Here is a 60,948-nt window from a genome sequence, read left to right as displayed (position 1 = left end):
GGCATACAGCAAGAGCTGAGGAGCAGCATTCCCTAGACAGAAGCACAGGCAGAAGCTATTGTTCCTTTGACGGGTCCTTCCCCCACAGAACCAGGAGATGGGCACCATATCTGAGCCTCCATCTGCCTGGCTAACCCTGTTAGCTTCAACCAGGTAAAACCCTACCCCATCCAACTTTTGGACCCACCTAAGCTGTTTCTAGTGGCTTTTCCACAGGAATGTCCTGTCTTGGATCATGCTTCAGATTTTCCTAAAATCTCTCAAACAAGCAGAATCTGGCCTCAGCAAGCTCTATACCACTCACTAAGTGACCCAAGTCTGGCACTAGCAGCAGCCAGCCTTAGTTCACAGCTTGGCCTCGCCTTGGCATCTCCAAGCCCAGCACAAGTAATAGCCATCTATAGGTCAATTTGTAGCTTATGCCTGATGGCCCCATGCAGAATCAAGCTGTGACTGACTTAGCTTTCATCTTCTGGGAGGCCCCAGAACCAGAACACCCAGTGGACAGCCTCAGACCACTTCAAAGTATCACCACCCATCCACCTCCTCAAATGACACATTCAGGAGGTGAACTCAGTAGGTACCAGAGTCCTGCTGAAGCAAGTCTCACTCTGTGTGGTGGGCCCCTGACAGCTAGTCTTCTAAGGTGGTCGGAGGTTGGTGGTCAGTGGTCACAACCAGTCTTTGCAACTTGAGTAAATCCCTCTCACTGATGTGCCAACAGCAATCAGGCTCCATTACAATAGAAGGATGTACAGCCTACATGAGAGACACACTTCAAGTGCCCAGCTGGGGTCATCAGGGAGACTGTACCTCTGAACCCTACAGGACACCTACTTCATTAGGCCATGCTACCAAGCCTGTGAGATGCAGAAGCTCTACTTAATATGTAAAAACAAACACAGGGAGGTGGCCAAAATGAGGAGACAAAGAAACATGGCCCAAATGAAAACACAGAGCAAAACTCCAGAAAAATAACTAAACAAAAATGGAGACAGAGTTCAAAACACTGGCTATAAAGATGCTCAAGGAACTTAGTGAGAATCTCAACAGCCTAAGAAAGATTCAGTCAGAAATGAAGGATACACTAACTGAAATAGAGAATAATTTACAGGAAATAAATAGTAGAGTAGGTGAAATTGATTATCAAATCACCAATTTGGAATATAAGGAAGCAAAAAACAAACAAACAAACAAATAAACAAAACACCCAATCAGAACAGCAAAAAGAAAAAGAACAAAAAATTATGAATAGAGTGTAAGGAGCCTCTGGAAAAACTTGAAGCATACTAATATATCATGGGAGTGCCAGAAAGAGAAGAGAGAGAGAAGAAATTGAAAAACTATATGAAAAAATGACAGAAAGCTTCCCTAACTTGATGAAGGAAATAGACATAGAAGTCCAGAAAGCACAGAGTCCCAAACAAGAGGAATCCAAAGAGGCCCACACCAAGACATATCATAATTAAAATGCCAAGGATTAGAGACAAAGAGAGAATCTTAAAAGCAGCAAAACAAACAAACAAACAAAAACAACAACAACAAAAAACAGTTAATTACCTTCAAGGGAGCTCCCATAAGCCTGTCAGCTGATTTCTCATCAGACACTTTGCAGGCCAGAAGGGAGTGGCAAGAAATGTTCAAAGTAATGAAAAGCAAGGACCTACAAACAAGATTACTCTATCTGCAAAACTGTCATTTAGAATTGATGGACATAGAACTTTCCAGAGAAGAAAAAGCAAAAAGAATTCATCACCACCAAACAAGTATCATATGAAATGTTAAAGGGTCTTTTTGAAGAAGATAAGAAATATGAACAATAAAATATGTGGGTTTCCAGACTCAAGGATTGGTTGGCTTATTGCTGGGTTGGCTTTGTGGGTTGTGTCATGCAGACAAGGGATAAGTTGCCTCAGAATAGGACTTTGTGATTTATTTATTCATTGGGTTACTGAGGTACTTTTGTAAAAGCATAGGCTTTATAGTGGGAAAAGAAGACCTGGGTTTGAGAAATGAACTCTTTTAGAGTCCTACATCATGCCAGCATCTTTAAAACCCTTTAATCCTAACCTTAACCAACGGAGACTAGAACTATAGTTCCCATTATACCAACAAGGAAAGGAAAGCAAGGACAAATAGGGTACACTTTTTAAAAACTGAGCCAAGCAGCCTGGCCAGTTCAATTCCCTATCAGAGCACATGCCTGGGTAGCAGGCTCATCCTCAGGAGGGGGCATGCAGGAGCCAGCCTATCAATGTTTCTCTGTCATTGATATTTCTCTCTCTCTACCCCTCCCTCTCTCTTCTCTTTCTCTAAAAATCAATAAAAAACATATTTTTTAAAAACTGAGCTCAGCCTAAAACATAAGTTCCTTTCACAACTTCTTGCTGCTTTTCCAATACAAAACTATTTCAATTCTGTAAGCATATATAATTTATAGCTATGATTATGTTACAGCTAAACTTGGTGATATCCCAGAATGAATATGGGGTTGGCAGTCAGAAAGCATTATCATCTCAGTCTTTGTCTTCAGTGGCTGTATGACCCTAGACAATATGCTTCTTGTTTTCGAGCCTCACTTTCCTCTTCTAGAGAATGGAAATGATAATTATCTTTCTCATAGGAATAAATGAAATAATGTATGTAGGACAGGGCAGGAACCAGGGAACCCATCTTCAATGAAATCATGTACCAATGGACATTTAAGTAGCAATGGCAATAACAGTAAATTTCTGGAAAATTATATATATATATATATATATATATATATATATATATATATATATATATACATATATATTAAGTGGCGCGATAATTATGATGTCTGAACACATAATAATCTGGCCACTCAGTGTAATATATAGTCCCGGTGCATGAATTCATGCATGGGTGAGGTCCGGCCAGCCTGGCCAGGGGAAGGGGGAGACTGCCTGCTGGGCGAACTCCTGGTTGAGGGGACAATTTGCATATTAGCCTTTTATTATATAGGATATACACTGAGTGGCCATATTATTATGTGTTCAGAGATCGTAATAATCTGGCCACTGTGTGTGTGTGTGTGTGTGTGTGTGTGTGTGTGTGTGTATGTGTGTGTGTGTGTGTATTATACCATAATATAGATTGAGGGAAAGGAAAATACAAAATAATTACTTGTTTGGGGCTCAAAATTTTATTACTTTTTGTAACCAGTGAAAGTAAAGGATGCAGAAGGGATTTGTGTATTTCACCTATTGTGCTGTTAAGTTTCACAGTTTCTGGACATTCCTGATGGAATGCTCTTTTAAATATAATAATTATAAAATATTTAAATGGCCCTGGTAGGTATGTCTCAGGTGGTTGAGCTTTGTCTTATGCACCCCCATGCTAGTTAGATTCCCTATCAGGGCTCATGCTGGGGAATTGGGCTTGGTCCCTAGTGGGGAGAGTGCAGGAAGCAGCCAATAGATGTTTCTCTCTCTCTCCCTCTTCCTTCCCTTCTCTCTCAAATCAATAAAAAAAAACATACTTTTAAAAGCAAATAAAATATTTAAATGAATATGGAAAAGAGGGGGAAATTAAAGAAGCAAGCAAAAATCTCTGTTAGCTACTAGTTGGATATTATCATTCTTCATATTCTCACTGTGTGCATCAAATGACATTGATTTATTTTTTAATATACAGAATAACATTTGATGCTTTTGATATAACTGCAAGGTCAACATGGCATTTTCCTCTTTGCAGATGAGGAAACTGAGTTTACATCCCAGGTATGGTGGAGGCCAAAGCACCTGTGTGGCCTTCAATGCCTTTTATATTTCATCGCATCCCAACCTTATGAAGCAGGGTCCTCTCCTCAATCCCTAGATAGGGAGCCTGAGGCCCATGGAGTTTAGTGTCCTATCCTGCCATTCTGTTAATGGCAGAGTCCAGACTGAAACCCAGGTTTTTCTGACTCTGAAGTCCTTATTCTTCCCACTTGGGTATACTGTCATGGGCCTTGTTTCTGACCATAATAGGAATCACAGTCAGTTTAGACAGTGTGGAAAATACACTCAAGGATGCAAATAACCACCTACCCCACAATCCACTGATGGTTAAAATTTTGGGTTCTCTTCCTGATATTTGAAACCTATTAAATATCTAACTTCAACTTACTGTATTTGTGGCAACTCATTTTTAAAGTATTAAACCATATCACATGGATATTTTTTTTAATACAGAAGAAAGCTATGTATCATTTAAATTTTAAAATGAACCATTAAAAATTTCACTGGCAAAACCTGGCAGACACATTGAAGAAACACAGTTCCCACCTTTCTCAAAGACCTTCTTTGGAAGAATATTAAAAAGTCTGCATATCAACAGATTTAGTTATAGGTAATGCAAATTCTAGGCTGCAGAAATAGAGGACAAAATTAAATTGCTTTCATACATACTCATTATCAACTGGAACAAAACATTGAATCTGACTAATTTAGTGATGTACCAAGACATGGTTTAAGCACCACCTATTACATTCTCAAAACAAATGTGTCTGATCTCAAAGTAAACTTACAGGGTGTTAGTTTGAAGTGCAGAGGTGAAGGTCTTCAACAGAAGGGAAATTGACTTTCTACTGAAAAAAAAGTTGGGTACTATACTGATCATGAAAAGAAAATGGTTGAAAATTTGATTCCTGGCAAATGTTTGTATAGAAATCTCAGGTGTGTGCTATAGTGCATTGTATGAGTATAAACAGCCACAACTCACTTATCCCATCCCTGTTCAGCTTTAACTGGCTATAGAAATCTAGGATCTGCCTCTTGTCTCACTTGCTTACACAAAAAAATGACACCTACCTGCAAATAAATTAAATCTTATTCCCTGTACTGTCCCCATCTATAAAAGAAGATAGTTCTAATTCTAAACAGTTAGGAGAATGTGCACAGGAGTGACACAGATCTGGGTTTGAGACCTGGTTCCATTACCTTATATCACAGTGGTGCCCAAGTTTGCTCACCATGCACTCAACTCAGATGAGCAAAGCTCTGTAGGGTTTTCATTTATATAACTGGTATGGCCATCCTCATTGGCTCCATCTAAACCAGATTTTGTCTACTCTAGTATTCTCTGTCTCATTGAAAACATACGCAGTCTTTCAGGTTGGTCTTGCCTTCCATTCAAACATTCTCCATCATGAAGTAGCCTGGTACTCTCAGCTGGGTTATAGTATTCTCTTGCTGAATATAATCCATGTCACAGAATACCAAGACCATAAACCATCACTTGGATACTTTGATAAAATGAGACAAAAAATAAGACCACTGTGCAAACCACACAAAAAATTATCAAACATCCTCTTCCACTAGCTAACAAGAGTGACTACTGCTTCTTTAATAATTACAGCTTTAGCCTTGCTGTATTCTTTCTTCAGAAGAAATTAAGATATCTAATTATGGAATTATTCCTGCTTTCTGAGAGCACACAATCCGTATCAATCTCCTGTTTTCTTGAACCCTCTTTAAGCAAGCCAAATTCTGTATTACTTCATTCCTAATGTCCTCCTACTGAGACACCCCATGGGTCTTCATGGTGTAAATTTTGCCTCACTGTAATGGGGAGGGGGGGAGCACAACTTTGCTTGATAACAGGTTCCTGGTGGACTTTTGGCTAGAGAACTCTGACAGCAATATGATCCTGAATTGGCTGCCACCCTAAGCCCTGTCACTCCTTGTTCCACAGTATCTGCAAAGGACAGAGTTCACAATAAATACCAATACGAGGGTGCAGGTAGATTATGGAATGGTGTAGAGATTGATATAGAAGGTCTGGGGACAGAAAATAACAAAAGGGAGTCCCTGCCAGGAGGGTACAGCATCAGCTACTCTGTTTATTTCCCTGGGCCCTGGCACACTCTGTTTTAGGGACAGAGTGGCAGGGAGACAGGGTTGTGAGATTCATGTGGATTAGCTCCCGGAAAGGTAATCCCTATATGTGGTTTATTTTACCTTCCTTCAAATACCAAGCATAAAGTCCATTGACACCTCCATTGAGTAACACTTCTTACAAAGGCTGCTGATGGGGTGGATGGTGGGCCCCACCCTGTCCACCATCAGGGCTTAGGAGACTCTATAAGGAAGGATCCCCAGAAGCAGCTACAGAAACTCCAAGGGAGTTGCCTTGATGATAGCCTTTTCCATCTCTCATCTGCAACTAATGTGTGTACCTTTCCCCAGAATTACTTTGACTCCTGTGTTTTATTCTTCATTCCCACCAGTTTGTCCCAGAACTTGTCTCTTAACTTATCAGACACCCTTAACCCTAGGATCCCTGTTTGTGGCCCCCATCACCAGCCCTCATTCACAACTGCTACTTATCTTCTAAAATATGGATTTCATTTATCCTACATGGCTTCTCATAGGCCTTTAGTGTCATATGCCCTTAATGATCACAGAATTTCCCTATATTCATGACCCTTTAGATCTCACCATCCTGTAACCCCTGTGCTGCAAAAAGGCAGTGGTTGGATGTGAACTTCATCCTCTTAGAGGTCATATCCAAGGGTAGAAAAGTCAGAGCTAGAGCAGGGAAGTTTAGACACTGTCCCCTACTTCTCCAAAATAAAATAAAGGAGTGAGAAGTAGTGTCTGGCTGCTCTTAACACTCTAACCTGCATTTAGACGGTGGTGAAACAGGACTAAAAATGGCAGTGGAAGTCAGAAAAAGATAAATATCACATGTTCTCACTCATTTGTGGGATATAATTAACAACATAAACTGATGAACAAAAACAGATCCAGAGACAGACAAGCATAGAACGGACCATCAAACCTCAAAAGGAAGGCAGGTGAGGGTGAGTAAGAGATCAACCAAAGGACTTGTATGCATGCATGTAAGCATAACCAATGGACATAGACAGTAGCAGGGTCAGAGCATGTGCTGGGGGTGGGAGTGGCCGGAGAGATATCAGTGGGGGGAAAAGGGAAACATATGTAATATATTAAACAATAAAAAATTAAAAAAATAAAAGACAATATAATGCCCACCTGTGATGTAAATAAAAAATAAAAGGAAAATAATTTGTAATAAAAAAAATTCTTTCACAGGTCTGAGGATTAAGAGAGAGAAAACTATTTGGCAGCAATCCCAGTGCCAGCCAGGCTCAGAGAAGATGCCCAGAGTTCCCTGGAGGGAGGGACATGGATCATGGGATTCACATCTGACCCCTCTTTTTTCTCCCTGTGCATCAGCCCCTTTCAATCTGTGCTCTCCTTGCCCATCCAACCTATAGTGCACAGCCCATCACATCAAATATTTCACTTTAGTCACCTTCTACTCTCTTATCACTTGATCCTTTTGTCTCAACCACAGCTAAGCTTCTGTAATAGACAGCTCTGTGCAAATTGTCCTGTAGGAAAAATTTCTGAAGGAGGTATTGCTGTGTCAAAATACATAAGGTCCTTTTTAGCAGATTGGGTGATCATTAAGAAGAGGAACTCTTCTGCATCGTTGATGGTAGTGAAAATTGGTATTAAACATTTTAAAACTTCACTTGGCAATGCTATATGGTTTGGTTGAAAATGTTCACTCTTAGGAATTCATCTTCCTTAGGAAAATCTTACACAAGTTTCAAAAATATATAAACAATCACCATGATTATACCATTGCTTCAAGCAGGAAATTCTTGAAAGAAGTTTTGTTGTAAGATAAATTCCTCAGGGTATAATGGCTTGATTAAGGGTTCTTGGGATATAAAATATTTAATTAAATGTAAGAAGGTACAAATTATTTAAGGTAATCAGAATTATCGTAATTTTTTTGCCACCTGACAGAAATAACCACTTCTTTATTTTCTAGTGGAGGCCCAGTGCACAAATTCATGCTCGGGTGAGGTCCCTAGGCCTGGCCAGTGATCAGGACCAATCAGAGCTGGGATGATCAGGGTCTGCTGGCTGGGGAGAGGGCCAGGGAGAAGGATTGTGGGCCAATCAGGGCCTGCCGGCCAGGGGGAGAGACAGGGCACAGGAGGTTGCCCATTGGCCTCAAGGAGGAAGCCAGCCCTCTGTCCCACTGGGAAAGGTGCCACATCCCCCACCACCCACTCCTGGTTCCCAGTCCTAGCCCAGGGCCTGAAGGCCCTGGCAGGGTCAAGAGAGGAGGTGATGGTCACAGGGCTAGGCACGGAAGGAACCGATGCTGGATGGGCAGTTGGAGGTTGGCTATGGGAACACACTGACCACCAGAGGGCAGCTCCAGTGTTAAGCATCTGCCCCCTGGTGGTCAGTGCACATTAACCAGTCATTTCTATTGTTTGGTAGTAACTGTCGCTTAGGCTTTTATATACATAGATTTCTAGGATGTATAATATTTATGGAAATAGTTACCTTGATGTAGTGCTTACTACAACACTGTGCTTGACAGCTAACATATATATAGTATTTCAAGATCAATATTATAACTATATTTACAGATGAGAAAACTGAGGGTCAGAAGGGTAAAGAAATTTATAGGAGTAAGTAGTAGAGTTGAAATGGGATCTCAGGTGTAGTATTTGAGAATAAAGCACAGCACATTAATCTATATATTGATTACATCATCAAATTATTTCAATAACCATAAAAAATAATTACCCTCTTCCTTTTCAGAATGGGAAAATGAAGCTCAGATGGATTAAGTATCTTACCTTTGAGTCACTCCCTTGAAATGGGTAGAACCCCAAATGATGATAAAAGGTATGTATTCTATTTAAGTCCATTGCCCATTTTTTAATTGGGTCATTTATCTTCCTTTTATTTAGTTGTATAAGCTGTCTGTAGATGTTGGAGATTAAACCTTTATCAGTGATAACATTTACAAATATGTTCTCCCATACAGTGGGCTTTCTTATTGTTTTGTTGATGGTTTCTTTTGCTGTAAAAAAGCTTTTTATTTTGATGTAGTCCCATTTGTTTATTTTCTCGTTAGCTTCCATTGCCCTAGGGGCAGTATCAGTGAATAAGTTCTTTTGGCATATGTCAGAGATTTTGCTGCCTGTGGATGCCTCTTGTATTTTTATGCTATCCTGTCTTATGTTTAAGTCCTGTATCCATTTTGAGTTTATTTTTGTGTATGGTATAAGTTGGTGATGTAGTTTCATTTTTTTGCAAGTGTCTGTCCAATTTTCCCAACACCATTTGTTGAAGAGACTGTCTTGACTCCATTGTATATTCATACCTCCTTTGTCAAATATTAATTGAGTATAGAGGTTTGGGTCGATATCCGGATTCTCTATTCTATTCCATTGATCTATATATCTGTTCTTGTGTCAGTACCAAGCTGTTTTGAGAACAGTGGCTTTGTAATACAGCTTAAAATCTGGTATTGAGATCCCTCCTACTTTATTCTTCTTTCTCAGGATTGCTGTGGCTATTCGGGGTCTTTTTTTGTTCCAGATGAATTTTTGGTGAGTTCTTTCTAGGTCTGTGAAGTATGTAGTTAGAATTTTAATGGGGAGTGCATTGAACTTATAAATTGCTTTGGGAAGTATGGACATTTTAATTATGTTGATTCTACCAATCCATGAACATGGTATGTTCTTCCATCTGTTTACATTTTCCTCTATCTCTTTTTTCAGTGTCATGTAGTTTTCCTCATATAGGTCTTTTATCTCCTTAGTTAAGTTTATTCCTAGGTATCTTAGTTTTTTTGGTGCGATGGTAAATGGGATTGCTTTTTTAGTCTTTGTTTCTGTAAGTTCACTGTTGGTGTATAGAAATGCCATAGATTTCTTGGCGTTAGAATATTTTCAAAAGAAGACAGAAGGAGGGCCAAGAGGCACATGAAAACATGCTCAAAGTCACTAATTATCAGAGAGATGCAAATCAAAACAACAATGCAGTACCATCTCACACCTGTCAGAATGGCTAACATCAACAAATCAACAAACAACAAGTGTTGGCAAGGTTGCAGAGAAAAAGGAACCCTCGTGCACTGATGGTGGGAATGCAGACTGGTGCAACCACTGCGGAGGACAGTATGGAGTTTCCTCAGAAAACTGAAAATGGAACTCCCATTCGACCCAGTAATCCCACTCCTAGGAATATATCCTAAGAAACCAAAAATACCAATCAGAAAGGAAATATGCACCCCTATGTTCATAGCAGCACAATTTACAATAGCTAGGATTTGGAAACAGCCTAGGTGCCCGTCAGCAGATGATTGGATCAAAAACTATGGTACATCTACACAATGGAATACTATGCTGCCATAAAAAAGAAGGAATTCTCATCATTTGCAGCAACCTGGATGGAATTGGAGAACATCATGCTGAGTGAAATAAGCCAGTCAATGAAAGAGAAACACCACATGACCTCACTCATTTGTGGAGAATAAAGAACATTATAAACTGATGAACAAAAAGATAGATACAGAGACAGTAAAGCAACAAACAGACTCTCAAATTACAGCGGGGAGGGTAGGGAGATATGGGGGAGATAAGAGATCAACTGAAGGACTTGTATGCATGCATATAAGCAAAACCAATGGACGAAAATCTCTGGGTGGAGGGAGTGTATAAATGAGAGTGGAGGGGGAGCAATGGAAAGATATGTACACATATAATACCTTAATAAAAATATCTTTTAAAAAGGTATGTATTCACCCAAAACCTTTTCTCTTTCCAGCCCATCACACTGCCTTGTGCTACTTAACTATTAAAAAAAGCTTTTACAGGCTTTGTTTCTTATTACAAAAATAATCCATATTTATTTTTTATAATATAAAAATACAGACAAGTAGAAAAAGATATAAGCAGCCTCCAATCTCATGCTTGCTAATAAACAACGCTCATGGTTTGTTGCATCCCATTGCAACTAAAAATATCCATATATATACACCTACATGTGTAACTGCACATACATTTTATGGAACCAAAATCACATGGATGGATACAGTGTTGTATACTAATTTTTTAACCTTCACATTATATCATATGCCACAAGGATAATATCTCCCTTTCTTTTTAGTGAACAGTTTACCAATGGTCTAGTACCTTTTTTATTGTTTATGAATTATCAAGCAATTGAAAACGTCACATTTATCAAATATTCAATGCTCTGTTCTGCTTCTTATTTTTATATTCTGTCCCATTAATAGATGTGTCAGTTCTTGTACCAGCATTGAACTGTTTTCATACTACATCTTCATAGAACCCTGGCATCTAAGGTGATACTCTACATTCTTCCTCAGCCACAAGCCCTTTATCCTTCTGATTGGTTTGAGAAGGCTAATAATAAAGGAATAAGAAGACAACATTTATTGAGCACTTAGTGCCAGACATCTTACTAAATGCTTTATTTGCATTCGCTCATTTGATTTTGAAATATTTTTTAAAATGGGACTCAGAAAAGCTAAGTAATTTGCCCAAGGTCATGCAATCATAAAATAGTTGCACTTAAGGCCAAAACCCCTAACCATAGTTATATTGTATTTGTGTGACTCCATGGTAAAGGTGAAGCCAGTACAGGGAAAATGACTTCTTCTATGGTCTTGTGGTCTGTTATTACGATTGGTTCCCATCTATTGTCTCCTCTTTCCAGGGCTTAGTGGAAAACTGTTTCTTTGGATGTTCAAATAAAAAGTGAAGTAAGAGGGGCAGAATCACATGAAATACAGGTAAAAGGAAATAGTGCAATGACTGTCTTTCCTCAACTTTCTCAGTTAACTCTTCCCACAACATAGAAACGGTACTTAACTTCATACCTTATGTAAATATTTAAATATTTCATTTCTTGTTGATACATTTTTAAGTGCTCTGACAGTTCTGTTCTTGTTTTATGTATGTTTCTTTTATGGTATAGAGGAGTCATGGTGAACAGGACAAACGTTTGCTGAGGTCACATAGGATATGCCAAACATTTCTTATGGTTTCTTATTTCCCCCATACAACAACTGTGGGGTAAGGTATAATTTTTTTTAAATTTAGGTTTACAGAGAGTAAATACATTTTCTGGAGTCATTCTTATGGTAAGACGCAGGAATGGGGTTCCATCACCCATTCTCCTAAAGGACACAAAGCAGCCTCCCTTTTAGAACACTTCTAGGCCTAGAGAAGTGATCAGATCACACTCCTTTTATTGTGGCCCCGTGGGGACTTTTTCAATAACCCTTTGGGGTGACAACAACAACAGAGGAGTTAAAAATCCCACCCTGTACCAAAAGAACTGGGTGTCCAGCCACATCTGTTAGCTGAGACCTGAAGTGGGTAGGGGAGCTTGGGAAGAAGGTCAGGTTTTTAAATTCCAAGACGGTGATCTGGGAGATAGAAATGAATACTCACCAAACTTATTCTATAACATGGTAATTTCATATCACATGTACTTTAATTCTGGAAACAAACATTCAAGATAGAGATTATTATCTTCTTCCTAACCTCCAGCTCAAGCCAATAAATTCATGAGAGCAATATTGTATAAGTACAGACCAGGGACTCTAAGCCTGGAATTGTTCTAAAACCCAGACTATTCCCATTGCATCCTGTGATCTCATGGGCATTGAATGTTCTGTCTGTTTAATCTCCCAGTAGACTGGCAATTACTCTAGCCTGGTGTGTTCTTCAAACATTTATAATTAGCCATATTGTTTTTTAATAATAAAAATCAATATGATTTTAAAACTTTGCAAAAAATAAAACACAGTACAAAAGAGGAATAAAATTGTTCACATACACTGAGAGGGCAGATTATTATGGTCTCTGAACGCATATTAATCTGGCCACTCAGTGTATATCCTATATTATAAAAGGCTAATATGCAAATTGTCCCCTTGACCAGGAGTTTGACCAGCAGGCTGGCTGGACCCCACCCATGCACGAATTCATGTTTCATGCACCAGGCCTCTAATATATATACTGAGTGGCCAGATTATTATGCATTCAGAGATCATAATAATCTGGCCACTCAGTGTATATAACATACACTGAGTTAATATTTATGATATATCAGAAGGTGACCATAATGCTGAATATACTCCCAATTTACATCTATTGTTTAACAGTGTACCTTTTACTCTTAAAAGTGCCTTTCACTCTCAGAAAGATAAATTATATGGTCATCATCAATATAAACTAGTAAGAGATAGGTAAAAGATAACTTGCAATTTTCATAAGAAAAAAAAACAAGATAAGTGCCCAACAAACTTATGAAAAGATAACCCAAATGCAATAATGAAATAAATAAAAATAAAATTCCTAATATTTCATAAGTGAAAAAAGGAGAGAGGTAGATATACATGTTGTCCTATTTTGTTTGTTTGTTTGGGCTGAAGAATATATATATACCTAGCTGTATATTTATATTGTGTATATATATGTGTTTTGTGCATATATTTACAAAAAAGTACTTACATATGTTAGTACATTATGTGGGGATAAAAACATTTGTAGATTATATTAACACTTTCAAAAATGTTTATCTTAAGAGTAAAAAACAGCTTAATTTTCATTTATACATTTCTCTGTATTTTGATGTTAATGCACAAATATGTATCAATTTTATAATTCATAAAAGTAATTGAGATACAACTTTCAAAGCACAGGAAAATTTTTGTTAGGATATAATTCACACAACTAATATTAAGGAAATATTAACTTGAAATAGTATTCACTATTAAGCATAAAAAGCAAATTATACACTGTATGTACAATATGATCCCATTTATTGTTGATAATACACCTATGTGAATGAGTAAGCACATTTTACAAAACAAATTCATCTAAAAGATACGATCCCAAATACAAAATATGCACATGCATGCTTAACACACACACACACACACACACACACACACACACACACACACCACAGATACATCACAGATACACGGTCCCTCAGAGACACACTGGCAGCTTTCTCTTCATCTGAGAACTTCCTGTCAGGGTGGAACTTCCTGTCAAGAGCTCAGAGAGATAGAGAGCATCTGATTCTGCAGGAAAGCCTGCCTGTGTCATTCAAGCTCCTAACAAACCCTGTTTGGTGGATCAGACCAGAGGCACAACCCTCTACAAATTTTTACACTTTCGCCTCCCTGAGATTTCAAGAGATGTAGTAGTGAATCTGACCAGAAGGTGGCGATAATCTCAATGTATGTACTACTGAAAATTTTGTATGGATAGAAAAGGATTTAAGGAGTGTATTCTTTATTTATTTCCTGATGATGACTCGTAAATGTGTACCTCTCTTTTTAATTCATTAATTAAGTAAATACTTATTCAAAGTAAACAGTACTTTTGCCTGAACTGTGTTGCATTTCTATATAAGATTTCCTCACATATAGGGTAAGTGGCTTGGTGGATTATCTGGATAAATTGTATGCTCAGCTCCTCCCTCTGCTTTTTGCCCATTTTGCCAAGCTGGTATTTTGATCCATGGATTTATGGAACCTTGGAGTCACCTTTATTAGAAGGGTTATCCCTGATTATAGCTGAGTAAGACCCACAAAACCTTACTCAGTTTGATGCAACTAAATTGGACAAATATTTATTGAGATCTAATTATGATCTGGGCATAAGAGAAGATTTCTATGTAGCCCTTTCTGGCAGGACAAGTAGTAGATTTTTAGTTTTGGGCTTATCTCACTCCTAGAAGGGTGGCAGTCCAATTTAGAATCCCAGTTGTCCTTTTTGCCCCGTGTCTTCTCTGAAAAGAGAACTATTTTTCTAATTCCAGTTAAAGTTCCCTAACCAAGGGTACAGGAAATTCTAAAGAGGTGGAGGTAGTAAAAACAAATAACATTATACATGTGTTTCTTATGTTCCCTGTGCTTTCCTGTCTTTTAAATTTGCTTTCTAGATGTTAACGTAAGAGATTCTGTTTCCATGTATTCCTTGAAGGGCAAAGCACTCATAAGGACAAAGCCAGTATTTTGACTTCAGGTAAGTCTAGTAAAGTCAGAAGACCATTCTGGGTCTCAACAACAGACCTAATCTACTTAGTAACTCCGTGGCAACATTGGGTAAATCCCATCACCTCTTTATGACCTCACCTATCTGAATTTTCCCTGCCCTGTCTCTCAAACATTCAAGATTATAATATGATATGTATGTTATAATCAAGTGTCTGCAATTATATCAATGTATGGTAGCTTGTTGCTAATTATTACCAATGGTACAGGCTTTGGACTCATTATCCTGGATACTCTTCCAGCTTCAGGCAGGATAAGAATGTGACAGCATTTTTACAGCCTCCTGAATAAAAATATTTTATTACCATTTTACTGCCAAATAGAATTCAGTTAAGTATTGTATTCAGAGTTCACTCACATGCCCACCAAACCAAAGTATGTTCTTTGTTTTCGGAGACATCATCTAGCTGTCTTTCCATGTTATCTATAGTGTCTTCCTCTTCTAAACTGGAGGACTCTTTTCTATACTCAAGTGATAATGGAGTAATGATGTGTACCTCTCTTTTTTATCATCAATACCAGAAATTAAAATGCAGACCAGGATTACTCTTCAAAATATACCTCCATTCCCAGGAAGCCACACACCTGTGCAACGAGATTACCATTAATCAGGACTTTGGCAATTGGCTTCACAACCAATTTATGATCATCAAAAGAACAATAGGGTCATTATTTTATAGTCACAGCCAACACATTCGGATTTTGCATGATTTATTTCTTAACTTTTTGTCTAATATAATCACAAGTCAAAGCCAAAGATAGTTTCCATTTCCTGAACACTTTCAAATAAATATACCTATATTACTCTCTCTTTATATGATATTCTTTTATATAAAATATATGATTTGTAGTCTCACTTTTCATATTCTTCTTATTTTTAGAAGCTCTTTTTAGAAATATCTGGCCCCCAAAGTATTTAGTGGAATCTTTGCACATTGTTGCCACTTAATGAGAGAAGAGAGGCAGATAAACATAAAAGTGAATAGTAGTGGACAGAATAAAATAATAAATTATAGGGTATAAAATAGAGGTCTTGAAAAATGACATCCAATTCACTTGGTGACAAAATGGAGCCCTGGGAGGTTAAATGACTGAGATAAGACAGCTAACAAATGAAAGAGAAAGGACTAGAACCTATGTACCAGAAATAAACATATGCACTTCAATTTTGTTACATATAAACACAATAAGAAAATATCCATTGGTTTATAAATGTGGGATTTACAGCTGAGGCGCTGTGATATACTGAAAAATACATGAAGCTGGCAGTCAAAGGCCACTTGTTCCCATCTCTGTTTACCCACTTAGTGAATGTGTGGGCCAAAACGAGGTCCTTTCATTTCTATGTGCCTTAGTCTCCTAATCTGTTGCATGGAGGGAGGAATCACAGTGCCCAGCACATCACAGATTCTCAGAGGTCTCCAGATTCCTTGGTGGACGAAACAAAGCGCCCACCTGAAATCCTGCCATGGACTAGGGTGAGGCTTGCCTAAAAGAGGCCCTCCCTGTTAAGGAGATAGTCTTCTACAGGTACAGGATTGGCATTTGTAAAACCCTGAATGGGTGCCCCCTTAAATTGTGTGCCCTAGGTGCCTCACAATTTGCCTCATCCTAGTCCTGGCCCTGGTTGAGAGGACTACTAATAACAGCAATAGCTAAAATTCACTAAGCACTCACTATGTTCTAGTCACTATGATAAGAAATTTTCATGTCTTAGCTCTTTATTCTTCCCTCCCGGCATGTAAATTAGGTTAGAATTATTATATCATGTTTATAAATAAGGAAACAGAGGATTAGAAGATTAAGTAACTCGTGCAAGATCACACAATAAGTTTTTGGCAAAGTTCTGGTAGTGGATTGTGTGTATTAACAACTTACAGGCAGCATTATTCTGTTACAGAAATGAGCTTGAAAGAAGAAAAGTGACTTGAATGCAACTGCAATTTAATGACTTGAATCTCAATATAAATAACCCTTAAACAGATGCACTGTCATGCTTTGTTATTCTGTAGCAGCTTGGCTTTCCAGCACTCCACGGGAAACTTCTTTAGAATTAATATGGCGAGTGAAGCAAAGGAAAAGGACTTGATTATTTTCTTAGTGTGTCATCTCTATCATGCAAATATAATAACTAATGTAACAATCCTTTATATTAATGATTGTAGAGCTGAAATATGCCCCTTGTGCTAACACACCTAAACAAAGGGTCACATGAATTAGATGTTTTCTGAGATGGTATAAGCTTCAGGACAAAGCATTGGTGTAGCAGTTTGGGAAGGTGAAATAAGGAGAATGCAGATAACATTTGTGTGATTGCCACAATATGGGATAAGTATTATATTTTATCTCCTTTATTCTTAATAATCAGCATTCTAGGTGGCTAGTATTATTGCCAATGAACAGATGACAAATATAAGGCTCATAGGTTAAGTAACTTTCCCCCAAAAGTCTCCAGGCTTATCAGTGACAGGGAAAGGAGTCAAAGCCTGTACTGTCCCTAAGACCCAAGATATTTCCTCAGTGACCTGAAGGTTCCTATGCTTTGAGTCTAACTGTTCAAGGAGCTGGAATTTATCTAGAGATGGTCAGGACAGTGAAGAATGCCCACTAGTGCATTGTCAAACATCTGCTGTGTTGCCTTATAAATCAGAAAATCAAAATCTGTTTAATAGTGACCATTATGGTGAAACGACCAGAACAACCGTCGGCGTGATACACACTGACCACCAGGGGGCAGACACTCAATGCAGGAGCTGCCCTCTGGTGGTCAGTGTGCTCCTACAAAGAGAGTGCAGCTCAGCCAGGCTCATGGTTGGTGAGTGCAGTGGAGCCTCTCACATCTCTGCAGCAGCACTAAGGAGCAACAAGCAGGCGGGTGATAAGGAGTGAGGGGTCTCAGACTGTGAGAAGGCACAGGCCAGGCTGAGGGATGCCTCCCCCCCACCTCTGCCCCGTGCACGAATTTCATGCATTGGGCCTCTAGTGGAGATACATAAATATTTACGGAGAGGCAGAAATCTCACAATTAAATGAATACAAATAGGTATAAATTTAGAATATTATGGACATATAATATCATTTCTACAAAGGAAAATAAAATTATATGTCTAATTATGTTATCTGTTGATAAATCTAAGTTAGTATCTAATTAGCAAGGAAAAACATCTGGAAGGACACAAAGCTTACTACTAATAGTGATTTAATGGAGTAAATAGCTGTTAGGTAAGAGAAATATAGGTTAAATTTGAACTTCTAATAATGTATTGTTATATTATTTCAATAACCACAGATTGATTCATACCGTAATATGAAAAATAATTGTGTTGATATTTTCAACAAACAGAAAACAGACAATTTTAATCAAAATCACAAAACTAATAATGTATTAATATTAAAAGGTGTTCACAATGTACTCTTCAATGGGAAAAGTTCTAAATACAACCTATACAGTAAAATCCTATTATTTCCAAATAAATCAATGTATATGTAAAGTTTGTTAAAATATATGTCCAAATATTTACACAAACATACACACAGAAAGTTCCTCTTAAGATGGGGCTGAGGCTGCCTCTTCCTCCTCTCTCAAGTCTGAGGTAGCTAGTAAGTTCCTTAGCAATATTCTTGCTCTAGATCCCAAAAGTTGGAGTACAAACAGCTCCCACGTTCCCCAACATCCTGATGAATGATATTTAAACTGCAACCTTCATTAATGTCAATAGGTATTTGTCTAAATTTTATTAATAAGAAGAAAATTAGTTTTTAATAATGAAAACCAACAATATTTTAAAATCAAATTAGGGAGCAGATACATCATACAATCCCAATCTATTTCAAAATATAAATATGGATGGAAACACCTTGAAGAGATAAACTAAGTTTCATTTTCTACTGTATCCAAAAATCTGTCATTCATTCATTCATTCATCCTTATATTCATCATAGTGTTTGAGTATCCCATGTGTCAACTACTGCCAGTTTAAATCTCCGCCTCTCTACCTCCTCTTTCCTGAGCTCCAGGAGAACTGTAATAGTCTACACTTGAGTAGACCTGTTTAGTATTAGTGTTCACCTGTACACACATGACCAGGCTCACACATCATAGCACACCAGCATAAATTAAAGATTGCAGGAGTCCTGGAAGACAACCCACTAAAAGGAAAGGAAACAGTAGTAGAATAGAGCTGATACTTTGAGCATTTCAGCTATCTTCTCATTCATTCACTCACTTTTTAAAATAATGATTTGTTTCTTCTAGTTTGAGTTCACTGCCAAGACAGTGTAAAAAGATTTAAAAGATGCAAAAAACCTTAGGAGGTCTCATTCTTGTTTTCTCTCATAGGCATGAACAACAGAGTTCTGGCACTTTCTATAACTGTGCTGTTAAGGTTCACGCAGTTTTCTGGACATGCCCAACTGCCAGGTAGTGGACTTCCACACAGGATTTCCCCTGAGATGAACCAGGTGAATAAAGTATTTCCTGACTGTTATATCTGGCTAGGGTCTCAGATTAGCGCTGCCTTGTCTTTACCTAGCTAATACCTCCTTATCTCTCAGGCCCCAGCTTAAACAGCACTTGCTGTGGGAAGTCTCTCTAACACCCCCAAAAATAGACAGGTACAGTACTTGTTTTATCTGCTCTGTCCCATTACACTCTGAATTTTCCTTACCATGGCAGCTACAACACTTCATCATTATTGCTGTCTTCACTAATTTCCCCCTTAGACTGCAAGCTCAAGGAGGGCAAGGATGTGTGTTTTGTTTTGTTACCATGGTAATGTGTTACAACTCTAAAGCTTCGTGTTTATATTTTACTTAAGTTCAAAACTGGTGTGGATTCTTAGTAATAATTTTTACTATATCTGAGAGTGTCCTCACCTTTTTATAATTTTATTATAATTTAACCTGATTTATATAATAACAAATGAGTTTCTATATGCTATTAAAATCACAAAGACTTATGTGTTTATATTAATAAGAATTTTTGATTGACAAGCCTTTGTTCTTTAATTTTATTTTTTATCTCATAACACCTATCCATGAAAGAAAAAATAATATAAAAGATCAAAAGAATATAAATCTTTCATAATTTTGCCACAGAACTAATACATTTTTCTGAAATAAACAATTGTGAGAAGAATGACCTTTATTTTCAATTGCTAACAAAGGTATTTCATGTTTGCATTTAAAATAGGTCTAGCTCATGTATGAGTTCATCTTCTTCATGTCCCTGAAATACTAAATTTTAGGCTTTAGTGAATAGCCCTTGATAATTAGTTTGATGTGTGTGTACATGAGTGCTTGTCAGAGTGTATTTTTGTGTACCAAGAACAATAATCTGTTTCTATATGCCCCTTCATTGATAGATATGTTTTGTGTTCTTTTACCTTCAACAAACTTATGTTTGTGGTAAAGACCAAAATTAAGTATTTAGATTGATGTTTCCATACTCCCTTGCACATACTTACTATTTCCTTAGGGTTCAGTTCAAGACATGGAATTGCTGCCTCAAATGGTATACACATTCTTAATTTAATTCTCTACCTGCCAACCAGAGAAGTTGTACCAATTTAAAGTCCATAAACTAGAATTAAGTGAAAAAGAGCCTCAGGAAGTGAGGATTATGGCTGTATTGATGTCCTGCTAGAAATTGCATGCCTTAGATTCTACTAAGAAGCAGCTTTAAGGCCACAATAATAGTAAATACACTTCGGAGTGGTCTGTAATGGCAAGAGCACAGAACTTGGAGTCAGTAGCCTTAGATCACAGTTTCAGTTTGATGAAGAATATATAAAAGTATTTTTAAATCCTTGTATTATCATTATTATGCAACAACGTGTACGCCCTGGCCAGCATCACAGTAAGCCAGAATCTATCTAAGATCTCATAGAGCCAATGTGTGGATCAACTACTCTTCTATTCCATCTCTTCAGTAGGAGACTATTCTGTTCAGTTATCACAAGCGTTTTTACCAAAGAAGGATTCTACGCTCATTACCTGAACACTCATGGCCAAAAATTCCTTGAAAGGAGAAAGATGCCTGGACTTTGCAAAATGTTACAGATGCCTGTCCTGAATGCTTAGCACCTCTATTCAAACCTAAGAGTTGGTACTACCATGTTTTGGTGTCCAAGAGATAGGAGGGCTCAAACAAATGATTTGGGCAGAAATTGCTGATTTTGGTGCAAGATTGGCTCAGCTGGGTTCCCAAGAGAAACCTCAGAATAGTAAAATATTTAAATAAGGGTTAGATGTGCTCGCTTCGGCAGCACATATACTATATAAGGGTTAGATGACTGAGGAAGACGCTATACCTTAGACCGTGGAAAGAGAGCCGTTTTTATTCTCCTACTGGCATGTAAATTCTTTCTCTTTTTCAACAGATAGAGTTTGGCACTGCATTGTCCCTCTGAAAACTGCATGACTCAGCCAGATACATAGCAAGAGGCATGAAAAAGCAGGTTTGTTTTATTGGATTGTATGACTATTTACAAAAGATAGACATAGGTATTACTAATAGTGCCCTGATGACAGCAACCAGTGCCCTGCCTTGGTCTTGCGTCCTGCCCACCATGGCTGACACCCACCATGTTTTGTGCATGCACATCATAGTGACTGGTTATTTGGTTGTTCCAGTTGTTGCTCCTTTTATTATATAGGATTGTATTTTAGAAATGAGGCCATCCCAGAGGAAGAAACATGCCCATCATCCATTAATTAGTAATGAGTCTGCTATCTGAACCCCTAGTCTTCTAAATCTAGTCTTCTAACAGCGGAGAAGTCATTATTGTCATTTATTTCTTTGACTCAATGGGAAAATATTTCTATAGTGACCCGCAGAAAGGTAATATAAGAGATAGGAAAGTACATGAAGGTAAAAGAAATGCTATAATGGTTATTTTTTCCTTTTTCCATATTCATCATGTAATCTATACTATAACTCAGAAATGACACTGCAGCTCACAGATTATTAAAAATGCATTTCACTTATTGCTGTTACACTTTCAAATATTCTCTATAATTTACTATTGCTTATTAAAATCATGTAATGGAAGAGAGAAGGCAAGGAAACAGGAGTAATAATTGTTCAAGTCCACCATATCCTATAATACTGAAGGTTTTGCAATTATTACCTCGCATTAGCTCTGTGTATAGTATATCTACTAAAATATCATTTTACAACATAATCAAAAGAAATACACTTTGTTTTATTTACAAAAAGCATTTTATGAAACAGCTTGTGCATAATTATCCCAGTTGTGTTTCAATCACATAATAAAAAGGGAGATATTCATTCAGTTTTATGTGCTAAATTGATGATGACTAAGAATACATTTCTTTTTCTTTTATTCATTCAACAAATGTTTTCTGTGCATCTAGTAAGGGAAAGGCACTGCCAGACTAAATCATATCACACTGAAGGCCTTGTCTTCAGAGTTCCAGACATTTTTATCCAACAATATTACATATATTTACATGTATAAGTAGGCATGGACACTTTACTAAGTGAAATTAAATTATGCAGATTTTGAGCTCTGAATAGAAGATCATATGGTAGTAGCATAAGGTTTAGAAATGAACAAGATGGGTTAAAATTCTTGTTCTGCCACTTGTTTCAGATATGTAAACTTGGAAATTTTATTTAGCACCTCCAATACTTAATTTCCTAATCTGTACAAGGAGATTGTTACTTGGATTTTAAAGGAAAGCCTATGGAATGTAGTGCACTCAACCATTCTGTGTAAAAATTCAACACTGATTTTTTTTCATTCCACCTCTTCCCTTTCTTACCAGAAATGACTCTGCCATGAACTCAATAGCAAAACTATATCATCCTACCTAATAAAAGAGTAATATGCAAATTAACCATCACACCACTCAAGCCACACCCACCAGCCATGCCCACCAGCCAATCAGAGAAAGTATGCAAATTAACCCCAACCAAGATGGCTGCAGCAACAGAGAGCAGTTGAGAGAGGCTTGGATTTCCCTGGCAACGAAAGCCAAGCTTTCCTTGGCTTAGGCCTCCACTCAAGGAACAAAGTTTCAATTATAGAAGATACACAAAACCAAACAGAAATGGCAGCATCCATGGAGTGAGCAGGGCCTTGGCTCTGTTCTAGGCTACAAGTTTCAATTATAGAAGATAAATATATCCCAGATACCAGGACCTCTACTTGGGTCGCCAGGGGGCGTGGCTGGCCTGCAAACCATCACAGGCCCCTCACTCAGGCTGCCGCATGTCCCAAGGGAACCCCACCCTGATCCAGGACACCCTTCAGGACAAACCAGCTGTCCCTCACTCATGCACCAGGCCTCTATCCTATCTAATAAAAGAGTAATATGCAGATTGACCATTACTCCAACACACAAGATGGCTGTCCCCATGTAGTCAAAGATCCTGCCCCCATGTGGACACAAGTTGGCCAGCAGGAGACGTCAGTTGGGAGGCATCAGGCCTGCAAGGGAGGGCAGTTGGAGGTGATCAACCCTGCAGGGGAGGGCAGTTAGGGGTGACCAGGCCAGGAGAGGAGGGAAGTTGGGGGCAAACAGGCTGGCAGGGGAGTAGTTAGGCATCAATCAGGCTGGCATGGGAGTAGTTAGGGGGTGATTAGGCTGGCAGGCAGAAGCAGTTAAGGGCAATCAGGAAAGCAGGCAGGTGAGCAGTTGGGAGCCAGCAGTCCTGGATTGTGAGAGGGATTCCAAATTGGAGAGGGAGCAGGCTGGGCTGAGAGACACCACCACCTCCACTCCCCATGCACAAATTTCGTGCACCAAACCTCTAGTAGAGAATATTCAGAAATGTACAAGAAAAAGAAAATTAAACATATTTTTACCTTATGAATGTAATTCAATGGAATGTTGACCGGTAGAGTTCAAATGTGTTTTCCTTAGCCCACTTGGACCTTCTAGAATTTTAACATACTATGTATGCATGGTTTGGGAGGTTCTGGTATTCTTTGATCTTCAGAATATAAATATATAAGACAAACATCATGCAAAATAATGGACTGATTAGGAGAGCCACAAGAACAAGAGTTAGGAATTCTGTCTGGGTCCCACTTTCTAAGTAATACCTGATGACAAGACAAAGCATTACCACACATTTAGAAATGTTGTGGCTATGTGAAATCTGCTAAACAAAATAAACTAACAAACAAAATAGAAACAGACTCAGGTAGATAACAGACTGACAGTTTTCAGAGAGGAGGAGGGTTGTGGGGCTGGGTGAAAAAAGTGAAGGGATTAAGCAAAAACAAAAAACTCAGACACAGAAAATAGTATGTGACTACCAGAGGGAAAGGATGGGTAAGGAGAGGTAGAATAGTTTATTGGGAGAATAGATGGTGAAGGAAGGAGATTTGACTTGGGGTGGTGAACACACAATACAATATATGGATGATGTATTATAGAATTGTACACCTGAAACCTATATAATTTTATTTACCAATGTCACTCCAAACAATTAAAGCAAAAATAAATAAAAATGTGGTAATCAATGAGTTTCCCATTTCTCTCCATTTCTTCCCTCTGAGTTCTCAGAGGCAAAGGAAGAAGTATTTCTATTAACAATTTACAAGAATTATCTGTAAGAAAACTAGGCCTCTAGTGAGTAGTCACCAATACATGTCTTCTATTAATGTTATCTTTTAAATGCCCACAGTGGTTGGCAAGGTGTATGGTAAAATTCAGAGACCACCCAAAAACACATGAAGCCTGCCCATTAGGGAACAAGCTAAGGGAACTCACTAAGATAACTTCTTTACATAGTTAGCTGATTTAATCATGTCCACAAGGCTTTGCAATATTGTTCTGAGAGGGATTGTTTTGAGACAGCAATGTTCTATAAATATACATAAACAAATATACATGTGTTGTTTGTATCTCTGTTTCTTCTACAACAATTTTTTGCATGCTTTTTCTCAGTTTCATGCTGTTCATATTGGGGATTCTCATTTTACTAACATTTTTATTTTTCAACTAGAGGCCCAGTGCATGAAATTCGTGCACAGGGTAGGGGGTGGGGTATCCCTTAGCCTGGTCTTAGCCTGCAAAGATGTCAGCATCCCTCACCTGGCCTCTAGCCAGAAGTTCCTCCCCTCGTTCCCCACAGCCTCTGGGAAGATGCTTGTCCTGGGGCCTCCTCAGGGCCCCGGCCCATGACGCCCTGCAGCTCGGGTACTTGGGGGCTTGGGCTTTCCGGTCCAGCTTCCTTGTCTGGCTGTGCATCAGCTGCCATGGGAGCCTTGCCTCAGGAGTCGCTCCCTTGGACCATACTACTTGCGAGTGTGTGTGGGGAGGCGGCCTCGGCAGCAGTGATTTGATGTCTGTAGCATGCCTGCCGGACACCTCCTGCCCCCACTGCGGTGCCATGCTGGTCCCGTCTGGACTGCTGGCAGGGGGCTTCCAGTCTGTGATTGGGGCTTCTGGACTGCGAGTAGGGGCTGCAGGTGGAGGACCCTGGCACCTATAGCGGTCTGTCAGCATCAGGAACTGGAAAGATCAATTTTTCTGGTTCCTCCCCTGCCACGGGGATGCTGAGCTTGGGGCTCCACAGGCAATGCAAGCTCAGAGTCTGCGTACCCCGAGTCCACGCCCCAGCCTGCCTTGCAGTGGGAGGGAAGAGGCCTGTGGAGCCTTTATCAAAGGATTCCTCATTTTTAAGTGAATGTATAAAATTATGCCTGAGCTGGTTTCCCTCACAATTCTAGCTATTCAGACTCTGATGCAAGAACTTTGCTAACAGAGAAGTGGATCTACTTAATGTTAATGGGTGTTATTGTGATTGTCTGGAACAGCTGTACATTCTAATCTAGAGATGAAATCACGACAACAAGGTGTTCAAATAGCCAATATTCAAAATCCTTTCACTGTATTAAAATGATATGGTATATTTTTGTTATTCTAAAGTTTATTTTCTCTTCCCTCCCTCTGTGCTGTAACAAATTGAATGGTAACAAGTAGCTCATATGTAGTCTTTTTCATTGGATTTGGTAGTGAAGGTCTGTTGGTGATTATGGAATTCTGCAGCACCTCTTGGATGTTGATCAAATTCTCCCTTCTAAAATGAAAGTAGTCCATGATTCTATTTAATAAAGAGGGGATATGCAAATTGACTGTCACACCATAACAAGATGGCTGCACCCACAATGGAGGCCAAATTCCCATAACAAGCCTTAACAAGCAATCAGCAGGGTCCTGAGGCTGCATGACACTGGGCCAGGGTAGGATACCTGAGGCTGTACCCCTCGCCTGATGGGGCTTGACTGGGGATCTCAAACCGTGACTCCCACCCTGGCACCAGGCCAGGGGACCTGAGGTTGTGCCCCCTGCCTGGCGGGGTTTGATGGGGGACCTCAGACTGTGCCCCCCACCCTGGCTTTGGACTGGGGAACCTCAAGCCATGCCCCCCACCTCAGCATCAGGCCAAAGGACCTGAGGATTTTCCAGGGGACCTGAGGCTACATCCTCTGCCTGGCACCAAGCCAGGGGACCTAAGGCTGCACCCCCATCCAGTGGGACTTTATGGGGGCCCTCAGGCTGCAGCCCTCAACTGGTGGGGCTTGAAGGGGGACCTGAGGCTGCACCCCCTGCCTGGCAGGGCTTAACAGGGGTTGGGACAGCTGGGTCTGGGTCTCATGCAATTTTGAGACATGCCCGGGTGGGTGGGGACTTGACTCTGGGTCTTGAGGTACACCCCAAACTCTCACAGGAGGAAGATTTTCATATTCATTTTACTAACTTTCTTTAATCTCTGGCATTTCTATTATAGAGAAAGGGCAAATAGCAATATTAAATTATTTCCTCTAATCAATTCCCTTTTAATGTACAAGAATTTCATGCACTGAGCCACCAGTATAAAATAATTGGAGAGAAAAGGAAGCATTTTATTCCTTTCTTTCTGTTTCAAAACCATGAGAAGAATATATTTTTTCATAATCATAGAACTCCCACTTGTTTTCCTACCTGGCGAGAAAATCTGCCTTAAATTTCCTCTGTAACCCAGGCCACTATAAATTAAAACAGTGTGCTGGCTTTCACCCAAGAACTCCTGAGTAAGCAACCCAGTTAATTGAAAGTGGGAATCAGACTATATTTCCCATGAGCCCACGCCACTCTTCACCCACACAGTGGTTGATCTCTGTGGATGGTGGCTGGAAAAGGACAATAGATTTCATGTCAGCGAACAAATGCTCTCACCTTAGCTCTGGTACAAGACAGGAAGTAGTACTGAGCTCATACTGAGGCGTGAGGAAGCTACTTAAAGGAACTGGAAACCAATAGAGCAAGAGCCTTGCAGCACTGGGGCTTAGTGGCCTGGCCAGACTTTGAGTATTTCCAGCGTTAGTATTTCACGCCAGTTGAGGTGGCCCAATACCACCACCAGGAAGATCCCTGAGTGTCTTACTTGGAATACATATACGACCTAATGTTGGCACAGAGTACAAAGGAGACCTACTGCTGAAACTCATCGTGGAAGTTGTGGGTCAATACATCAGTCACTGGTTTGATCCAAAAACCAGAAACATCCACAAGCACTTAGATCCGCTGGCCAGTTCCCAAAGATACCTCAAAGGGGCAGCTTTCTGCCCATCCCACTTCAGCTGTCCAGATTCAACTGAGCCTATAATTTTGGGAAGCCCTGGTAGCAAGGGTGCGTTATGAAGTGGGGAGGCTGTCTGCCAAGACTGGAACATCTGTGCCATTAAAACGCTCACATCGCATGAGCACACACTGAAGGTGAGAGCCCTGGAATCAATGTAGGAAATCCTACATCGCTATCTCCCCTGATGCACATGCTGCTAGCTATACATGGAAATATGAAGGGAAGAACCTGAACATGGATATACCCTATAAAAGAATGGGATCTTGGACGAGGAGGAAGAATTTGACTCCACACACCTGCAATACTTCTCTACTTTAATGATGACCTCAGAGAGCTATAAGAAGGGATATATGCTTATGTAGACTCAAGTCATGTTTTGAATTTATTTCTGTGCCCTGTAGTAAAAGAGATGGGGATGGATAGCAGTTTCTTGGACCTAGACTTTCATCCCATTCTGGGAACTGGCCTGTGGTTCCCATGCCCTTCTGAGGTGTAAAGGTCCTATTTTCAATGTTCATTATAATTTACTCTAAGAAAGTTAGGGAGTGTGCTAGAAGTTAATTTTTTAAATGATACAGGAGACAAAGTATCTTGGAGTAGGGAGTTGTAGAAGAGGACAGTCAGATCTCAGGCAGAACTTTTTTTATAGTAAGAGAAAGAGATGTCCTACACAGCTATGAGGATGGAACAACTTTGTTGGCAATGATGGAATTGGGATGGCTGCAGGAAGATGGTGTTTACAAAGACAGGAATAGGAAATGCCTGTCACTGGCCATACAAAACTGCTTAATCTCCCTTCTGAAATTATTTGGGAGCTGAAATCGAAGGAGAGTAAAGGAAGTCAATGGTTCCCAAATAATTCAGATCAGATTTTATATGCCCTGTTTCATATAACTAACCATTGACACCATTTTACAGATAAGTCTTTTGAAGTTTAGCAAGATTTAATAGCATAAATGCATACCAGTTAGTCACCCGGATGTAAACCTAAGTCTGCCCAATTCCAAAATCCATGTTCTTTTCTTTTCTTTTTTTTTTTTGAAAATATATTTTATTGATTTTTGTACAGAGAGGGAGAGAGATAGAGAGCTAGAAACATCGATGAGAGAGAGTCATCGATCAGCTGCCTCTTGCACACCCCCTACTGGGGATATGCCGGCAACCGAGGTACATGCCCTTGACCGGAATCGAACCCGGGTCCCTTCAGTCCCCAAGGTGATGCTCTATCCATTGAGCCAAACCGGTTTCGGCCATGTTGTTTTCTTTGTAGAAGGAATATTTCAATGTCCTAGGCCAGTGGTCGGCAAACTCACTATTCAACAGAGCCAAATATCAACAGTACAACGATTGAAATTTCTTTTGAGAGCCAGATTTTTAAACTTCTTCTAATGCCACTTCTTCAAAATAGACTCACCCAGGCCGTGTTATTTTGTGGAAGAGCCACTCAAGGGGCCAAAACGCTGAATGTGGCTCAGAAGCCACGGTTTGCTGGCCACGGTCCTAGGCTCATTACACAATAGGAACCTGTAGGCCTATTGTGCGGTCAGACAAGAACCTGAAGTTATTGTCTTTGCAATAGAGTTAGCAGAGGTCTGCAGGTGCAGAGAGGAGGCAGTGAGGCTGTCAGCTGAGCAATAGTTATTGAGGCTACTTTATGGTTAATCCCACTTTTGGCGGGACAGTCCCCATTTTTAACAATTTGACCCGCATCCCACGGCGTTTTAAAAAAATCCCAATTTTTGGAAAGATATAGTTTGGCTAGTGACCCCTTGTATTCTAATCTGCGTTTTTACTCTGATATTTATTTATTTAAATTTAATAAATCTTTATTGTTCAGATTATTACAATTGTTTCTCCCCCCCCCCCAATAGCTCCCTTCCACCCATTCCCACCTCCCCTCTGCCCTTACCCCCCCCATTGTCCTCATACATAGGTGTATGATTTTAGTCCAGTCTCTTCCTGCACCCACACACCCCTTTCCCTCTGAGAATTATCAATCCATTCCCTTTCTTTGCCCCCAATTCTATTATATTCACTAGTTTATTCTGTTCCTCAGATTTTTAATTCACTTGATTTTTAGATTCATTTGTTGATAGGTATGTATTTATTGTTTATAATTTTTATCTTTACTTTTTTCTTCTTCTTTTTCTTCTTAAAGAATACCTTCCAGCATTTCATATAATACTGGTTTGGTGGTGATGAACTCCTTTAGCTTTTTCTTGTTTTTGAAGCTCTTTATCTGATCTTCAATTCTGAATGATAACTTTGCTGGATAATCTTGGTTGTAGGTTCTTGCTATTCACCACATTGAATATTTCTTGCCACTCCCTTCTGGCCTGCATAGTTTCTGTTGAAAAATCAGCTGACAATCATTTGGGTGCTCTTTTGTAGGTAATTAACTGTTTTTCTCTTCCTGCTTTTAATATTTTCTCTTTGTCTTTTGCGCTTGGCATTTTAAATGTGTCTTGGTGTGGTCCTCTTTGGATTCCTCTTGTTTGGAGTTCTGTGCACTTCCTGGACTTGTAAGTGTATTTCTTTCATAAGGTAGGAAAAGTTTTCTGTCATTATTTCTTTTAATAGGTTTTCAGTATCTCGCTCTCTCTCTTCTTCTGGCACCCCAAAAATTCAGATGTTGATATGCATAAAGTTGTCCCAGAGGCTTCTTACACTATCTCCATATTTTTGGATTCGTTTTTCTTTTTATTTTTCTGGTTGGGTGTTTTTTGTTTCCTCATATTCCAGATCTTCAGTTTGACTCTTCGGGTACGTTATCTACAGTTGAGTTTCTGTATATTCTTTTTTCAGACAGTGTATGCTTAATTTCTGATTGGTCCTTTTCCATTTTTATTATTTATTTATTTAATTTTTTTTTTGGTATTCTCATTAAGGTCCTTGAAGGTCTCTTCAAGTTTCTCAGTGGTTTTTATAAGATTCTTGAGTAACCTTATATATGTGATTCTGAACTCTGTGTCATTCATTAGTTTACTTTCCTCCATCTCTTCCATTAATGACATGCTTCTGTGTCTCCACATTTTGGTTGCTTCCCTGTGTTGATGGAGTGGCTTTTTGTGGTAGGTGACCTATAGGGGCCAGTAGCTCAGCTTCCCCAATCACCCGAGGTGGTTGCTCTTGGTACACCCCTTTGTGGGTGGTTGCTCTTGGTGTAGTGAAGCCTTGATTACTGTTGGTACACTGGGAGGAATTGACCTCCAGGCCAATTGGCTGTAAGGACCCACTGTGTTTATAATGGAAGAACTGCTGCCCTTGAGACACACTTCTGGTGCAGGCCTTGCTTCAATGGGGCTTTGCTGCTCACTGAGTTCACTGAGTCCACCTCCCAAATGTGTCACTTATGGATGTGAGGAGTTGAAATCTGGTGTCTCACACTGACCATTAGATACACTGGCTTCTGGATCTCCAATGGGGTGCAGTTCAGCTACTATCTGAGGCCACCCTGCAGGAGCTACAGCACAAACCACAGTCCTCTCCTCCCTGCTTGGAGCTTGGAGGCTTTGGATCTGCCTGCACCAAGTTGCAAGTTTGCTAGGTTAAACTGCAATAGAGAAGGCCATTCATATGCAAAAGCTTGAGTGTGTTTGTAGATTGTGCAGGGCAGAATCTCAGGGTGTCAGTAGGCTAGGGCATGGCAAACAGCAATGGCTGCCAGTCAGCTGTCTCTGCCTTTCTGACTGCGTCCCCATGTCTCGTGCCCCAGTACAGCAAACAAATTATTCTTGCATGCAGCTCTGCAAGCAAGCCACCCTCACTTTCTGACCTGATGACAGACAGTTCAGCTTCTTTCCAGAAACTGGATTTCAGAGATATTGGAAGCTTGTCTCTCTTCGGGTTGAAGAAAGCAATGCCCTCCACCAACCAGGATCCGCCACCAGCCCATGTTGTGCGCATGACCCTGTACCTCAGTTTTTCAGTGCTTGTGTCATGAATGCTCCTTTCTCTTTCAGTCTAGTTGTAGAGCTTGCGCTCAGCCAGCTTTCCCGTGGTTCTAGGTAATAGACATTTTGTCTTTTAGTTGTAGTTTTGAAATTGTTGTGCATGGCAGCAGTTTAGGTGTGTTTATCTAAGCTGCCATCTTGGATCTCCTGAGCTAACTTTTGTGCCTTCCTGGGAACACAGAAAACTTGGACTGTGTTCAACACCTCTGAAGAATATGGAAAACTCAGTGGGGTTACTTTAGGCCTTATCTGGCCCTCATATGAAATAAAACTATCTCTATTATACTATACCTACTTTATGGTGACATCTAGAATTCTTGTGAGGTGATGGTGTTTTAGATATCCAGACATGGAGAGGTAAGTATCACAAGGTAAAAGGTATATGCAAGGGGGCATGAAATATATAAAGTAATAGTCCATTTTGCTACATTTCCTACCCCTAGGAAAGTCTTGTTCCTTCACAAAGAAGTATATATTTCTCATGTAGTTATCACCCCTTTAAAAAAGTTGGCAATGAAGTTGCTGTCCAAAGTTTGTGTAGAATAGTACTTATCATATGCAAATCAGCCAAGTAGGTGTAATTTTCCGCAAGGTTCCCTTTTGTCAGGTGTATAAGGCTGGATAATGGGTAAAATTTTCAGATCCCTCATTTAAGTGTAGTTACTTATTCTTCCGGGCCTAACTGCTGCCAGACTAATCATTCATCCTTACTCTTAGCATATATGATTCAAATATGCAATATTAGTTCTCCACCTCTGGGACTTAAATTTCAGTGTAAATGGATTTAGCTCATACTGAATTGTTTGAGAAAACCATAAGATGGCTGAACTTACCTTCAATTGGAAAGATTAGTTTTCTGCAGCAGGTAGAAGGGGGCTCAAAATGCATACTAAGATCAGTTATATAAAAACAGAAATTTATTTACCAACTAAGTTTTATATCCTGAAAATGTATACCATTAAAAATTAATAAAAGTTATTTCTAAAGAAATCATAAAACAATTTGTACAGTATTACCCTGAAAAATGGATGTGGTTAGGAAAAGATTAGAAGAGTATGCACTCAATTTTACTTGCTGGTGACTGCCAAAATCTATTCATTTATTTTAAAATATTCATTGTGTATTATTATGTATCAGGCACTAGAAATTCAATTATATAGCTTCATCCCATAACTTATTTCTCCTAAATTCCAGACTCATATAATAAACTTCCTATTATACAAGCCCAAGTGAGAAAGATAAATATTATTATACAGCTGAATGACTATGAACCCACATGTACTGTACCAAACAAGTTTAGACCAAACTTAGTTCTCAATTCTAAAAGCTCACCATGTAAAAAGGAGGCTGTATTATAGAGTGGAGAGAACTTAAGCTTTTAAGACAGACAACACTGGGTTAGAACTGCTCTGTTTCTTATTAACTGGAAATTTGTAAAACTTCTCTCATCTTAACAAAGCATACATAGTAAAAAGATAAGCAATAAAAGAGATCCTAGTATCTACTAAACAACATTTTTAGTGGAAAAATAAGTAAAGTACCTAATAGGGTTTCTGCTCCATATTAGGCACTTAGTAGAAGTTTACTTCCTATCCCATTCCCTCCCTTCTGTAGCAGAGTTGGGATTACCAAAAATGAAATAGCACAACTATGTGATAAAAAAAAAAACATTGAGGATGACTAAAATAGAACAAAAACAATGCTCATTTACATTATGTAGAAAATAAAGTACCTTCTTTGTTATACTTGGCTAAACCACATAAAATTGCTGATATTTGGTCTTTTTTTTTACCTACAAAAACAATTTAATATCTTTCAATCTAATAGAATTTGTGTGTTAAGTTGAAAGAGAGGGACAATCTTCACCCTTTTTCTGCTGAATTGGGTCTTTTCCTTTCCCCTTTCTGGATCTCAAAGTAGATATAGAGAAAGTACAGGAACCCTGGCCAGTGTTACTCAGTGATTAGAGTGTAGGATGGCCATCCAACTGAAGGGTCATGAGTCGCTGTTGGATTCCCTGTCAAGAACAAGGACATATATGTAATACCTTAATCAATAAAGAAAAAAATTAATAGTAAAAAAAGAGAAAGTACCTGGATTTTGGTTTCTCCCCCACCCAGTAGGGGAGGCAACCAATCAATGTGTCTCTGCTGACATTTTGCTGATGCGTTTAAGTTGCTTCAATAGATCTTGTACAAATCAAAGAAATATTTCAAAATATAAAATGATCACTGAGAGAAAAAGGCCTTTTTATTCCCTCATTTCTTTTTCAAACTCATTCCTATAAACAAACAACTCCTCAGAACAATCCTGGCAGTCAGAGACATCGTTTGTAGACATTAAGCTCCAGACCCACCACATGTCCCTGCTGTGACTCATAATATAAATATAGACCCTCTGTGTAGCCTGTTTCTTAGAACTTTAAAATATAACTCACAGCTAGTGTATTCCTTCTAAGGGCCCCTGTGTACAAGTGTCTCTTCAATGGAGTGATCCAGAGAACCCATAGTCTTGCAAAGCTTTCATGAATTTCCAATCTTAAGAGCCTTCACAGACTTACATTTTCTCCAAACATATTAGTTCCTCCCAGCACTATTCTTCCCAAATTCCTACAATGTCGAAAGGGACATCCCTATAATTTACTTCAAGCTTCTGCCACAAAACTCCCATCCCCTTTACTCAGCTTCATCTAGAGGCAGTCATATTTTTATTCTGTTAAGGAGTCCTCAGACATTCATATCTGTCAATTAGATGTTGCTTGCTTCAACGACTGAATGGTTAACATTCAATTGCCTCTCATCCATGTTTGCTATTGTGTATTTTTGTTTGTTTATTTTTAAAATATTTGTATAAAGAAATAAGGGTTGCACAAATCTCTTAAACCTATTGTCCTTGGAAATCTTGAACTCATTGAGAATGAAGATACTAGTCCTCAACGCTGTGTGAACAATTCCAGAATAGAGGGTGAACATAAAGAAGAGAATAATCTACACTGATAAAAGAGAAAGATGCAAATTGACCGTACCTTTGCAATGCTCATCATCCAATCAGGAGTGAGTATGCAAATCAACCCAACAAAGCTGGCAGGTTAATTTGCATATACAGACACCGAGAGGCTGGGGGCAGGGTAGAACACTTGTGTCATTGCCATGATGACAACACAGGCGTTCTGCACTGCCCCTAGAGCTCCAGGCCTCTGGGTAGCGTGGGGAGGTGGAAAGGTGGCTCTGGGCTGGAGGGAAGGTGGTGCCGGCAGCCAGGGAAAGAATGGCCCATCCTTGCATGAATCTTTGTGCATCAGGCCTGTAGTTAGTATCGAATTTGTTAGGCTGACCATGGAGTGGACCAGCTGAGAGAGTTATATTGGTTGATCTATATGTGTTTTGACCATCTAACCCAGGTGTTGGCAGACTTTTTTTAAATAATGAGCCAGATAATAAATCTTTTGGTCTTTTGCAGCCAAATGGTCTCATTCTCAACTACTCAACTCTGTTGTAGTGCTCAAGTAGTGTGGATGTGTTCCAATAAAACTTTATTTACAAAAACATAGGATTGTCCTGATTTGGCATACAGACCATAGTTTACAAACTCCTGATCTAAAAGATAGTATAATCTATAAGTACACATGCTGCATACCCAAGTAATCAATATTCAAATCATAAGTGTTGGTTAAGAATTGGGACTTTTATTCCTCAATTCAGTTCCTATCATCTCAGTGATTAATGTTATAAGTATTATTGTTATTTGTGTTGATGCAGAAGTTCTATGGGCACTTGTAAATTACTACAATATTCATTGGAAGCTGTAGTCATTATCTCTTTACACGTAGAGAGAAAAGGTTTAGGATATTAAAAGGCTCACAATATATTATACAGATGATGGATTATAGAATAGTACCCCTGAAGCCTAAATAATTTTATTAACCAGCGTTACTCCCAATAAACAATAAAAAATATTAGTTTTCATTTCCTAACACCTGGCAGCACTCTTACAAAGTAACTCTTCAGTGCAATAACAATACTCAGAATATTCCACACCAGTCTCCTGTTTCTACTGTTTCTGCAAAGTACAAACATGAATAACCTTTAATTTTCTAGTTGGCAGTAGTATTTGCCTCCTTTTAAACTATAAATGTAGCTAATATAATATTAGTGTTGAAATAGAACTTCATATTTTGAATGTCAAGTGAAGAGTAAAACAAATCCTCTCTAATAAAAGAGAAACATACAAATTGAACATACCTTCGCTACACCCACAAGCCATGCTCACCAGCCAATCAGGGTGAGTATGCAAATTAACCCAACCAAGATGGTGGTTAATTTGCATGTCCAGGCCAGAGCAAAGACTGAAGACAGGGTAGAAAGAAGCCAAATGCTGTAGAAGGGAGAGAAGCTGCGGAGAAGCAAGCAAACAGGGTGGTGGAGAAGGAAGGGAAACAGGCAGGGTGGGGAGAAGGGAGAGAAGCAGGCGGGGCAGTGGAGACCGCAGCAGGAAGCCCTATTGCAGGAATCTTCCTGCAAGGGGCATCTAGTTAAGTGATAACATTGATTTAAAAAATTTGCTCCTCCCATTATTTCAAGATTTACCTAATCACACTACAATAATTTCTTCTCTTGAGTTAGAAAATACTACCTTTGACATTTAAACCACTGGCTGTTGTTTATATATATTATGTAGTTTGTACTTATTTGCTTTTCTGAGATTGATAGTACTTCTAAGTTAGAGGGATGGAGTTTGATTTAACAGTTACCCAGAATGATATTACCACCACCACCATCTTTCTTAAAAATATATATATATTTTTTTTTATTGACATCAGAAAGGAAGAGAGGGAGAGAGAGAGATAGAAACATCAATGATGAGAGAGAATCATTGATTGGCTGCCTCCTGCAAGCCACCTACTAAGGATCGAGCCCACAATCAGGCATGTGCCCTTGACCAGAATCAAACTCGAGACTATTCAGTCTGCAGGCTGGCGCTCTATCCACTAAGCCAAACCAGCTAGGACACCACCACCCCTTTTATTTTCTTCTTAAGCAGACATTATTTTGGTGTTAAGTATCCACTTAATTTTCAGACTGATCACATTGAATTTTTCCTAAGTTCTGCCACCACATAAGTCATATTTATGCCATCCATTCCTTTGTTTTCTTCTCAACATATCTTTATACATTTCCCCTGAGCCTTCTGACCTCTGTTTTTTTATCCCAAGCCTCCTAATGTGTCTCCTAGGTACAGCTTAGATTTTGCTCAGTAAATGCAAGCAATTTCAGTCCTGCCATCATAGGATTATTGCCAGTTCTCCTTGGTTGGAGGAGTAATACACAAATCCTTCAGTAATACATGGAGGCATTAGCTTCATCTTTGGTCCCAGAGTTGGACAGTAACAATATTGCCAGTAAATTATGAATATTTTTAAAAATAATTTTATTGATTTCTGAGAGGAAGGGGGGAAGTGATAGAAACATCAGGGATAAGAGAAAATCATTTATTGACTGCCTCCTGCACTCCCCCCTCCCCCACTGAGGATTGAGCTGGCAACCTAGGCATGTGCCATGACCAGGAAATGAACTGTGATCTCCTGGTTCATAGATCAACACTCAATCCCAAGCTACTCCTGGCCGGGCAGATTCTTCTTCTTAAACTCTCAAGTTTTATGCTTTTCCCCCCAAATTATTTCAGGGTTTGGGAAAGCACCTTACTGTAGCTCCCATGTATTTTATATTATTCTCCCTATTTTGGGTCTTCTTTTTTAAAAGAAATAATTATGACAAGTATATGGCCAGTTCCATAAAACTGGTTGATGGAATGGTAGCAATTCCTTAGTCACTAGAGACAGAGTTTGGGAAAGTGTTACTCTAATTACCTGGTAGGTTTTCCTATTACAGGTTTCCTTTCAGTGCTAAATCTCTTAAAGCATGCTTGCTGTCATCCTTCGTGCTAGTTTCTCATTCAGAAGCCCTTTCTCTCAAGGAAGCAGGACATTTTGAAAAGGCTGATTTAATGCAGCTGTTATGCCAAGGCTACTTAAAAATGTCAGTGTTGAATGTCAAAGACCGGTTTTGATTACCAAGCTATGTACGCAACAGCCATCCATGACCCTCACCCTATCCTTGACCCTTTCTTCCAGAGAACAGGCCAGCTTTTCTCTTAACATTTTCCACTTTCAACGTCTGTGGTTAGTAAGTCTCTGTGGGATCTGGGGCTATTTTTCAAACATTCTTTATCCAGTCAGCTTCTCAGTGGAAAGTCTTACATGATATTTACCCCATCATTCACATCTTGATGAGACTACTGGCATTACTCTCACATCTGATTTATATAGTCTAGGGCCGTGGTCGGCAAACTGCGGCTCATGAGCTACATGTGGCTCTTTGGCCCCTTGAGTGTGGCTCTTCCACAAAATACCAATGCCTGAGCGAGTCTATTTTGAAGAAGTGGCATTAGAAGTTTAAGTTTTAAAAATTTGGCTCCCCCCAAAAATTTCAATCGTTGTACTGTTGATATTTGGCTCTTGACTAATAAATTTGCTGACCACTGCTCTAGACTGACAATTTCTCAGAGTTTCCCTGTTTTAAATGACTTTGAGAGTTTTAGAATATCTCTGAATTGCATTTTCTTCTTATGATTCAACTGGATTTATGGGTTTTTGGGGGGAGTCCACAGAGGTAAGTTGTCATTCTCATTACATTATAGCAAGAGTTCATGCTATCCACATGAGATCACTGTGGATGTAAACCATGATCACCCAGCTGAGGTCGTGTTTTTCAGGTTTCTCCACTGTAAGTTTCCTCTTTTTTCTCCTTTCCTTAATGCACTTTTTGTAAGGAAGTCACTGTACACAGCTCACACTTAAGATGTGCTAAGTTATATCCACTTACCTTCCCCACCTTGAGGAAGGAGTGTCTATATAAACTATTTGGAATTCTGCAGAGGACATTTGATATTTATTTATTCACTCATTTATGTAAGTCTAAGCTCATGGATAATTGTATTATACTTTACTAGGGGCCCAGTGCACCAACTCGTGCACATTGAAAGGAACTGTGGGCTGCAAAGCTGTAGTGAGTACAGGAGTGGGTCTCAGCCCATTCTCCGCTCCCCTGCCAGCTCCTTCCACCACAACCTTGGGTCCCCTTCTGCCAGCAGCTCTGCTTCCGCCTGCCACCACTCCCACATGCTGATGGTGCCTAGTGATTCAGGCCGGTGCCAGCAGAAAGTGTGAGTGGGGCCAGGGCAGGCAGTGGGTGCAAGTGCTGGGCAGGACCACAGTGCATGGGAGCAAAGAATTTTCAGTAACCACCAGAGGCTCGCCCCAATGACAGCCACTGGTGCCCCACCTTGGCCTGGTGTCCTGCTCACTTGCTCCACTATCTCTCCGTGGCCAAAGCCCACCATGTTCTATGCATGCCCCTGGTGGTCAGCACACGTCATAGCAACTGGTTGTTCAGTTGTTCCACCATTTAATCTATTTGTATATTAGCCTTTTATTATTGGGTCGGCAGCTAAGTAATTGCGGGTTTCACACATATATGGCTTCAGTTGAATTTTTAGGTTTGCAGACGTAGTACAAATGTAAAACACATTTTGTTATTGATAGTTGGCTATTCAGCTGTTAATCAGTAAAAAAAGTTTTTTGATCTGTTTTGTAGTTTTCGTTTGGCGTTCATTGAAAAATGGAAAATCAAAAGGAACATTTTCGTCATATTTTGCTTTTTTATTTCCGCAAAGGGAAAACGCATCGCAAGCTCATAAAAAGTTATGTGCTGTTTATGGTGACGAAGCCTTAAAAGAACGGCAGTGTCAAAATTGGTTTGCCAAATTTCGTTCTGGTGATTTTTCACTCAAAGATGAAAAACGCTCTGGTCGTCCAGTTGAAGTTGATGACGCCCTAATCAAAGCAATAATCAATTCAGACTGTCACAGTACAACACGTGAGATTGCAGAGAAGCTTCATGTATCACATACATGCATTGAAAATCACTTAAAACAACTTGGCTATGTTTTAAAACTCGATACATGGGTTCCTCACGAAATTAAAGAATCACAGTTAACGCAACGCATTAGCAGCTGCGATTTGCTAAAGAAACATAATGAAAATGATCCATTTTTAAAACGACTGATAACTGGCGATGAAAAATGGGTTGTTTACAACAATATCAAGCGGAAAAGATCGTGGAGCAGGCCAGGTGAACCAACTCAAACAACATCAAAAGCTGATATTCATCAAAAGAAGGTTTTGTTATCAGTTTGGTGGGATTACAAAGGAATTGTCTACTTTGAACTCTTACCACCCAACCGAACGATCAATTCTGATGTCTACATTGAACAACTAACGAAATTAAACAATGCAGTTGAAGAAAAGCGGCCCGAATTGACAAATCGAAAAGGTGTTGTATTCCATCATGACAATGCAAGGCCACACACATCTTTGGTCACTCGGCAAAAATTAATGGAGCTTGGTTGGGATGTTTTGCCACATCCACCATATAGTCCTGACCTTGCACCATCTGATTACTTTTTGTTTCGATCTTTACAAAACTCCTTGAATGGTAAAAATTTCAATAATGATGATGATGTCAAATCGTACCTGATTCAGTTTTTTGCTAATAAAAAACAGAAGTTTTTTGAACGTGGGATTATGATGCTGCCTGAAAGATGGCAAAAGGTCATTGATCAAAATGGGCAATACATTACAGAATAAAGTTATTTAGTTCCATGAAAAAATTGTCTTTGATTTTCTTTAAAAAATCCGCAATTACTTAGTTGCCGACCCAATATCATGAACAAATCAACAAACGACAAATGCTGGAGAGGATGTGGAGAAAAAGGAACCCCCACCCCCTGCACTGCTGATAGGAATGAAGACTGGTGCAACCACTGTGGAGAACAGTATGGAGTTTCTTAAAAAGTTAAAAGTGGAACTCCCATTTGACCCAGTAATCCCACTATATCCCAAGAAACTAGAAACACCAATCAGAAATAATAAATGCACCTCTATGTTCATGGCAGCACAATTTACTATAGCTAAGATTTGGAAACAGCTTAAGTGCCCATCAGCTGATGAGTGGATTAAAAACTGGTATATATATATACATAATGAAATACTATGCTACTATATAAAAGAAGGAACTTTAACATTTGCAGCAACATGGGTGGAACTGGAGAATATTATGCTAAGCGAAATAAGCCAGTCAGAGAAAGATAAATATCACATGATCTCACTCATATGTGGGATATAATAATCAACACAATTTGATGAACAAGAATAAAGACAAATGGTAGGGGAAGGGGAGGTTGGACTTATGCGCATGCATATTGGCATGACCAATGGACATAGACACTGGGGCAGTAGCATCTTACCTGGGATGGGAATGGCTGGAGGAGGGGGTCAATTAGGGGTAAAGGAGACATATGTAAAACTTTAGACAATAAAAAATTAATTAATTAATTAAAATATTTTTTCTGAGTGATTTGGCTTACACAGAGAAAGACTTTTAATAGAAGGGCATATTTAGTACTGAAATGTTCATTTGTCCTCGTAACTCTTTTGACTTTTGAAAATATGTACACAGAGATAATAATTTATTTAAAAAAATGTTTTAAAAAATAAAAATAAATAAATAAATTCACATCATCAAAAAAAGCAAATATGATGGAAATGTGTTTTTTAATTATTATAATAATTTTTTATTTATTTTATTTTTTACCACCATCATTTATCTCCCTTATACCCTCTTACACCCACTACTACCCATTCCCTGTAATCACTACACTGCTGTCATGTTCATGAGAGCTATGCTCTATATTCTTGACTGGAACCATAAGATATTTTTTCAAATATTAAAAATGTGTTTGAAATGACTAATTTTTAAAAGCCATTTATTTTACATTGAAAAGAAATAATGAAAAATGTTCTGTAAGTACAACTGTAAATTTATGAAATAGAAATCCTGAGTGTCTGTAAAGAAATAATTTACTGTAATACTTACTAGTAGCATCATTTTATTACAGAGTTGGAGATATTTACTGAAAACTCCCATTTGATCTTTTGTTTGTAATTCTTTATTATTCCTGACTAAGATAAAAAATGTAGTTTTACAGACATTGCAATGAGTTCCTAACATTTAGTCTAAGCGTGTGAAATATTTAATCATCTTGGGATTTTATACTTAATTGATTCACTGAAACCAAGGAGCTCAAATGATTTCTATGCATTTTTATTTCCATCTCAAGTTTCATACATAGAAGACTAAAAGGAGTGCTTTTCTTTGTTTAATTTGGAAATCAATTAAATTTTGAAACCATTCTATATAATAAAGAGGTAATATGCAAATTGACCCTCACTCCATAATGCTGTCACAAGATGGCAGCACTCACAGAGGAGGCTGGGTTCCTATAACACAAGATGGATGCACCAACAGCAGATTTGGGATTCCTGTAATGAGCTGTAATGAGTGATCAGCATGGACCTGAAGCTGTATGGTGATTGCCCCTAACTGCTTCTGCCTGCCAGCCTGATCGATGCCTAACTGCTCCACTGCCAGCCGGATTGCCCCTAGCTGCCCTCCACTGCAGGCCTAGTCCCCCCCAAATGCCCTCCCTGCAAGCCTGTCACTCCCCTAAAGTGGCAGAAATTTAATTCCCATAAAGTTCGTGTTTTTCTATTTTAGTAAAATCACATTTAAATTCTAGTGCAAAAAGGACAGGTGAGCAAAAATATTGTATAAGAGGTGGATATATATGGTCCTTCAGTCATAGGTCACACAAGTCTGGGTCATTGGCCCTTGGAGATTGCTCCTGGAAGTCTCTCATTCATGTCTGATGGCCCCTTAAGCTCTTAAACCTCTGTCAGATGCTTCCTCTCCATGCCAATACACAGGAACTCTATAAGATTGTTCAGGGCCTCATCCACCTCAACACAACCTGCATTCATTTCCTCTCTGGAATCTCTGCTCTTATCACTTCCTTCCTTCTCTCCCCTCTCCACTAGGCTGGGGAGAGTTTTTTCTCTCTAATCTTGGAAAAATACTTCTTGCTATTATTCATGTTGTTTACCTGTGAGGCTCCCAGAAGAATGGGCTTATATTTTTATAGAAACACAAAAACCAGGAAACCCTGATACAAATCTTCATTGAAGCATGGATATCTACATGAATTGCAAAAGAATGAAATACCAAGAAAAGCTATAAGAATATAGGTTAATATCTTTAAAATATTATTTCACACACAGCTAAGGTAGAATAATGGATGCAAAAGTATGCATGTGTTTTTAACATCAGTGAGGGGACATTTAATTCAGTAGCACAACACTTGGATCAAGTTATGCAAATCATCAGGATGCTATCTTAAGAGGGAGGGATTTTTCATTTGTGAAACCCCAAGTGCTCTGTTCTATAGCACAGAGAGATGACTGGACTAAATAAAATGGTTGTAGAATAAGACCGAGAGCTCAGCTGAACTTTGGGTGCATGAATGAATATATAAATCATTCATGTCATCATATTTTATCCAGTAGCAGTGATTGCAGCAGTAGTGAACTCTGGGAACCCCTTGGAGAAGCAGCAGAGAAAACTGATCCAGGGCTCAGGAATGGCAGAAGGATATAAATTAAAATGATGATGAGCTCAGGGAAATGAAGGTAATATTGGCAGGGCCATTATCCGTGAGTCCAGATTGAGTTATGATTAAAACAAGATAGAAAGCACCTGCTAGTCTGGGGGATTAGGAAGGTATGTTAATTTAATGGGAGAATATACTGGGGAGAAGGTCTTGAAATTAAAGTGAGAGATGGGTTGAAGTATTCTCTTTTAAAGAATAACTATGGCTTTTAGGGACTTTAGGTAATGCAAATTAAGAGCTAGATTGTTGGTAAGCAATTTATTCATTGTCAATATAATATCCTTTCATGCTACAGATGTGGGGTCCACTCCCAACCCAAGTTTCCTCAAAAAGGAGTTACAAATATTTTGTTATGCCTTTTTTCATCAGCTCTGTTGCCAGGAATTCTGTCTTCACTATAGCCATGGAAATGATCAAATGGAGTGAGGATAGGAAGAGTTAACAGAATATTATAAGGAGAAACTAAATAAATTAGTAATTGCTAATTGCTAAAACCTTTGCCCTTTTTCCTGTGTGTGTCAGGAGGTGATGATCTTTGATCTTTTCTTTCCCAATGAATGACTATCTTACACTTTTATATTCCATACTAGAGGACTGGTGCATGAAATTCATGCACTCAGGGAGAGGTCCCTCAGCCCAACCTGCACCCTCTCACATTCCAGGAGCCCTTGGGAGATGTCTGACTGACGGCTTAGGCCCACTCCCAATAGGGAGTGAGCCAAAGCCAGCCGTCGGATATCCTTAATGCTGCTGCAAAGGCCCAGCTGGAGAGGCTCCTTCCTCCGCCACTGGGCTCACGAGTTGTCAGCCTGGCTTTTGGCTAAGTGGCTCTCCCCCTGGGGGAGCACATTGACTACCAGGGGGCAGCTCCTGCATTGAGTGTCTGCCCCCTCGTGGTCAGTGTGCATCATAGCAACTGGCTGTTCCAACATTTGGTCAATTTGCATATTAGCCTTTTATTATATAGGATAAGCTATCACCATATGGAAACAAATAAACTGCCAGATATTTCCATGTAATCACTATAATAACTAATACTTGTATGAGACTTTGCTATGTACCAACTACTGTTCCTAGTGCTTTCTAAGTATTAACTCATGTAATCCTTACAATACCCCCTTGAGATACATAGTGTCATTATCATCACCATTCCACTGATCAACAAGTTGGTGCACACTGAGGTTTGCTACTTTATCAAACATTATACAGCTAGTAAAAGGCAGTTCTGGGGTTTGAAAGGCAGGCAGGAAGTATGGTTGCAGAATCCACAAGCTGAAGCACTTCACCTTTGCTATTTATGTACTTGACTAACAGAAGGACTATAACTGATTCCAAAACCTGAGGCAAGTTTGCTTAACAGAAATATTCCAACTCTTTTAACTGGCAAGTAAGGAATGCCTTTCACAGATGATTGACCATTCAGAGTTATCATGCTCTGAGTAAAGTTAGAAAAGTTTTCTTCCTCAGAGTTCACTGCCAAACCATTTCATTAGCAGTCTTTCACACAATAATATTCCACCTCAAATTATAAGTCAATAAGAGCTAAATATATTGTTTAACCAAGATGTTAGAGATTTTGGCAGAAACAATTTTATGGGTTAGATTAGTGTGAAAATGGCATGGTTCAGCCAGATGCTTTAGGTAGATACCTGTAGAGCTGTTGCTGGCAGGAACATATGCACTGGAAGAGGATATATGGAAGCAGTGCATGGGGCAAGCGTTTACTAGCCAGTGCTCTATGCAAACACAAGTATCTTAGATTTTGAAAGCCTTGGCTTACTTTGAAAACTTTTTTTTTACATTAAAATGTTAACTATTTAATTCTAAATGGATAATTCTTCTTTGGGTACTTTGAAATTTGTTTATAAGTTTTATGGAAAGGGATGTGGAAGAAGAGCAAGGAAATGGGATTTCAATGGGATTTCCCCCTCATTGAAATTAACACGTTTTAAAATATAAACTTCACTTGAAGATATTTTTTCATTGATTTTTAGAGTGGAAGAGAGGAATGAGGAGGAGATAAAGAAACATCAATGTGAGAGAAACACATAGATTGGTTGCCTCCCACACACGCCCTGACCCAGGCCAGGATTGAGCCTGCAACCAAGGTTTGTGCCTTGACTGGGAATTGAGCCTGTGACCCTTTGGTCCCCAGGCTGACATTCTAACCACTGAGCAAACCATCTATGGTGAAATTCACCTTTTATATTATATACTTTTACACTGTTAACTTTTTTCACAATGATTACCTTTGTAATTTGAAATAATAACAAAGGAGATAATTGACAATCAGTTTTCCATTTTAAAGGGAGAATTTTTAAATTTATATTTTAATTTTTTTTCAATTACAGTTTACATTAATTATTTTGTATTAGTTTCAGGTATAGTGGTTAGACAATCATAGATGACCAGGAGAAATCATCCCACATTACCAAGTTGTACTCTCAGGACTACAGAAGACTGTCACTCTTTGCCCACCAAGGAACATTCTAAGGGTTAAGAGTGCATGGATGAGGGTCATATGGTCTGAGTCCCAGACTTAACACTTATATTTAGCTGGTGCTGTGGAGAAACCCCTTACACAGACATCTACTGGTACATACCTCATAGGCTTGTAGTGAGGATTATATGTAAGTAGAGTACCTTACACAATCCTTGTCACATAATGAAAGGTATTGACAGAGAAGGTAAGTTACTTACAAAACCTGTGTGAAACGAGGAACTTGTAGACAGATAATAACAAAAATACGTGGAGGCAGAGACAAGGACATTGTTGTATCTTTATGCTTTCTGCTCTTATGCCAAATGCCATGGAGACCCGTGGTTCTGTGAGCAAGTCCAGAGCCATCGACTCAACACTAAAAGGCGATGGTAACGGACTACATGATCTTCTTCCTGTTAGTGTCTTTGTTCTTTTCTTTCTGAGAGGTGCAGAAGTGAACTGAGCTTAAGAATCTTATTAGGGAGGCTACATCTTCTAGACTTAAGTTATCCAAAGTTATCTTCAAATTTGAAAGGTCATGCGTATTACTAATGTGATGAGGAGCAAAAGACAGAGAATTAGCTGCAACATGAAACAGTAATAAGGGATCATATCCGACCAGCCAGCCATTGTGACGAACAGATTTTTCACTCAAAGAAGGCCCTCTCTTCACTCTGCCAACAGCAGGGAGTTCATAATCTTGAAGTACTGGAAGAGGAGACTTCCCACGGCCCCAAACCCACCAGGTTGTTGTCTCCTCTTCCACTCAGTTCAGTGGTGGGTGATTTGGGCCAGAGGCTTACAGGCAGTCTGAGCAGAGGAGTTCATTGTCTGTTGACTTGGCAACAAGGTGGCTTCTTATTACATGCCTAAGGCATTACCACTGAAACCTCCATTATTACCCTAACACTCAGAGCCACTCCCCAGATTCTTGGCTTTCAGTGCAGCCTTGTGTAGGGGAGCTACTGCTAGTGCTCCTAGGAACTTTATTCACTGACTGATTTGTTTGGTGTTCCCTGTTTTGTACAGAAAAATGACTTGTGGTTCTCTCCTGCCAGCACCTCTGGAGGGAAGAGAAATGCTGCAGCTTTCACCAGAAGCATCCACCCACTGCTTTACCACATGTGATTATCTCCTTTGAGGCTTCACAATTCTTACCCATGCTTTGGGTGGATTATGCCGGACATGGGATTCCTCTTCTCCCAGGGCCCTTGAGGAAAGGCTTCATCCAAGGCCACTCTTTCCATCCTCCTCCCAGTGAGTCTCAGAAATTGGGGGTTATTTCTCAGAAGCCCTTTACCTGGTCCTCAATTTTTCAGGAGGCCCAAACTAATTCCTTTAAAATAATTTATTAACTACCTTACTCTCTATATAAATCCCTCTGTGTATAAAACTGCTGGACTGAACAGGACCTGTGAGTTCCAACTCTTGCTCAGAAACAGCCCTCTCCCAAAGGAGGATCCTGCCACCTCCCTGCTCTCCTGGTTTGAGCCACCAGGCTCACAATGATGCTCAGCAGGAGGCATCCAGTACCCTGGGATTGCAGGGATGGTACAGTCAGTGTCTGACTTGGAGCCTTAGCCCCATTCCTTTTAGCCTCAGTGGGCCTGTCTGTGAAGACAGAGGCCGAGCAGCACTTTTAAAGGGAAAGGGAAGAGGAACTCACACTTTCTGAGGATGACCTGCTGAGAGTCAGGAATCTGGCAGACTTTCCCCCATTACTAGTGTGAACTACGGATGTGAATATCTTTGAGGTGCAGCGTGATCTGGAGAGCTTGTGGAGAGAGGAATGAAAACATGTACCTTTCTGTTTTGACTGTGAGCCAATGCCATTTCTATGTGGTGGAATGAGGGCTCTGATTGCGCTTTGGAAGGGAAGAACATGAGGACACCAGTTCTATTCAATTGAGTCACGTATCCCATGAATGAATTTGGGTTAAGGGAATCAAGTTACCACCCACCCCCTTCCCTATGTTTTCCTGTCTCCTTTTCTTATCCCCTTGTTTTATTAAGAGAAGAGTGTTTCTTTGAGCTCCTGAAGAGTGAGGTCAAAGCCTACACCACAAAACATCCAGTGCTGAAAAGACAATGGATCTCAATGTTAAAAATGTAAGAGTGGTGCCCTAGCTAATTTGGTGCAGTGAATTGAGCATCAGTCTATGGAGTGAAGGGTCCCGGGTTCAATTCTGGTCAAGGGCACATGCCTGGTTTCAGGCTTAATACCCAGTGGGGGACATGCAGTAGGTGCCAATTAATAATCAATGATTCTCTCTCATCATTGATGTTTCTATCTCTTCCCCTCTCCCTTCCTCTCTGAAATCAATACAGTATATATGTAAGAGTGGTAGAGGAGGTGGTACATGGAACCAAATCCAGGAATATAATATTGTAACAAAGACAGCTTCCTCCTGCCTTTGCTGAGTTGTCCAGCATCTCCCTAATAGGAAGGGCAGCCAGTCAAGGAGGGACTGTGGATGGCTCCAGGATGTGTCCAGACTGTCTCACTCAGTCCCGATGGGCCGGACCCCAGCAGCAAGCTAACCTACAGATCAGAGATCTGCCCCCAGGTGGTCAGTGCACGTCACAGCAACTGGTCAACTGTCTGCCCCTTGGTGGTCAGTGCACATCATAGAGAGCAGTTGAGTGGCCTTAGCATATCATTAGCATATTACACATTGATTGGTTGAACAGATGACTGGACCCTTAGTATATTAGGCTTTTATTATATAGGATTTTACTTTAACCAGATTTAGTAATGAAACTGCTTGAAACATTTTTTGTTCACATGTTTTGTGTAATTGAAAGAATATTGATTTTTGATGGCATACATTTTAAAACAAATCTGTATGTGATTTGGAAATTTTTTAAAGGCATTATACTAAACATGTCCATAAAACTATGCTCCAATTCAACAGTAATCAGAAATGTAAATTAAAACAATATGATACAGTTTTTCTATCTGATAGGCAATGTAAAAGGCAAAAACATTGCAACAAATGCGTGAGTTAATATCATTAGTATTATAAAAAGAAAAAGAAAATAATTTCCTACGTGTAAGTTACAGAAATATGAATATAAATAGCCCATAAACATGAAGGTAAAAGCTCAACTTCACTCATTATCAACAAAAAAATAAAGTTTTTTTGCCTAGAGATTAGCTAAGATGAAAAAGAATGATATACTCCATGTAGATAAATGTGTGAGAAATAGGTTCTCTCATTTTCTGTCAATTTGAGTGTCGATGCATATAGATTTTCTGGAGTAATTTTTAAAATGTATTTTTATTGATTTTAGAGAGGAAGGAAAAAGGAGAGATAAATAGAAACATCAATGATTAGAGATAAACAGAAACATCAATGATGAGAGAGAAACACTGATCAACCGCCTCCTGCACACCCCCACAGGCGATTGAGCCCACAACCCAGGCATGTTCCCTGACTGGGAATCAAACTGTGACCTCCTGCTTCATAAGTTGATGCTCACCCACTGAGCCACACCAGTTGGGCTTTTCTGGAATAATTTGATATTTTGTATTAAAATTATAAATATACTTATACTATGATATAATGACAAATAAAATTGACCTAGCAATTTTATTGCTAAGAAATGATCAAGTGGGAGCTCCAATGTAAGTATAGAACATTTATCTAAATTTTCTTATAGTGGGAAAAAAATGAGAAAAAACTAAATTACTATAGGTAGTAGTTAGAAATATTATGGTATATTCATAATATGGTATATTCATATAAAATGATGATTGAAACCTGTACTTACAGACATGAAAGGTACCTACAATATTGCATGAGGAAAAGATTATAAAACTATGAATAATACACAATTAAAGTTTAAATATTGTTAGTATTGCTAAATATACACAGAAAAAAAATCTTGCATATTATACACTAAACTGTTTATGGCTGTAGAGATTATGGGAATCTTTCAATTTATACTTTTGTATTTTAAAAATTTACATTAGTTTTAAAACTTTTTTTAAAGTTAAGCTATTGCCAATGTGAAAAACCAGACTATGTAAATGTGAAAGGATATAGTTATAAAGACCTTTATTGAAGCAGAATTTATAATGACAAAAAGATTGAACATAACCTAAAAGACCAACAAATGTAGACTAGGTTATTACAAATAATGGGATACTGTTGACAATAATGTTTTTCAAGTTTATTGTTAACATACTATACTCTTTATGGAATCAAACAAACATACTGTATTTTCAATATGATCTCAAATTGATGAATAATATGTGTTGCAGGAGAATGTATAGAGGTATAAATTTATTATTCGTTATTTTGTGTTTTGTTCACTATATTTTTCTTCTCTTTCAACCCACATTCCCAATTCCACAAAGAGAATCAGGTCCATTGTACTCCTTTATCCCTGAGGAAGTTGGTGGTACAGGGCTGAAAACCCAAGTTGTCTGCCAGCAACCTCCCTTCCTGGCTTTTGTTTTCTGGAAGCCCGAGTTCCCAGGGAGGATTGAGTTGAAGTTGGGCTTTAGGGAATGTGATTGAATGGGAGAAGGAAAGCAGCCAGACAAAGAGACTTTTCCAAGAATGGAATGAGGGTTAGGAGTCTATAGATCCTTTGTTAGGTAGAAACTTTAATCCCAAGTAATACCCAAAGGAGGAAGATATGAGGAGCTCAGAAAAGAACATCTCTGTGATACAGTTAAAAAGGTTGGACACCAAACATAAAAACTTTTAGTCTCAGCAAGTCCTGGGACCAATCTTGGCACAGAAGCTTACAGCCCCCTGCTCTTTAGAAACAATCCAGACTTGGATAATGAACATATCAGCAGCAACCATTTTCTGGGAACTCATATTTTGGTGAGACCTTGGGAAGGGAGAACTCCATCCCAACAACAATAAAATAATCGATTGAGATTGCATTTCTACCAGTCAAATGGGATGGAAGCTTGAAGTCTAATTTAATTTAATATTTAGAGAATAACAATGTGGCATTTCTTACACACACATTTATGAAGTAAGTTTCATACCAGCTATACATGTAAATATAAAAGTAACAATTCTGGGAGGTTAATTAAGCCTGAAAATAATAATAATAATGGCTATATCTGGATAATGGGATTATGAATGTTGGTGTGTTTTCCTCCTGCCTATCTTTATCTTATAGTTATATTATAATATATAGATAATACTTAGATACTATTAAAGTTGTATATTCAAAATATGCAGAAAATAATGTTTAGCAAAATCATGCTTACACTGAGTGGCCATATTATTATGATCTCTGAACACATAATAATCTGGCCATTCAGTGTATATCCTGTATAATAAAAGGCTAATATGCAAATTGTCCCCTCAACCAGGAGTTCAACCAGCAGGCAGGCTGGCCAGCCAACCACCCATGTCCCCTCCCCGCTGACAAGGCTGGGCAGATCCCACCCATGCACGAATTCATATATACAAACACACACACACACACACACACACACACACACACACACACACACTGACTGGCCAGATTATTATGCATTCAGAGATCATAATAATCTGGCCACTCGGTATATATATATATATATATATATATATATATATATATATATGTGTGTGTGTGTGTGTGTGTGTGTGTGTGTGTGTGTGTATTAGAGGCCCAGTGCATGAATTTGTGCATGATTGGGGTCCCACCAGCCTGGTCAAGGAGAGGGGACATGGGCAGTTGGCCAGCCTGCCTGCTGGTCGAACTCCTGGTAGAGGGGACAATTTGCATATTAGTCTTTTATTATATAGAATCTACACTGAGTGGCCAGATTTTCATGTGTTCAGAGATCATAATAAGCTGGCCACTCAGTGTATACCTTTATTTACATTTTTATATTTATTTATTCTTTACATGTATATTTATATTAGTCCTGTTTTCTTTATGGTTTAGGGCAGCTAAATAAGGAAATTACCTAAAATCACAAATCAAAAAGTGAAACAGCCCTGAGTTTCACACAACTTCACAACTTACCATGTCTCAGTTTGTGTTTCCCAGAAGCAGACTTGAGATAAAGATTCATGGGCTAGCTGAAACCGCTTTGGCTCAGTGGATAGAGCGTCAGCCTGCAGCCTGCGGACTGAAAGGTCCCAGGTTCGATTCCGGTCAAGGGCATGTACCTTGGTTGTGGGCACATCTTCAGTGGGGGGTATGCAGGAAGCAGCTGATCGATGTCTCTCTCTCATCGATGTTTTTAACTCTCTATCTCTCTCTCTTCCTCTCTGTAAAAAATCAATAAAATATATTTTTTTAAAAAGATTCATGGGCTAGTGATTTGTTAGAGAAAAATTCCTAGGGGAAACCAGTAAGGGAGAGAGTGAGGCAGGAAAGGGAAGGGAGAGAAAACAAGCGTCAGATTTCAAAGTGAAAGAAAGTCTTAACCTGAAATGGGCTCTTATCCTGAAATGGGCTCTAAAATATAAAATTACTTCAGTTTGTCCAAAGGAGCTGGGCTTTGCTATCTCCAAACCAGTCAGTTACTGCTTATGGGGCCACTTTGGAGAACAAAACTCCTAGGATTTTCAGCTTTTTTCTGTACAGTCAAATGAAGCACCTTCAGTTAGCCCCAAGGCAGAAGAATCACAGGTGTTGGCCATTAGAAGCAAAGCGAACCAAATTTGGGGGACAAATGAACAGCAAAAGGAATAAAAGCAGATCTGAGTGTGGTAGTAATGACAATTTCCATCACACTACCTTGCAGATTTTGTCCTGTCTATTGCTTTTACCTGAAATCTTTCCCCATCTACCTGTTTCCCCGAAAATAAGACAGTGTCTTATATTAATTTTTGCTCCCAAAGATGCACTAGGTCTTATTTTCAGGGGATGTCTTATTTTTTCATGAATACAGTACACATTTATTGTTAAATGAAAATAAAGGAAATTTATTACCTGTATACGGTATGGTAGTACGGTAGTTGTCAACACAAACCAGACAAACTGTGAATCCTACAGTATCAAGAATGTACTCATTTATTCAATGACAATCATGTCATCACCTTCTGGAACATGATCATAACAATCCAATTCCTGAATTTCCTGGTGAATTTCTTGTGACTCCATTTCTTTCAGAATCAGTGGACCAAATCTCTCATGTTTAGCCTAGGGGGGCCTTATTTTCGGGGGGGATGTCTTATATTTCACTCAGAAGGAAACCTGTAAGTAGGGGGCCTTATTTTTGGAGGATGTCTTATTTTCAGGGAAACACGGTAGGTATTTGCATGGCTCAATTTGTCTCTCCAAATCTTTGCCTAAATGTCACTTTCTCAACTATATCTATTTCTTTTAAAATATGCAATTCCTGTTCTGACCTTCCAATCCCTTTTAACATGTTCCATTTTTATTCCATAGTTCTTATCACCTTCTAGCATATTCTATGTAATGTACTTTTGTTATATTTACTATTTAATGTCTGCTTCCCCTATTATAAGACAAACTCCACAATGGTACAGATTTTGTGTTTTGTTCCCTCTCTGTTCTCAGCAGCTACAATAGTGCTTGAAACATAGTGGGCATTCAATAAATGTTGTTGAATCAATTAGTGGATGAATGCAGTCAAACTCTTGATTTCTTAAGTTTTGTTAATGAAACTTGCCCTTGGTTTCCTGCAGAGGGAACCTTCAACTTTCAAACCTGGGAAAAGATTGTAAAGCAGTTGTGTGACCAATACACAGCAGAAGGTCCAGAGAAGATTCCTGTTCCTACATTCACACTATGGTCTTTAATTCATGATTGCCTTGATCCAGAGCAGGAGAGTTTAAGAATCTCTAAGCAGGGTGTAGCCACGGTTTTAAAGCCTACACTGGAGGGGTGCAAATCTTTATAAACACCACTTCCCTCCTCTGCACTACCTCCTCCTCTGCCCGTTGCTCCAGCCACCACAGTCAACAGCCCACCTGATAAAGATTTACTTCCTAATTATGAGCAGGAGCCAGAGTTTGAGGCGGAGCTGGACAAGCATCACCATGATCGTGATGGGGTGACTCAGATGGTAAGAAAGGTTTTGCTCACAGCCACTCAGCCTTTATGGCTGGAAGCAGGTGCTCAGCCAAAAGTGAAAGCAACTTCATATTTCATTTTGCTTAAGGATCAAACTACTTGTAGTGGGTAGAACTACATAGAAAAGATGAAAGGAATTTCTCAGCAACTGCCAAAAATATTTAAAGACCTTTTTCTTTCCCTCCCAAGCCATCATAAATTCTTAGCTAATTATATTTCTGTCTATGTGTCAATATTGTAACTTTAATTTGTTTTTCTCTGATTTATAATTTTACTGTGCTATATTAACATTTTAAAATTCTAAGATTAATATGAAAGTTAAAATCTGTGAAAACTGCAACCCAGGGACGTTTAAACACAGGCCAGTTGCCCTTTTCCCTGAAAAAATAAAAAAAAAAAGCCTAAAAAGGAACAAAGGCAAACAAACAAAACAAAAAAACCACAAGAAAATAAAAATAAAATCCCTTGTCCTGCCTTTCCCTCCCTATATAACCAGGGAGAGAATATATGGGATCAACCAAGATGATGATTTATAATCTCAGCCTCCCACTCAGGCTCCAACCAGCCCTTTGGCCGCCACTGTTCCACCGGAAACCAGTTTTTCTGGGCTGTGAAAGAAGTTGGAGCCACAACAGTAACCTTAGCATGTTATCTTTAAGGAAAATCTGGAAGTTTAAATTCAAATGGCTCCAGCCTATACATAATTTCTCAAAGTCTTTATTAGCTTAAAGACTTTGGAGCATTGCTAGGCTAAATAATAAACACTTAAATATTTTAAAATAACATAATATATTGAAATATTAATTGCTAGACAAGCTTTAATTCACATGCTCTTAGCTTTTATTATAGAAGGTCTCTTGTACTTAGTTAAAGGTATATTTTCTTAAAAGTAAAAGTACATTTAAAGTGTGTTCATAAATATCAATCTAAGAAATATTGGCTATTTAATTTTTGGTTATCATTGAAAAATTAAGGTTTTTGCATTTTGCCTCCCTAAACAGAGGGTGAATAGCTTATGTCAAAGTACTAACAAAGACTTATAGAAGAAATCCAATTAATGTCATTTGCTGTCCACATCTAAGGACAAATAAAGTTAGAAATAAGCCTTATTTTGGTTAGTTCTTTTTAGTAAAATTATTATGTTATGTTAATCAGGTATTTTAAAAATCTTTTAATCATAAGAACTGAAGTTTACTAGCCTATGTTCCTATCTAATACACTTTAATATATAATCTTTTGGTAAAATCAAATTTGACAATCCTTCAAGGGTTTAAATTTTAAGAAATTTCCTCCTGATCTAGAATTGACATTAGATCATCTGAAATGCCTCAAATGTTTCTTTTCTCTCTCATAAAGGAAAGCACAAAACATGTAATTAACCACTCCCAAGCTGCTTTTCCAGTCATAGGGTGGCCCCTAGAAATAAAAACAGATAAGGGACCTGCTTATACTAGCTCTTCCTTTCAACAGTTTTGCAAACAATACCAAATAATAAACAGGAATTCCATATAATCCCCAGGGACAGCAATTGTAGAGAGAGCTAATCAAACCTTAAACACTCAGTTACAAAAACAGAAAGGAGGAGGAGGTATCATCCTATTCCACAGAATCACTTAAATCATGTTGTTTACACTTTACATTTTTTAAATTGTGACTATACTGCTCCAGGCTAGCTCAGTCAGTAGAGCATGAGACTCTTAAATTGTGACCATGAGGGTCACACATCAGCTGAGAAGCACCAAGCTCCTGGTGCCATAGCATCTTCCCGTATGGCACGATGGAAGGATTTACAAACAGGGCAGTGGAAAGGGCCAGATCCAGTAATGATGTGGGGAAGAGGGCACGTTTGTATCTTTCCAGAAGGCGCTTCTAACCCCATCTGGGTGCCAGAGCGAGCGGTGTGTCACGACTATGGACCTGCCATTCAAGAAGCTAAAAATCACAGCTCCCATGATTATGCCAGTTCATCCACCGACCCCAAAGAAGAAGGAGAGCAGAAGGCAGATGACCAAGGCCACCCAAGAAGCTAGTATTCCCACATGGGGTCAACTGAAGAAGCTGACCACTGATGCTCAGCAAGTGGTGAAAGAACAGGGGGTTCAGGTAGCCCCCTCCACACTTTCTGTTGCTATGCTGGCTCTTGTCAGCTGCCAGGTAAGGATGGCTGCAGCAGAAACTTACTTGACATACGATCCAGACCCCACTGTGGTCAATCCAGCCACCTGGACCAAGGAATCAGTGCCAGTGTTTACTAACAACACCAATATGGTCGGGGGTAGCTCTGACAAACATATAACTCCTTCTTTCCATAGTGATTATATTTATAATAGTTTCAGTGGGGAGCTCCCATTTGTTTACCTAAAAAGGGGACTTCAGGATGTTTGCAACTTGGCCAAGAAAATAAGACGTCCTATGGAGGTGCAGATGTTGCCAACATTGCAGACCCTTGGGATATGGGAAAATATATTCAGACAGTTACTAAACCAGGATTTACTCAGGCCACCTGATGGCTGTCTGATAAGCATCCCCCACTCCCTTACTGTCCTAATAGCACCACTATTGAGCTGGGAGCTATTAGGACAGTCTCTTCCCAAACCTCCCACACCCCTTTCTCCCTGAGAATTTTCAGTCCACTCCCTTTCTATGTCCCTGATTCTATCATATTCACCAGTTTATTCTGTTCCTTGGATTTTTAATTCACTTGATTGTTAGATTCCCTTGTTGGTAGATATGTATTTGTTGTTCATAATTTTTATCTTTACCTTTTTCTTCTTCTTCTTCTTCTTCTTCTTCTTCTTCTTCTTCTTCTTCTTCTTCTTCTTCTTCTTCTTCTTCTTCTTCTTCTTCTTCCTCTTCTTAAAGAATACCTTTCAGCATTTCATATAATACTGGTTTAGTGGGGATGAACTCCTTTAGCTTTTTCTTATCTGTGAAGCTCTATATTTGACCTTCAACTCTGAATGATAGCTTTGCTGGCTAGAGTAATCTTGATTGTAGGTTCTTGCTATTCATCACTTTGAATATTTCTTGCCACTCCCATCTGGCCTGCATAGTTTCTGTTGAGAAATCAGCTGACAATCATATAGGTGCTCCCTTGTAAGTAATTAACTGTTTTTCTCTTCCTGCTTTTAATATTCTCTCTTTGTCTTTTGCTCTTGGCATTTTAGTTATGATGTGTCTTGGTGTGGTCCTCTTTGCATTCCTTTTCTTTGGGATGCTATATGCTTTCTGGACTTGTAAGTCTATTTCTTTCACCAGGTGGGGAAGTTTTCAGTCATTATTTCTTCAAATAGGTTTTCAGTATCTTGCTCTTTCTCTTCTTCTGGCACCCCAATTATTCTGATGTTGGTACACTTGAAGTTGTCCCAGAGGCTTCTTACACTATCTTCAAGTTTTTGGATTCTTTTTGCTTTTTGCTTTTCTGGTTGAGTGTTTCTTGCTTCTTTGTATTTCAAATCTTTGATTTGATTCTTGCATTCCTCTAGTCTTCTGTTAGGTCTCTGTATGTTTTTTTTGTTTGTTTGTTTTAATCAGTGTATGCTTAATTTCTAGTTGGTCTTTTTTCATATCCTCGAGGGTCTTGCTAAATTTATCAGCCTTTTCTAGGAAATTCTTGAAAAACCTTTTAACCGTGGTTTTGAACTCTATATCCAGTCATTTGTTTTTCTCCATTTCTTTTGTTTGTGATCTGTTTCTTTGTCTCCACATTTTCACTGCTTCCCTGTGTTGGTATGGTAGTTTTGTGTGCTGGGTTACCTATATGGCCCAGTGGCTTGGCCTCCCCAGTTACCTTAGGTGGACACTCTTGGTGTATCCCTTTGTGAACTGTGTGTAAGGCCTTGTTGTAGTTAAGTCTTGGTTGTTGTTGGTATCACAGGGAGTAATTGACCTCCAGGTCAATTGGCTGTGAGGATCAGCTGTGTCCACACTGGGAGAATTTCTGTGCTGGAGACACCCTTATGAGAGAAGACTTTCAAAATTGCAAAAGTCTCTGTACTCAGCTTGGATGGGGCAGAATTCTCAGGGCTGAGCAGACAGTCTTGGCTTCCCATCAGCCCTGCCCTATGAGGACCCTGGGTCTCAGTGTCCCTCAGTAATCTCTGCAAGCACCTCTAAGTGTAAGCTGCCCTTGAGTTTCACCCACTGCCACACAGTCCAGTTTCTCCCTCAATAAATCTGGATTCCCAGATTCTCACCTGGAACTGGAGTTCAGCATAGTGGGGAGCTTTCATTTCCCACCTGCTAGAAAAAGCCAGAAGCACACTCAGCAGTTAGTCCTCTCTTTGTGCACTTGCACACATGCCTCCAGACCTCTACCTTTTGCGGCTCCCCTGAGTTTCTGCCTGACAGTCCAGATTCCCCCCGTATAAGCCCGGGTCGACCAGGGTCTCACCTGGAACTGGAGTTTAGTGCAGTCGGGAGCTTTTGTCTCCTTCCTGCTAGAGAAAGCCAGCCAGGCACAAGCCACCTGTACACATGTCTCCGTACCTCAGCCTTTTGCATTTTCTCTGATTCTCTGTGTTCTTTCCTCTTTCCTTCTAGTTGTAGAATTTCCACCCAGCCAGTTTTCCTGTGGTTCTGGATGATGTTCATTTTGTCTTTTAGTTGTAGTTTTGAAATTGTTGTGCGAGGCAGCAGTTTAGATGTTTACCTATGCCATTTTGGTTTCTCCGATACCAAATATTTTAGAAGCAAAGCCGATGGACTCAAGTAAGCCAAACTTGACACTGGTGGAAAGTATTATACCACAAACAAAACATAGCAGCCATTAAAGCTTCATATTTGATGGCACTCAGAATCACCAGAACTATGAAACTTCACACCATTGCTGAGGATTTACTGTTGCCAGTGGCCAAAGACATTGTTCAAGTTATGATCAGAGATGAATTTGTTACAAAATTGAGTGCAATTTCCTTATCTAATGACACTGTCTGCAGAAGAATAGATGACATGTCTGCTGATATTCTTGATCAGGTAATCCAGGAAATTAAATCTGCTCCACTTCCAATATTTAGTATACAACTTGATGAATCTACAGACTTTGCAAACTGTTCAGTTACTGGTTTACGTGAGGTATATTAATGATGGTGACTTTGAAGATGAGTTTCTTTTTTGCAAACTTCTGGAAAGGACAACTATTGCACATGATGTATTTGACACATTTGGTTCTTTTCTGAAAGAGCATAAGATTTCTTGGGAAAAGGTTTGTGGTATTTGCACAGATGGTGCTCCAGCTATGCTAGGATGTCAATCTAGATTTCAATGTTTGGTACTAAATGAGTCACCAAAAGTCATTGGAACTCATTGTATGATTCATCAGCAAATATTAGCAATGAAGACGCTGCCACAAGTTACAAGAAGTAATGAAAAGTGTCATAAGTTCTGTCAATTTTGTAAAGGCAAGCACTTTAAACAGTCAACTGTTTTCACAACTGTGCAAAGAGTTGGATGCACCAAACAATGCTCTGCTATTTCACACTGAAGTGAGATGGTTGTAGAGAGGAAAAATTTTAAAACATGTTTTTGAGTTTTGTGATAAACTCAAAAGGTTTTTTAATCAGAAAGCAAGACCGCAGTTGAAAGCACTTTTCAGCGATAAAAGTGAACTCCAGAAAATAGCTTACTTGGTTGACATCTTTGCCATCTTGAATGAGTTGAATTTATCACTGCGAGGACCAAATGCAACATGCCTCGATTTGTCTGAAAAGATCCGATCATTGCAAATGAAACTTCAGCTTTGGGGGGGGGGAAAATGGATGAAAATCTAAATGTTACCTACCTTATCTGCTTTCTTTGAGGAACATGACATTGAACCAGACAAAAGGATTATGGTGATAATTTCTGTGAAAGAACACTTGTACATGCTTGCAGATAAAATTTCATTGTACTTTCCAAATCTACCTGACACCCCATTTGCACTTGCCAGAAGCCCATTCATAGTCAAAGTTGAAGATGTTCCTGAGACAGCACAAGAGTGGTTCATTGAACTTATTAACAGCTATGCAGTGAGACCTGATTTCTCTACAATGCCAGTTACAAAATTCTGGATCAAGTGTTTGTAGTCATATTCTGTTCTGAGACTGTGTTGCGTCTTCTTCTTCCATTTCCAACATATCTTTGTGAAACAGGGTTTTCCAGCTTGGTGGTTATCAAGTCTAAATACAGAAGTAATTGAAAGGACTACTCCAACCATGAAGACAAAAAAAAAAGCAGTTCAGAGATGGAATACACTGACGACGCCTTACCATAATAGCAGTCAGCAGCTGTGTATCACTGCAAACCCAGGACCAAACCAGAGAGGGTAGGACCTGCATTACCATGATTTGTCCACCATCCAGAACTGAAATATCATTGCTGACATATACACATAAGGAACTGTTTGACATTGAAATTGGGTCTCAAAAGAACTGTTGGCTCAGAAAGAAACTCACTACAGACTGATTCATTTGCCTTTCAGCATAACCATTATTGCTTGTCTCATTTTTTATTTTTATAAGTACATTTCTAGGGGAAACTGTGAACATAGACTGATGAACAAGAACAAATCCAGAGATAAGGAGCCATGGGTCAGACTGTTGGACCTCAAAGGGAGGATGGGGATAAAAGGGAGAGATCAACCAAAGGACTTGTGTGCATACATATGAGTCTAACCAGTTGTCAAGGACAACAGAGGGTGGGGGCATGAGTGGGGAGGGGTGAGGGATTGGAATGGGGGGTTGAGGACAAATATGTGATACCTTAATCAATAAAGAAATTAAAAATAAATACATACAGAAGTAGACTTGCTGTGGAAGATGATCTTTGTTGTGCTCTTGCAAAGACTGCCCCGAGAATTTCTGATCTGGTGATAAAAAAAGCATTCTCCACCTTGGCTTTTTACGAATACTGTTGCAAAATGTAGCAATGAAGTTTACTGTTGTTATGTTAAGACTGTTAACCATGCTACACCATGCTTCAAGATAAAATTTCATTTATTTGTAATTAGAAATAAATATTTCACAATATATAATTACATATTTTTGATTGATCGCTATGCTTTAATTATGTTCAATTTGTAACAATGAAAATACATCCTGCATATCAGATATTTACATTATGATTCATAACAGTAGAAAAATTACAGTTATGAAGTAGCAACGAAAATAATTTTATGGTTGGGGGTCACCACAGCATGAGGAACTGCATTAAAGGGTCGTGGCATTAGGAAGGTTGAGAACCACTGAACTATTGGGCCTTGGTTAATTTACTTGCCCTCTCCTGAATTCATCTGTCAAATTGAGCAATGTAATTTGTGGTTTAAAGAGACAGGAATTTCTCCCCAGTCAAAAAACCATTCCTCTCTTCTGTGACCATGTTAGTGAAGATGAAAAAATGAGGAGATT

At 39.1% G+C, this 60,948-nt stretch overlaps 1 pseudogene across 1 annotated transcript; it reads left to right on the top strand.

Annotated features, from left to right (window-relative positions):
* The first annotated feature begins 434 nt into the window (after window positions 1–434).
* Window positions 435–27,839, top strand: LOC311614829 (cytochrome b5 domain-containing protein 1-like; annotated as a pseudogene). The gene is made up of 2 exons: window positions 435–656; window positions 27,161–27,839. The product of its transcript is annotated as a cytochrome b5 domain-containing protein 1-like (transcript).
* Window positions 27,840–60,948: the final 33,109 nt, after the last annotated feature.

This window comes from Pipistrellus hanaki (genome assembly GCF_964339955.1).
Source record: "Pipistrellus hanaki genome assembly, chromosome: X".
Lineage (NCBI taxonomy): Eukaryota > Metazoa > Chordata > Mammalia > Chiroptera > Vespertilionidae > Pipistrellus > Pipistrellus hanaki.
Note: the sequence above shows the minus strand (reverse complement) of the source record. Positions and strands in the feature narration are given on the sequence as shown.